At 27.3% G+C, this 66,554-nt stretch overlaps 2 protein-coding genes across 2 annotated transcripts in view; both read right to left on the bottom strand.

Moving 5' to 3' along the window:
* LOC132921008 (uncharacterized) overlaps positions 1-16,655 on the bottom strand; it is a 19,344-nt gene extending 2,689 nt beyond the window's left edge. The window contains exons 1-7 of the mRNA XM_060983802.1: positions 15,713-16,655; positions 15,423-15,647; positions 14,464-14,715; positions 14,256-14,390; positions 3,655-4,026; positions 1,613-2,212; positions 981-1,205 (exon numbers count right to left, since the gene is read on the bottom strand). Of these exons, the coding sequence (XP_060839785.1) occupies positions 981-1,205; positions 1,613-2,212; positions 3,655-4,026; positions 14,256-14,390; positions 14,464-14,715; positions 15,423-15,647; positions 15,713-16,601 (2,698 nt within the window). The 5' untranslated portion in view covers positions 16,602-16,655. The remainder of the gene's footprint in view (positions 1-980; positions 1,206-1,612; positions 2,213-3,654; positions 4,027-14,255; positions 14,391-14,463; positions 14,716-15,422; positions 15,648-15,712) is intronic.
* Positions 16,656-38,643: 21,988 nt separating this feature from the next.
* On the bottom strand, positions 38,644-66,203 carry LOC132920304 (carbonic anhydrase 2). Its single transcript, XM_060982579.1, has 7 exons — positions 65,758-66,203; positions 47,903-48,103; positions 47,334-47,452; positions 46,697-46,792; positions 45,845-45,962; positions 45,514-45,620; positions 38,644-39,436 (listed from the first exon to the last, which is right to left on the bottom strand). The coding sequence occupies exons 1-7, from the start codon at positions 65,792-65,794 to the stop codon at positions 39,296-39,298; spliced, it is 819 nt and encodes a 272-aa protein (XP_060838562.1). The 5' UTR covers positions 65,795-66,203; the 3' UTR covers positions 38,644-39,295.
* Positions 66,204-66,554: the final 351 nt, after the last annotated feature.

The raw sequence follows: 66,554 nt of genomic DNA, 5'->3' as shown, positions 1-66,554 counted from the left end.
ATGAAATATATCCGTTTTAAATGTTTTTAAATATGATAATAAATCATCTTACACTTTAATTATAATGCTATATTTATCATCTGTCCTATACATTTGATTTTTTTTTAAATATCAACAACAATTTTGATTAAAACGAGTCATAGATTTACAGTTTCTCATTATACGAATGTACCTACTTGAATTTGTTTAAAATTATTTTTTACTATAAATACGTAATTAATATTTTGATGTAATTTTTATATCGAATTAAAATAACAGCCATTTTATTTTCTAAAAACGTAATCGATACAATAATTAATATCGATTTCATGTAAAACAATAATACAAAATAATTATAATTATATTACCTTTACATATCATACCATGAAGGTTATAATTTACGAGCTATATGATATGAATCTAATATTTGTCTAAATTGTTGACAGGTAATCATAATCAAACATAAAAGCACTCATTTTTATTATTCAAGTGTGTAAAATCTATAAAAATAAATTAATTTTGTATGAAAATACAAAACCAATTATTTAAATTTACGTGATACCCTATTTTTTTATCGCTAAATTTTCTGCATATGCTTGAAATTTGTTTCTATGATTTTATTACAGATTTAAATAATTATTGTGCTTTTAGCATAATAACACAGATGGTACTGCTGTAAAATATTATATACTAATTATAAAATATTGTTCAAGAGCCATAGTTTTTGATTATAAAATATTTAACGTACTAGATCATTAAATGTTCAAAAGTTAAAAAAAAAATGAAAATAATATTATTACTAACATCTTAAATAAATTATTCCACATCGAGATATAAAACACAAAAAAAAAATATTTCAAAAGTCAATAAATGTGAAAAGATTTTTAGTCAATATTTACGACATCTAACTACATGAACATATAATTTAAATTCAGTATAACGCTCGGATTAATAATTTTTCTTCGATTTGAAAATTAAATAAAAAATTCACTTTATCTTACCTTTAATCACCATGCCCATATAATGAAGTTCGTTAAGACATTCACTATTCATTTGTCCATTATACTTCGCTTTAACTTCCAATATTTCTTTTCGAACTTTATCTTGGACATCTTTTCTTAACGCTAATTCGTACATGCAAAAGCTCATTGATGTAGATACTGTTTCGAAACCAGCGATAAATAGAATATATGCGTTTGCTACAATATCCATTTCGGTAAATTTTTCTAAAAAACACAAAAACATTTATGTTTTATTTTTGAGAAAAATTTTTAAATCCGTTTTTAATTTTAATTTAAAAATTAATTAAGTAATTTAATTTTAATAAGTGATGAACAAATATGCAGGTTACAAATTCTACGATACTACTTTTTTTTAAGAACTGTATTATAATTATTCTCATGCACTATTATTGTTTTCGCTGAGGTATCTTACATCAAACGAGTGTAAAGGCAGTAATGGTTTTACTGTTACATGTATATTTTTGTTCATCTCCCAACCTCTCAAACCATTTATAATACATTTACGACGCGACGTGATTATATTTTGTAATGGTGATAACGCGTTCTTATTATTTGTCGTGGTATGAGGTAAAGAAAAAATAAACCGTCTGCGATTTTCTCTCACTGATTACCTTCGGGTTTTAGATTCGGGTTCAACACCAGATCTTCTCTGGCCTTCATCAAATGCTGTACAAAGTCTTTGCGGTCTTCGTTGTGCTTCTCTCGGTAATTGATCGTCTGCTTAAACGCGTCGTGGAAGAATCGGATGGTGCGGTGCGAGTAGTGATGCACGCGAAATATGCTCAGCAGGGACGGCTGCATGAATATGATCGCCACTCGGATTTTGGACCTCAGCGATGGCTGGAAAACGTTTTTCCCGTGTTTCCGGAACTCCGAGTCCGGATCGTTGATGGCGTCCAGCTTCAGACCGAACGCGCAGCTGCCGATCACGTCGGTCGAGTATTTGGCCATCATCTCGCGGATTTCGATCCGTCCGGCGTCGTCGTCCAGAGTCTTGCCGATGGTCGATAGCAGACCGTCACTGCATTCCTTTACCTGTTCGTTCATGTATTTCAGTTTGTTGGCCGTGAACGTGGGACTGAGCTTTTGCCGCATTATTTTCCACCGCTCGCCCCGCGTGAAGAATATATTATTGTTGAGTGGGTTCGTGTGTGTGCCTGCGTATAACCCGCGGTCAGTGAAGTTGTTGAAGTCTTTGATCAATATGTGTCCTAAGGATTAAAAACAAAACAAACCAAAAAATTAAAAAGACTTTCGTTAAAAAAAAAAAGTGACATCCTAGTTACTCTAGACTTTACAAAGTATAAAATGATTGGAATGTAGGTAGTGAACATTTTTATATAAATTTAATTATCGGTATTCTAGCTGTTTTTTAGAGAATATTTGAAATTTAGATTATTTAAAAAAAAAATGTCTAAAGTCCCAAAATGTCCAGTGTATATATCAGGAACAGATAACCTTTTTTTTTCTTTTGAGTGCAGAATAATGATCTACTTTTTTTTGAAGATCGATTACAAAAAATATTATTATATTTAATTATGTTTACAGAATATAAATGAACAATGGTTCTGTGAACAGTTTACATAACTGACAATTACCGATATACGCGATGATGATTAATTAAGGAATGATAATAATATTTATTGGAACAATAATATATGAAGACAGATCAAATTTTTAACAGTTATATAACTTCTATTAATTACTGAATTGTGATGTTAGTCATTGGAAAACGATTACCTCATGTTGTTATTTGTAAATTAAAACTTATTGATTATCAGCAACAAATTAAATATTAATAATATATTATTTAGTTCTGAACCACTCAAAAATTTTATGAAATATTTATTTAAAAATTATACCATTTTCCCGCCAACTTTTTTAAAGCATTTTTAAAATATTAAAAAAAGAACTAAATAACAAATTAACAGTATGAGATTGATAAACTGAAAATAATAATAATAATAATAATTTCAGGGAACTCATATCAATCTTAGAATAACTGATAAGACAAAGTGCAAACATAATGTATATTACAATATCACTATTTAATGAAATTAAAACTATGTTAATCATATTAATAATGAGATAACATTTAAGTTAAAATTGATTATTCTGATGTATAATAATATTCTTACAATTAATCATAATTATAATATGTTTACTTGATACAACTTCCATTTTAAATGATAATTTAATGTGTACACTAATAAGATGATTAAAATATTACGTAGTTAATAGTCTTACCAACAGTGTTAATCTCTAAAAATAAGTTCTTACACAACAAATCACCGTCATTGTACTTTAAGTTCGTTCAAATTCAAAAAACTGTGTGTAAAAATAAAAGGACACAATTTGGATGAGATACAAAATCCGTGCTTATGTATCCATCTCTCGGCTCACTCGCCTTAACTACAGTAATATAATGTTTATAAGATTTTTTTTAATATGATTAAAAGCAAAAAAAAATAGTTGTTCAAAAAACTGTGATAATTTCTAGGAGATGGAGATTTCATTAATATTCATTAAAAATCAAGAAATGTATACACCGACTTGTATTGCAAGTAGTCTATATAAATTCAAAATTACAATCGCCAATCGACTATATCATATTATAGAGTAGTCTCGCGCAAGTCACGCTCGATGTACATACCTATTAGTTCTGGGTCTTTGACGAGCAGTTGCGGCGTTCGCATCGTATAAATGCCACCGAACCGCCGGTCGCCCAGCTGCCGGTAAAGGCTGTGCAGCACGTCCATAAAGTGCATCCGGCCCATCATGGAGGGCATCGCGTGCCCGAACAACGGCACCGGCGCCGACGGACTGGATATGCCCAGCTTGGACCAGTGGCTGTGGGTCCAGGTGGAGTACATGTATATGGCACCGAGAAACGCGGTGACCAATAGCATTTTCAGGTCGAACAGTTCGTAGACGAATTCAAACATTATCGCTTTGGGTAGAAGACAGACATGCGAAATCAATTTTACTGTTCGAACGAACGTCTGCCGGACGACTGTCGACCGTTCTGTTGACTCGTATTATTCAATTGGCTATACACGTGTAATCGTATACCATAGATTAGTAACGCGTCAAAGGTAGCGCCACTAATCTTCAATTAAATTTTTATATGCATCGTATTTATACATGCGTGTATATCAAACAATACCTATACCTACAAACTTTTTTCAGTTATTTTTTATTATTAAACGTCCTTCGGCTGAATACACAACACAATTATTTCTGTGTAATAAATATCACATTATGATTATTATAAGCTCACCGAACATCTTCACATGACTCAAGGACGTTCCGATACAGTATAATTAATGTATAAATGATATGTCTATAATTGACATGTTCTTTTTCACTTTTAAAAGTTTCATTTCTATTCGTGAGTTCTAATAACCGTGTAATATTCAAAATTATAAATAATAAAAGTACACGATAATGATTGTAATTTCGACGATTTTTTTTTTCTATCGTTCATACTTAGGTCTTTTGTTTTTTCGATTTAGTAATATTTTAACCAGACAACTACTATGCTACTCTTCCAAACTATTTATTCGAAGAAATCTACTTATGTATATTTACTATTTACTCCATGGATTATGTTCTAAATGAAAAATGGATAATATCTAAAGGTTTTAGAATGTATTCCGAGTGAAATAAGATTTACAGCGATGTAATTATTATTTCACGCAAAGGCTTTTTTATGTAGAAGATGATTATTATTTAATAATTTGAAGTTTTTATGTTTTAATAGTATCTCGAAATGCGAAGGAAAATCACTTTAAACGATCGGAAATATCTAAAGAAGTTTCAGCGAGTGCAGATTTAACCTACAACCTCCTATCAAATAGATTGAAATGTTACTACATAATTATATAATTTATCAAATGTATTATTGATTTGTAATATATCATTCTACCTACATCCACTAAAGTGAGTCAAAGTAAAATGAATACCCAACACGAGGTCTCAGACATCAATTTAGTAGTACCAATTGCTATATACCAATCTAAGAAAAAGTAAAAGTAAAGTTTAAAAGTATACTTTCACCCAAAATAAAAAAAAATAAAAAAAAACATAATTACAAAATCAATAGATTCCATGTTTGCTTCGTTTAGATTGTAAAGCGTATAATAATTATAACATACACAATATATGTCTTTCAACATTCACTATTTATTTATACGATTTAAGGACTGAAATAAATAAACTTTATTTGATCATTGGGTTTAAGGATAGTTAGAAGTACGTGTTCAAAATATTTTTGTAGTTAAGATTATGTGCAGCCAAGCAGATAGAACCACTTCAGATCGACGAACAGGGTGAAAATTTAAAATGATACAATAAAAAGTTTCATGTAAAAGTTCTTGAGCCCCATAAATCACAGTTAATTGCATTTAACGTGGTTACATTTTTGGTTCATGTGACCCATTTGAGGGGAAAACGATGAAATCGATAAACAATTAAATTGGACAAGCGAGCACTTTGTAAGACTTTAAATAATGATTATTAATCGAGTATATAAAAACTAAGTAAAAAAAAAATACTACATAAAACAAGATGAGTATCTGAATCAAAAAAGTTAAAATTAATAATCTGTTTACTTTAAAACGCAAGTATAATTGATATTACGACGATTTGTTTTTGTTATTTACGATAAATATATAAAATAAACATAAATCGGTGAAATCAAATGTCACTGGAGAATACACATTCCATTTATCTTTTGTACAACAAAATTACCTTGAATTTGTCATGACATAAAATGTTGTACTATAACGTAAAACGTTTAACTTATATATCAAAATTATGTACAAGAGATATTCGTACGATTTATCAAATCGCATGCATTAAAGATTATATACATAAAAGTGAAAAATTATAAATAATCATGACAAAAAATAAACCGCGTTTTATTTATTTATCGTTAAAAATGTAATATCTTACATTGTTTAGAATTTATATTATTTAATAATAAAAAGAAATATTATTTATAAAAATAATAATGTAATAATTTCTACTTATTTACTAAAATGTAAAATTATTGATATTATTTTATTTATTCAATAAATTTATATAATTTAATATAAATTGTTTAGAATAAATTTTAGATAAATAATAAAAAATTTAAATAATTTTTATACCCATTGTATGATAATTATTGTTCTAATCACTCTCAATATTTTATCATTTGACATTTTCAAATACAGAACAACAACATTATGTCGCATTCTATGGAAAATAAAATATTCATAGTTATTAATAATTAGTTTAATTTAGCAGAATTTACAAGCAAATTAGAAACATGGATTTTTAAAAAATACAAACAACTAATAATTAGACAATATTTTTAAAAATAAACTTATTTATTATTGTCAAAACAAATTAATATTTATACACTGATTAAAAAAAAAAAAAAAAACGGTAACAATTTAATATTTAGTAACAAATATTATTATATTATATATTTATATATCAATATAATGACATATAAAAAACTATCATTGACTATATAATTATAATAATATTGAATATTGTATACTTATAATTCATTACATAAGTGAATGTTATAATAGGAACCGTGTATTCAATTTTCAATAAATTCTTGGATAAAGTTATTAAGCTATTCAGTTTTTAGACAAAATAATATGGTTTTAATATGCGTGAGTTTGACAATTTTGTGAAACTAAATAAATAATAATTTATAACTTCAAACTCGTATAAAATCAATTGATTGACATTATGCATTTTTGATATTTTTCAATCGCTTTAAGAAAACTGATATACAAATACGATTCTTGCTTTACAACTTACAGGTTTTTAGCTGAAAAAATCGCTAATAGCATTTAAAACTAAATAAATTATAAAATTCCAAATATCTTTAACGCTTAAAATTATAATAAAAATATTTTGAAAAATGAATTGTGTACTTCAATTGTCGTATATCAAGATTTTATTGTTAAATGATAACTAAACAACTTAAATAGGGAAAAAATCCTAATAATTTTTTTTATCCAACAAAAATAATTACTTATGCGTATAAAAAATATATGAGAATGCTAAAATGTTTTTTCAACTCTACTAAAAATAATCACTTATGAGGTATTATGAATTAAATCTGTATACTGTTTGACTAAAAAATATTAATTTCATTGAAATAAATAAAAAAAAATCGAAATTCCAAATATCAATAATTAATTCAAAAATTATATCATGTCAAGAAAAATCGATTTTTAATGTTTAGTGAAATTTTTATACGTTCAAAGTTTATTTTTTAATTACAACACTAAAACAAAATCGATTTTGTCGGAAACTTTTTTTATGTAAACATTTCTATCGTGCCTAATATTTTCTTATAGTTTTTAAAAAATGTAAGCATTTTTTCCAAAACATGAATAGTGATAGACGAAAAACACACATCATTATTAATAATGATGCGATACTAATAAAATCTAAAAAAAATATGATATTGAATAAAATGTACTTCAAATGTGTATTGCTCTGGACTCATATAATATATTCATTATTATATTCAAAAACACTATATTATATGGTTCGCGTAATATTTTCAATTCCAAATATAAAATATTTAGGACCCCTCTTGGAACCACCTGACCAACTGGATTAGAAAAAAATTTATAACATTATGTATAGTGCAAAACACAAATTTAGTTAGAAATGAATATTTTTTATAATATAGTACATGTATTTCCGAGCTTAAATATTTTAGGGTTCACATAATATCTATTAAATTTCATGTATATCCGTTTGAAAATTATACTGCGGCAGTTTAAATTCAGTAGTTTATAATATTCTAAACCAAAAATATATAATCACTAAATAATATTATCATTTTGAAAAGAATATTGTTCAGTAAAATGTACCTATATTGCCTATACACTACGCCGTTTAACGCCATTAATTTTGCAGTCAAAAATGTAAATAATAAGGTGATTAATAAAATATAATAACTTAACTGCTTTAAAAATAATTGTAAGATTTATTCTCAGTTATTTTTATATTTTAAATTTAAAAAAAAATCATTTAAAAATAATTAGACTGGACTTTTTTCAAAAATAAAAAAACGTCTCGTATTATGTTATGTTTTTTAATAATATTAGTCTTTACAGTATAATTTTGGTATTAACTACGATATTATTAACCGATACAATTATAATATATTTACATTTATTTTTAATATTTTAGTTTAATTTGTAGATGGTGGTTGGTTGTTAGTTGAGTAGCTAAATTTGTTTAGTGTATTGACTTTTTTCTTCAGTGCTGGGATTTCTTGTAGGGATTCTGATAGTTAATGTTTGTGTTTTAATTTGGCGTACTGTTGGCATTCGAGAAGTATGTATTTGACTTTTATGAGGGTTCATCAGTTGGGTATAGAAATAAATTTTGATATTGCGCCTAATTATAGATATTTCTATAAAAATTTCTTTATAAAATCAATACAATAATAAATGTTCTATCGAAATCAAATTTCAGTCATATAAAATAACTAAACTTTAAAAATAAAGCCGTTGTTTTATAATTTACCTTAAACAAGTAAAATGTGCATGTAAATGGTTTTTGTTGATACGTTTTGTCCCTCGATTTTATGGATTCAAAAGCGACGATGTCGATATCCAAATAACACGAATACATAATATTGTATATTCGGCGCACGTCTCTCTTATAATATCATCATTATAATCATCACAAATGACGACGGTTATTAATCAGTTCATATATTTCGTCTTCCCAATCGCCGCCGGGGTTTGTCCGCCGTCCAGTATAGCTCCCGATCGTCCGAACTAAAATAACATTGTGATGAAGTGACGACTACGGTCGAAATGAAGCCACCATCGGTACCATTTTAAGTTTTCGGTGTGCTAGAGCCACGGTCGGCTGGTTTAAGACATCTCTAGCCGGTTTCCTCGACGCAAATAACGCTCCTGGCTTGGGTGACGAAGGACCTGCGGCGCCGGAACCCGGGTCCGGAACACGCCGGACGTGGAAGTGCAACAGCAACAGACCGCGGTGCATGTCGCGCTGCAGCCGTCGATTTTGGACTCGAGCAAATCTTGCGAATTTCCGTCGTTGTCGACGATTTAAAATTATTATACTATCGTTACGTCTACTACTGCAGTCGGTGATAGGCACTCCAATAAGGCGCAAACGTGCGGCGTACAACGACTGCGGAGACCGCCTCGTGCAGATTATCGAACAAGTCGTCCGTGGTCCGCGAAACGGGTAACTCTCGTACCGCAATAACTAATGATGGTGATATGATGAATAATAATATCGTACTGTTTTGATGTGCTCTTATTGTTTATCCGAATCTCACGCCTGTTTGTTTTATGCGGGTCGCGATGGATGGCGGCCCGGGCGAGAGATTAGTTTTATCTTTAGGCGTGACCGACGCGCCCTACAGCCGCGTATTCAAACAAAAAGCGCGGTTGCTGCCAAGACGTTTGTGTTCATATCTGTGTATTTTATGTGCGTCTAAGGCCGAATGCTCATCTGCGCCGTATCACTAAGCCGCGGTAATCCGCTCGGACCGAAATAATAGTTGTGCGGTTCGAAACGCGTCTAATCGAAAACAAGAGATCTCGCGAATTCGACGTATTTCCGCGAGACTACGAGCGTAACCGGAATTGCGGAGTAACGGTGGCCATAAAAAAAAATATAAAGAGTATGTCGGGCCTTCGCCTAACAAACCCCATTGTCTGTATAATTATTTCAGATTTTCTTGTCTAATAGGTAGTAATAAAAGTGATATAAAATTAAAATAACTAGGCAAGGTATACGTTATTAAAAATAATAGGATAGCATTAAATACAATAGGAGGATCGGCCTCTGCTCGCTTTGCTCACCTTCCATCTGAGGATTACTCTATCCGCCATCCTGGTGGTTACTCTCGTGTAACTCGAGGTTCACGCTCCTTAGCATCATGAAATTTAATGTCTGTAATTTTAAATATTTAAACATACAACATATGTGGAATATAAAACACAAAATCTTTTTTTATAATATAATTAAGATATTATTACATGATATATTTTAAACAAATGCGTAAAAAATAATGTTTAACAGCAAAAGTTGTTAGAAATTCATTATTTATCACTATCAATAAATGTGTTTGATTAATTTTATAAATATATGTGTTTGTGTGTAGAATTTGATTTATAAATCTATTTTATACTGTACTGGACCTTATATTATGATGTCCGTATACTATAAGTTTTTATCTTTCTCGTTTTATCCTCTTATATAGGTGGTATATGACAGTAAAACTATTTTTTTCTTCACTAAATTTCATGATTTCACGTGCTGAATAATATTATAAGTATATCTTAATAAATATAACCTATACCTACTCTTTATAATATAATTTTTTATAGCATACAAATTATATTATGTATCATAAATAATTTACAACCAACACATAACACATTAACATATAGCTTATTCATAATAATATAATGTACATAGAAATATTTTTAAGCAACCGTTATAAAAAAATTATATATATCTACTCGTGCCAGGTTTTTCTTTATTATATTAATCTATTTAACCGAAATGCGTTAAAAAATATTATTCATTTTATACCCTTTTGAATGAATGTATAAACATACTTCATCACAATGAGAGACTCAGACTCGATATATATAGTTTAGTGTGATATAGATGGTGTAAATATTTTAGAATAATAAACACATCGAGTCACAAACTTACATAAACAATGAATCCCTAGACTATATTGTAACTCATAAAAATAAACTTTTACATAAATAAAATGATATTTAATATGAATTCACTATAGTGCATATTATTTACAATACATATGGTTAGCTCTACATGATTACATATTGCAAATGTCACTGCAACACCTACCACGCGTAGTATCTACGAATACGCAATATTGGTTTACTTCGAGGAAAGATTATTATATAATATTATTTCAACGAACCATGTGTATTAATGTCTTCCGGGCAATTGGCAGTTGTTAGTATGTAAGCAACTATACTTTATCTATTTCGGTCGCGATAAAATACATTTAAATACATAGTGTACTTATATAATTAACCATGACTTATTTATTCGTTTAACCAAAAGTATTATTAAATACTATTATATTGTACAATATTCAGTATAATAAATTAGTTATTTTTTTAATTCCAGATCGCATATGACATCAATGCTTAAGATTCTAAAATTTCGTTTACGGTTGGATTTACTTGATAAAACAATTATGAAATTGAGTAATTTACACGCAAAGAAATCTATTTATAATGTGAAAACAGAAATATTAAAAATATCGAACTACTATTTATTGATAAAAATAAACTACTTTATTTTTAAAAATTGAATTATACTTTAAATTATATAATATATATAAATATATATATTATCATATTATTTTGTATGTATTGCAGTATACTGAATTAATTTTCATCGAACAATAATATAATTTTATTCAAACAAAACATTGCAATTATCAAATATTCACTCACTTTTAAAATATTACTACCTATTGATAAAATGTCTCATAAGTAGGTATTGACATTTTTAACCCAACATTTGTATACATAATGTATTGTAGTACTTCTGTAGATTCCTAACTAATGTAATGGTAAGAAAGGTAGATAAGTGGGTATCGATCTGTTGTGCATTAGGTGTCGAGTGGGTCGCTATTATAGTGATCCCATAGTGTTGAAAAGCGAAATGACAAAACTGCAAGACAGATATTAATAGGTAGATCATTTTATAAACTAGTTATTTACTTTTATCGACATTTTTAATATTGCATATTCGATTGTTCTAATCAATTCAAACTTAAAATGTCTAAATATAAAAAAGTATGTAAATGGTACCACTCTGCTTGTACATTAGGTGTTGAGTAGGTCACTGTTATGGATGTGTTAAATTTGAATTCAATGATACGTCATTGTATACTAAAACGATTCTGAAAGGAAACGGTCTGTGAACCTTTATTGTTCAGTATATATCATAATATGTTTTTTGATACAGCTATTAAAGTCATATTTTATTTTTGTTTTAATATTACGGTAGATTGATAGGTATACATTTTTTTTCAAATATAGCATTTATTATAATAATAAACTGTATTTATACCATATGTATCTCAAAAGTTAATGAAAACTTTCAGTAAATACCGTAAAAAGTGAAAATATTTTAAAATAAATCAAAAATGTCAATCCGTATAATAAAATTCATAATAATATAATATAATAAAATTTTTAAATCCTTAATTCCTCATGCATAATGTTTTTAAATTATAACACAACAGTTAACATCATTATTTATATAATTATTATTATTATTTATTTAAATTTTAACTTAATATGTCCATAAAAATAATTGTCTATACATTTTTTTAGATTTCATGGTTCAGTATGAACTATTCATGAGAATCTTGAATCAAATGTTTAAAACTTGATATGAAAAGAAAAGTATAGTAATTCTAACATCTAATACATATAAAAATATCATGGCAATATATTTTTTTTTTACATATATATATATAAGTACAACTTATTTTTAATATTGTATTAAATTTTCTATAATTTATAGAACCCAATTATAAAAAAAAGTTAGTTTTTAATTTTGACCTTTTTAAAATTTTAAAGTACAAACTAGATCTAATTTTCCATACAAAATCAAATTTTAAGTTGAAAAATCAAAAAATTTCATTAATAATTTTTCGTGCACTATAATAAATTATAGTACAAAATAATATATTATTAGTTACCTATTACAATAAATATTTTATTATTATTTATTATTTAGGTAAAAATTAATAATTATAATATTTCGTCATAATTAATGTCGTTGTGAGTATTTATACATAAACGTATTTGTTTTTATTTTTGTGACAAATACGTTGGGTAGTTGTAAAAATAATAAATATTATTGCAGTTAATCAAATAAAACAATCGTAAGAAACCAAAACGTTCGTGGGTTTAAATATAATAATGTGTACGGTTTATACATTACTCTCGACGGTTGTATATAGAACATAGTGTACACGTATCTCGATTTATTTTCGGCCGATGGGTTTTCTATAAAAAATTAATGACTTTCCGATGCTCTTAAATGGAAAACCTGCCGAGGATTAATGTTTTTCGTTTTTGGAGAATACACACATATATGTCCATCTATACATGTGTATATATGTATTATACATATATTTTATGAGTATATAGTGCTAGATTTATTTTTAAGTCTCGTGTAGCCCCATATACATATACAGCGAGCGGTGGCATATAAAGCTTAAATAAACACCGTCAATGCACGGATCGTTGATAATGGCTGCGCCAGTGGTCGGTTGGATTGCGTTATCTTTACTGAATATGTAGTTTTTCTATTCGGTCTTATTTTTAATCTCCGTTTTTAATCCCTGTGTGTACGGCGGTACCTTCCACGTGCGAAATGATCATACTACAGACAAATAGCGGTGATATTAAAACGCATTTATACGAATTTAAAAATTATTATTATATACTGCAAGGTGATTTTACTAACCTGCACCAAACAATATCTTAAGAAATGATTGATGTTTTTAAGTTGAAAATTTAGTTATTTTTAAGTCTATAGTTCTAAAAAAAAATTAAAAATTGTAATTTCTTAATTGTTTTAGATATTGAAATATTGCGCGGTTTAAGGTAAAAATAATCAAGTCCAAAGTTGACATATAAAATCCGATAATTGTATCTATATAATAATAAGGTAGATGAACATTTTCAAATTGATGTGACGTGTTTATATCACATTAATTTTCACATTACGTAGTAATAATCATATATTTATTTTAAATAATGTGATAAAATATTAATAGATTTTTATTAATAAAAATACATGAAATTTCATCTGTTTAACATTTGAATGTGTTTTATATATATTAGCTGTTAACTACTTTAAAACAGGAACTATGGAAGTGTTCAGTAAGATCTGGTTGTTATTATGTTTTCAGACATTTATAAAATATTGAGTTCCTATTATATATTAGGTACTAGAAAAATAAATTTATCAAGCGAATAGTTTGACAAGTTGTATTAAAGTTGTTAAATAAAGCATACAATTATGTTAAAACTAAGAATGTACAACCATAATTCGAAAAATATTAAAATTTAAATTAAAAAAATTAACAAATTGATAACAAATTTTATTGACAAAATCACTTACTTATTGTCTATTATGAGTTAGTAATTTTTTTAAATGTTAGCCAAATACCATTTTCTGGCATTGTTATTATTGCTTTTTTACTAAATCGTATAGGAATTTCAGTTCTTTCACATGGTTCTACTTCAAATTTAGTTAGAATCTCAACTAAAGCCAATTTCATTTCCAACTCGGCAAAACGTTTTCCTATTGAAATAAATATACATTTTTTATATCCGATAAAATATAGGTATTTCACATGATTATTTTAATAATATACCTATACATATTCGAGGTCCATCGCCAAATGGAAGATAAGTACCACTTATACGTTTAGCTTTTTCTTCGGTTGAAAATCTTTCTGGATCAAATACTTCAGGATCCGTGAAATATTTTGGATCGTAATGCAGTGAATAAATAGGAATTATAACTTTTTGGTCCTTTTCAATAGTTAATGAATCGTTTGGTACGTGATATGTTTGTGATGCTTTTCTGAATAAAGCAAAGGTCGGAGGATACTTACGGAGTGTTTCTAAAAAACATAATATTTATATAATTACATTTTCATGATTCAATTTTTGTATTCAAGAAAAACAATAAATAGGTAAAAATGATCAAAATAATGTAAAAAATAAATACAAATAGCAACTCAAAATTAATAATACATTCTATATTATGAGTTTGATTTTGAATTTAGGGACTTCGCTAATCTTGATATATGTGTTAATATATTTTGTATATTATGATAAATCATTAAATTAAAAAATCTCAGTGTTATAGATTTAATTTATGTACGACAATTCAAATTTTAAAGCTTCCTAAACAATAAATATTAAAATTATTTAATAATAATTTTGTTATTAAAAACAATCACTTAATATCATTAATATTATATATTTTATAAATAAGAATACCTAAAAATACTTATTCTGGTCAAAAAAAATAATCTAAAAATTAAAGAATTAAAATATATGTTACATATTTAAATCAATACTAAATAAAAAAAATTATTTAATAACAATTCAAATAATGTTTTTGAACACAATTTAATTATCTTCATTAAGTAAATATCACAGCGTGTCCTATTTTCCAATAAGCTGATTGAGGCCATAAAAAACTTTTCTGAACTCTACTCAAACACCAAACATTAGAATAAAAATATATGATTGTAATATTAATAGATTTCTTGATTGACTCAGGTAAATAATAAAAATAATGTATTATTTAAACAATTATTACCTGCTAAAACCATATCTAAGTAATTAAGTTCTATCAGCAAATCGTTATTAATCAGTCCGTTGTTTTTCGATAATTTCAAATTAATTTCTTCGCGTACTTTGTCTTGGATATGCTTCTTTAACGCTAACTCATATAAACAAAAACTCATAGCAGTAGATACGGTTTCAAATCCAGCAGCAAACATAACAAATGCATTGGCAACAATTTGTGATTCTAAAAATCTTTCTAATAACAAATAAAATTAAATTCACATAAATTATTTATAAGTTTTCGGGAAGAAACACGTTTACCTCCTTGAGGTATATTTTTATTCAAAACCAAATCGTTTCTCGCCTGTATCAAGGTTTGAACAAAATCGTTTCTGACTATGTTGTTTTTTTCCCTGTATGTTATCGTTTCGTGAAATGCTGAATGGAAAAATTCAGTTGCATCCGCTGGGAAATCCTTAAACTTTAGGATATTCAACAGAGTAGGATTGATCATCAAACTCAATTCCCTTAAATGTGTTCTCAGTGACGGAACAAATAAAGACTTCCCGTACTTCCGAAACGTAGAATTATCGTCGCTTACGGCGTTTAATTTCAGGCCAAAAATGCAAGTGCCGATGACGTCCGTTGAATATTTTCCTAAAATGTCTCGCACTTCTATTTTATTGTCGGTTTTCATTAAGTTCTTATGGATATTTCTCATAAGTTCGTCGCCACACTCTTTGATTTGATCGTACATTAGCTTGAGTTTTCCTGAAGTGAACACTGGACTCAATATTTTCCTGATTAATTTCCATTGTGGATTTTCCATAAAAAATAGGTGGTTTGATAGGGGATTCGCTGAGAAATCTGAGTAAATACCGCGATTAGGGAAATTTGAGAAGTCTTTGATAAGCACATTGTTTATTATTTCCGGGTCGCGGATCATCAAATACGGGGTTCTCATCTGAAATAAACCTCCGTATTTGTTACCAGCCAGCTCATAGTAAATTTTCCTGTAGAAATCTATGGGGTGTTGCATTCCAAAAGCTACATAGAAGAAATTGCCGAATAGTGGAATTGGCTGAACATAAGGCACTTTGATTTTGTCCCATTTACTAAATGTCGAAGTACAAAAATAATAAATAATCGTAAAAACTAGTAGACACGGTGTTATTATATTTATCCACCAACTGGAAGTGGACACAAACATTATAAGAAAAACACAGAATACAACTAACTCAATACACACAAAAGTTAAAACTGTATTAGCATTAACTGTTTTCATTAAATTTAAAGTGGATAAAATATTAGTTATCCTTGATAAATTCACTGTCATTTTTGGTGGGGTTTTCTAAATGACAAAAAAAAAATGTATAGCGTGTTGTAAATCCCATACATAAAGTCAGCGAATAACTACAATTATATTTCTTTAAAATAATTGTTTTAATGAATGGATATTTTAAAATTACCAGTAATAACCATGTCAAGTATTGAAGTCAATCTATAGTATTTCATAAACAATTTCAGGGTTAACACAAATTTAAAAATGTATAATTCTTTTCATCTGTATTTTGTAATTTAAATTACCCATAAGACGGTATAATTAATTGCATTTGTTTTTTTTTTTATCATAATAACTAGTATACAACGATTACTTATCTTTTCTTTCGAACACTTATATTCAACCATAAACAATAATATTTATGAGATATTTTTATTTAATTATTGGACATAAAAGTACGTACGATACATTATATAACGTACGTACAACACATAGAATGTACAGCAATATCAATATCATATTGTTGATAACAATGTTAAACAAATTGTATGCAATATCATAACATATCGTAATTTAATATAATATTACTTATTAGGTATAATTAGAAAAAAACTAATAAGCAGTTCTATAATACTTTATGTCTAAATACTCTGAAGTATTGTAAATAAGTTCGCGTGACTGTTATTGGTCAATTACGTCGATCAGTCGAATGTAAAAAAAGATCGCGTTATTATAGAGTTTCAAAATTCATGACTTAGTTTATATATATAATTTCATGTCATACAACCAATGATAGCTTATAACACGGCATATTAATATATATATATGAATAAGATTTTGTATTTGTTATTTGTTACTTATTACGTCTCTAAAAATCTTACAATACTGTTAAAAGTAGCATAAGTTAAAAAATAGATGATATTCTATACACATTAGGTACCTAATATTTAAACATGTAATACTTGTCTTGTAGTTTTAGGTGTTTAGTATGAATGCACTTAATCCAATTTTACGTTACATAGGTACAATAAAAAGACACATGATATTATAATATCCACGCAAAGAAATTAAGTAGTATTACATAATAATAATATTCAGTTATGTTTATCATTTTCTTATATATTTACTGTTTCTATCTTTACTCTCAAATGCACATAGCAAACTGTAAACGGTTACAGTATAACTAACAACTGTTTAAGTTGATTCAATGAATCACAAAATAATATTTAACGTCAAGTTGAATTCATATTGTTAGCATTTACGAATATCATTTTTATCATCAATACATATTATTCATACACGAAATTTCGTTTTTTTTTTTAAATAAGTAATTTAGTTGATACATTTTTTTACTATAATTTATCTTTATTTTAGCATTTGACGTACCTGGTACCAGTGGTACCTGTAACTACGTATGTATAATATTACGTACACACGATACATAAAATCTGTTTTAAAATCTGTAAAATGTAAGTGTTAACATAGGTACCTACAGAGGATTATATTATTTTATCCGTACATACTACACAATAAATTATACAGTTACGTGGAAATACTATCAAAATGAAACCAGAGCTATATTCAGCATAATATATAAAAATATATCAAATGAATTTCAAATTTAAAAAATTTAGATTTTCATAGTTTGTGGCAAACCAGTACCGTCGTGTTAAATGATCGTTGTTCACAATAGTATTTTGATAAAATGGTCTTAATTACTCTTTTTCGTTTTATCATAGTCATTTAAACTAATATATTAATAGTTCCTTTTTCTAATTTCCATCTATAATAGGTATACGATTTACCTATCGAAATAAACATTATACTCTTTTCGTTATTAATAAATACTTATAATTTGTAAAATATTTATATGTACCTATGTGCTATACATGGTTTTATGTATTATATATTATATAATTAAAACAAAATCTTTTGACTAAGCAAATGTATTGAAATGCCAATCAAATTTATTTAATAATTTAACATAAGTATATGCTAGTGGATGCGAAATACATCGATGGAAAGGTATTCCTAGAAATATTTTTCCACGTCACTGTTGAGCGGTAGATACTAAATGATAATAATATGTAACACACATACGTGGAATTTAACTTGTGCTGCTCGCTTGTCAGATATTTCCGATCTAATCACGATCACGTCATCGTCAGAGCAGCAAACAATGATGGAGAAATATCGTTAATCAATGAAAATATTAGAATATTATCTCGCTTTTTGTTTGCACTGTTTGTTAACAATGTCAAAACTACTCTAAATTAATACTAACTTCTTTGTTTCACCGATGACGTGAAATTGCAGTATAATACTATAATATGAAATTAAATACCATTGACAACTGTTTGAAATTGCAATGCAATTTGGATAGCTATGCCGAATGGTCTGATTTGCTATCATTAAATTTGGACAAATTTAAGGTCATGTAATATTTTATAGTACACTAACTTTTTATTTTTTTTATGCAATTTAAAAATGAATAACTATAGATATCAGAAAATTTCACAAAATATTTATCTTATCATTTTCTGTACATGCCACATGGTGTAGTAATTAATATTTTGATATTTATGTAAATGTCAATAAAAAAATATTCAATAGATCGAAATTAGTAAATATGTCATACAAGATTCCACGTAACTTGTTTTTATATCCATATAAAATTATTAAATATAAGTACATAAGCATAATTTTTTTTTATGTGCATTAGGATTTCAAATTTTTAAAAAAATTGACAAAATCATGAAAATTACTAACTACAAGTATTTTGTTATAAGACATGTTAAGACATTTGAAAAATCTTTAAATTTTATAGCCAAGTTTTGAAAATTCAATATAATATTCCTCATAATATGTATCTCAAACTGAAACTAAAAATCTAAAAAATACACAGACACAATTTTTATAAACGTTTGAAAAAGTTCAAATTTCAAAAAAACTACGTATTTTGACAATGAATAATGACGTTATAAATCAAAAACATTATTCGTGAGGACTTAAAACTTTAATGTATATTAAATTATTATGAATTTTACTATGCGCAATGACATTTTTGATTCATTTTAAGATATTATCTATTTATACTTTAAACCTATTATCACTGCTTTACGGTATTTACAGAAAACTTGTATTAACTTTTGAGTTATATAAGATGATAATATGATATAAATACATATTATTATAATAATTAAATACTAATAATAATATAATAAGTACAATATTTTAAGAAAAAAAGTTATATCAACGTACCGTAATATTAAAACAAAAATAAATTACTTTAATAGCTATATACAAAAAAAACATATCATAAAATATACTTAGTAACATAAGCTGACAGACTGTCTCCCTTCAGAATCGTTTTTTGTATACAATGATATATTACGGAATTAAAATTTAACACACCCACTCGACACCTTATATACAGAAGAACGATACTCACTTGCCTATGCCTATTTAAAAAATACATTTTATATTATATTATTTTATAAGTAATACTATATTAATGTACTGTTATAATAATTTTAAATTATGTAAATATCTTTTTAAAGGGCTTTGTCCGTATAAATTATTGAAATAAAATAAAACAATTGCATTGGCAATCCTGGAATAGTGTTGTTAGTTAACTTGTCGAGTTGCTACACAGTAAAGTAAATAATAATCATTATGATCAGTAAATAAAAGAAACATATACAGCTACTGCTCGTTTTACTGCAACTTCATACAACATGTACACAAGCGTTTATAATTCGAATTTAGCCATATTTACCATGACGTGTACATATATGTAAAATAATAAACCTTGACCAGATTAATAATTAATTATTAATTTAATTAATAATTGTCTATAATTATTTATTCTATGACGTATAATATGCATAATAGTTGTTATACTGTGTAAATAATTTAAAAAAATTAGAATTATTATTAATACTAACACATAACAATATGGTATTTTTTAAATAAATGTATTTTTTTCATGCTAGTAAAAGAAAACCAGAAGTTATCCATCCTAAAATAATTATAATGTCTACTTTAACGTATTAAACAGTTGTTCTGGAATATCTGGAAGATGTCTTAATTTACCAATTTAATATGATTTTTACTGTAGTTGTTATTAATTAATAATTAATATAATGGCATTCAAAAAATAAATTTATGATGTTTTGTATAAAATTACATTAATCTTATTAAATAACATTAAATTTTTTAATCCAAAATTATAAACGTTAGCCAAAACATGAAAATATAATTACTTTATTTTATCATAAACTATATTACGTTAATATATTATAGTGGTACAACCATGGACGTGCGTGAGGTCGCCGTATTTCTATTACCGCGATATTCTCCCGTTATTGGTAGGACCGGTGCTGAGTCGGTATCATTTGTAGAAAATGTCAATATTGATCAGCCGTGATAATCAATGGTCTACAATCCAGGACCGTAAACTTTACTCACTGTGAAATATGATAAACATATTATTTACATTACGATTCTCATAATCGAAGAGATACAAATTTAATATTATAAAAATACCATTATAAAATATGTATTATCTGTGGCATTTGCACTGTCTATAAACTATTTTAATTCTTGCAATGAAATATTTTTATACTAAAAGTATAGGTAAATAAAGTAAAATATATTTTTAATTAAATCTACAAGTCTAATAACCAATTAAGCAAGTCTGTAAAATACTATTTAAATTGTTATTCACGAATTCTAAGTCATTTTTAACATTTTGTATATCCGTTTCGATTATATTTTTTACATCATTTTTATGTTGTAAAATGTACCTCATTCTATAATGTATGTTATGATATTTTATCAATAGGAAATACTTTAACTCACTAATTGAGTCTTTATGCAATGGTTCTAACTGCAGAAAGGGAAAAAGTCCATTTTTATCAATTTTGATTATATCATCATTTTGCAGTAATAGCTACTGAAATTCTAACACGGTGACTCCTCCTCTATATAAAAAAAAATAGATGATTATGATGATGATACTAATCATTATTTGAGCAAAGTTTCGGTGATGGAAGTCACCCCCCCCCCCTGACTTTGACTTTGTCTGATCAACTCCTGTTCCAACGAGCTCTTGATTCTGAGTGGACTGTAATTTTATTCTGTTTATTTATTTTTCGTCGGTAGTAGATGTCAGTCCTCCTAGAATCGCGCGTGTACTGACTAGGTTTGCGCTTCAAACCCGTATTTATATAGGAGCAGTCTCGCCAATCTCGTCGGTAACGCGCGGTGGCATCTGGCAACGCTCGGAAAATCCTAACATTGCACTATGACATTCGACCACACTGAAGAACACTGGTTCCACACGGATGGACCACGGTAGCGGTTGTCGTTCGTCACGATGATTCGTCCGATTAGACTTTGCCTGTGTGTCCTTGATTGGTTATGATCTATAATCACCTAGTTGGCATTAGTAACCCAATATTATGTGCCGTTATAGCTCATCCCGACACTTGATATCGTTACGTGCGTTATCGATATTACCGAATTGAGCGTATGGTCATTAAAGAATGGATTACGATTGGTCAAGTCTGCACATGTCATGCTTTATTGCAACTGGTGCATGCCGCTGACTAGGCCAACGCTCCATTTATTAATATATAGCTCAGACCACACAGTCGGTTCAAGATTATTAGACTGATTTTACGTCTCTCGACGTCAAAAGTGTCAGTGCATTATGTTGATTTGCGACGATCATCGGAAAGCTCATGCACTACACAGCGAATATTTACCAAAAGTCCAAGATATCATGTAATAGATATTTTATTTTTTTTTTATTGATCTTTGCACAACTTTGACTGTTATGGCCATTAGTTACATTTTGTATACATATATATTATATTACATTATTTTGTTTATAATATTAACGTTAATTGAAAACAAACCAACTAAATCTTACTATAACATAATAAAATATAAAATTATTAAAACACCACCTTGGACTAGTCAAATAAACATCAATATTGAACTTGAAAAATATAAGAAAAGTGAAATCTACCTAAATCTTTCTTAACGTAAAAAGGTACATAAAAAACAACCTCTCTGGTTAAGACATTTACATAGACACTTCCAAAAGCGAATACGGAATGGCATAGCGGTCATAACCAAAAACGTAAATAAATCCCACAAATTATCAAAGTTGAAGCACTTGTCATTTTAACAGCTCTTAAACATGTAAATAAAAATCTCATACCATATACAACATATTTACAGACTCTTTAAGTGCCATATTAAATGCTATAAATATCATACAATATAATTTTTTGCTCGATGACGTCTCTACAATAATAATAAATAAAATACCAAAATTAAAACAAGCTAACAAAATGATCAATATAATAGATAATAATTATGCTAGTACCTATATAACTATAAAGAATTACAAAGTGGCAAAATGTAACGTGGCACATTACAAAACATAACTTCGTGTAGCCCGAACAACTCCGGACCAGTGCCGATATTTTGTAACTCATTGGCGACTCACTTTTCAGAATTTGTAACTGCCTGCTTTGGACACCATCAAAGTTTTGATAGTAGTGATAATAATATTATGTAGTATGTAACAACGGAATGTTCAAATCGAATTAAATAGAATCCCCCATGGACATAACTGAAAATGTGCGCTCAGCAACTATTCTTGGTACATCCTACCGATTTTATTTTTCATCCAATAAATGTATATAACATAGTTGTTAATTTTATAATAGGTCTTACTAGGTAACAACTTTTATTTAAGTACTATTTAGTCTACATAATAATTAATAAATATAGTGTACCTATTTTCATATTTCCGAATTATTTTGAAAATATGAGAAACTTTACATAGATCATAAATTCATTTTATGTAATTATATGTTTTAATAGACTTATGAGTGCTCTTATATTCGTAGAAGTGATAAAACCTTTTATTAAATATTTCGAGTTTATGGATGGAATGAATTTTATTATGTTAACGAAAATAATAAGTAGATTACTTAAAGAATACATATATTATATTTTTTTTTTAAGCTTTACAAACCATTTAGACTCCTCTGCTTGAACGCCAAAACAATTTCTTTTCACTGCTCTCTATCAAACACCGAGTACTCTTCAATTTCTTTTAGTAATTCCCTGACACTGTCATTCCGTCTTCTTTGCGGTCTTACCCTTAGTCTCTTTCCCCTCATCACATCTGCCAATGTTCCTTTCAATATGATTCCATCGGCCCGGAATACATAGCATCCTAAATAGCATCCTTGTCCATTTAGTTAATTGAACCACATATTCTGTTTTGTACGTATAATTGGAAATCAGTTTTTATTTTTAATATTTTTTCTATATAGTGGAACGTGGCTCCATAATAACTTGTCCTGAACACATTCCTTTCAAATATACGTAGCTTTTCCACATCCACTCTGGTTGTTGTCCGTGTGACACTGCGTACATCGATACAAGTCGGGCATAGCTTAAAATATATGGTTATCGTTTTGTTTTTCTTGACAACAGTTTGGATTTGAAGAGGTTGTTTAGAGCATAGGTTGGCAGAGGCCAATCTGATATTGATTTATCCGTGCCTAATGTTTTGACTCTTCACTTATTATAGATTCCAGTTTTTTCGTTTAATATATTATGAAATTCAGATTATTTTATTATTTATTACCACTTATTTTAATGTAAATAATTTTGAATCATAGTCGGTTCAGTTAATTGGTTTGTAAACGTGGTCGAGTGAGTACACATTAAAATTAAAATTATTTCTAAAACTCATATCGAAACTAAAATCAAAATATTAGAAAAACTCGATTAGAAAAAAAAAAACGTTATGCATACACTTAAGTTTCATTTTCAATCAAAACATTGCACTTATCATTGTTTGATTATCCCCCTCCCATCAAACGCTCTACTGTTCTTGAAATATAATATTATAATAAAAATTAAATAGGATATACAATTTATTTTTGTCAAACATTATTTCAACCTAATTTATTACTAATAGAAAAATAAATTACTAACAACAATATAAATTTATTATACATTTTTTTAGAAGAATAGACTGATAGATTATCTCCACTCAGAATCGTTTTTATTTATTCGCTGCAATTATTTGTTATTGAATTCAAATTTAACACTTCCATTACATTGGCCTACTCAATGTGGAGAGGTGCACTTGACAACTAATATACAACAAAGTGAATTTTCCAGTTATGAAAAATTATTTATACTTACTCGAAATTTTATTTAAGATTTATTAAATAATATTTTAAAAGAACATTATATTATTTATTATATTCATTTTAAAACAAATAAAGACTTTCTTTTGAAGGGATATTATGATTTTCAACTTCAAACACTAACATTACATAGGTATAGCTATAGAAATATCTGTAACATATTTAACTAATTAATACAATTTTCCTTATTAGAATATTATTTAAGCACCAATATTAAATTATGTTTAACGTAATACCTACGCCAACAATACTTATTTTTAATCTTAGGTAACCTTTTGTATTTAATATAAGTTTTGGTATTTACAAATTTAATCTGTAGTTTTAGAGTGAAAATATTGGTACCATTATAATATATCATAAGTAGGTATTCATCAAAAATTGAATTTTAAATTAATAATTTAAAAATGTAAGTTTTTTGATTTTCGGATATCATGCTTTTTGATATACCTACTCTATTTTAAACATAGTACTTACTTTATAATTTCAATTCTTATGTATAAATGAAAAATGCACCTAAAATATCACGCACGTATCATGAATAATTTTGAATAATCGAACGATAATTCAATTTTTGAATTCGGTTGTTGCAAGAAGTAAGTATTTGTGTAATAAAACCATTTTGGTAGTATATTACTAAATAATTATAAATATCTAAAAGATTTGTGAAATTAAACTTCAGAAGTAAAAAAAAAAAATAGAAAATGAATAATTGTATTTGACTACTATTTGTATTACACTCACAGTAAGTACTAAGTTGTGAGTTGGTAACGAGCTTATTATAATCCAGGAGTTTTATCTATGCAAACCATTGCCATTATGTGTATAGTTGTCAGTATAGTTATAACTATCTATGTAATAAATTTGGACGCCATAAATATAAATTGGTTTTAGAAGAGTTTTGTTAAGACTTAGTTTAATGTGAAGGGAAAGTTTTTATTGTGATTTTATTATATTTACTATAATTTATTATATTCATTATGCCAACATTGCGTCAGCACAACAATTTTTTTCGGAAAATTAAATTATCCAAAAAAAATCTTTTTTTCATTCTAAATACACAAAAGTTAAGAAGTACCAAAAGAAATACTAATAGATTATTAACTTATTTGACTTTATAGGTCAAGAAATATTTAATGATACGAAGACGAGAATTCAGCTTGAGCTTGATTTTGTGAATACATTTACGTAGATTGTAGTGGGTCCAAGTCAATTTTCAGTCAAAGTGAATAATATTCCAATAAATGCTGTGTTTAGTAAGGTTAGCGATTTAAAAAGTGTAAAAAAATAAACATCAGTTATGATAAGGTTTAGTGAGAAATCGAAGGTAGTTTTATACTTAATCGTTTTCTTATACTTTCTAAATAATAAGTGTTAAAAACATAATGAAAAACCAGCATATTTTTTTAAAATCTTACAGGGAGACCAGTACAAAATATTATTAAGTAGTGTTTGAAGTTTGATATATTTCGTGTAAAATATAGTGAAATATTTCACAAAGACATAAACGATTGAAGTTTTTTATTAAACACAAATATTGACGATTATCATATTGGGTGCCGTAATCGACATATTATTTGGTTCTTATATTATTAACTATTTAATATATTTTACAGCGAAACTATATTTTTTCCTTAAGAAACAGCTTATCGTTGGCTATATGATTCAATAATATAGAACTATTATTAATTAAAACAATATTACTATAACTACAATAAATTATGACAATACCGTTTTTAACGGTAAATAGTAAATACATGTCAAACATATTTTATATTTTCGTAATTTTATTTTATTAACAATAAACTTATACACATTTTATTCGTATACCTATGGAAAAGTCATTACTATTATATTGTGTACAAATTTAATATTCATTCGTCAATGTAGATCCCAGTTTTCTTTTGTTATTTCGTTTCACATCACTAATTATATGGTACGAACTACCATTATCACCGTACGATGCATCTGGGGAATGAGCACACCTAAGCCTCTTATAAATGTTTTCTATTATTATTATTACTAATAGCAGTAGTAGTTGTAGTAGTAGTAGTAGTAATACTTTATTATTATTATTACTACCATCTGTTACATTATTAATTCGTTTATTCTGTTTTTCTTTATTTATCATTAATTCTTAACTGTGTTGTATTATGTAATTACTATTATCTATAGACTCTGTACTTAGGCACTGTGTATCCTACCTTATTGCATTCAATTGTGTATTTATAGACAGTCCTCTTCCAATGTCACTTCCAGCAAAACATACCTCACCAAGTGAAATCAAATTTCTAATAAGTAAATTAAAAGAAAAAAAAGCACCCGGTTATGATCTTATTACCAACAAAATTCTAAATAATCTACCGAAAAAGACAATCATCCTTGTAACTTACATATTTAATTCCATGTTACGAATTTCTTACATTCCATCGATATGGAAATTATCAACAATAATTGTTATTCCTAAGCCCAACAAACCCAAGAATGAAATCACGTCTTATAGACCTATAAGCTTACTGCCTACTCTTGCCAAATTATTTGAAAAAATCATAAGATTAAGAATAAGACCAATACTCCAAACCTTCAACATAATTCCACACTCCCAATTTGGCTTCAGAACGGGTCACTCCACTGTACACCAAATTCACAGACTAACTGATCAAATTTCATCTTCATTTGAAAAAAAGCAATATTGCCCTGGAGTGTTTTTAGATGTAGCCCAGGCGTTCGACAGGGTATGGCACAAGGGTCTACTCTTTAAATTAAAAATGTTCTTACCTGCCCCATACTTTTTGATAATATGTTCATATTTAGAAAACCGTACTTACGCAGTCCGGTATGGTAACTCTGTCTCGTCATTCTACCCAATTGAAGCAGGAGTTCCCCAAGGTAGTGACCTTTCTCCCGATTTATTTAATGTTTACACGGCTGATATTCCTAAAACCCCAAATACTGTTATAGCCACCTATGCTGACGACACTGCAATTCTCTCACCTGGTATTGATCCTGTAGAAACTGTACATTTTTTACAAACACATTTAGACTTAATAGACAAATGGTCATCCATCTGGAAAATCAAAATTAATCCTGACAAATCAATTTATGTTCCATTTACACTAAAAAAGTCCATACCCCTTCCCCTCTATTTTCAAGGAATACAAATCCCAATATCCTCAGAAGTAAAATACCTCGGTGTCCTAATTGACAAAAGACTGACCTGGGGTCCTCATATCAAGTCAAAAAGAAAAATCCTCAATAGTCGACTCCACTTACTTCGCCCAATTCTGAAATCAAAATTACCCTTCCACACAAAAATAATCATCTACAAATCCTTATTACGGCCTATCTGGGCTTATGCTATCCAAATTTGGGGATGCGCTAAACCATCTCAAATACGTACCCTCCAAGCCTTCCAATGTATCACTCTCCGAATTATCTCTTCCGCACCTTGGTATGTATCAAATTCCACACTCCAAAATGACTTCAAAATAGAAACAGTAAATCAATTAGCCACAAAACACTATAAAAAATTTCACTCTAAATTACAATGTCACTTTAACCCTTTAATCGCTGAACTTGCTTCCAACTCACTTCCTAGTAACCCCCCACGCCGCCTAAAGAGAAATTGGTGTCGTGATCTATTGAATGATTGATGGTTCATTCCATTTAATTTAAATTTAATTTATATCAAGTCAATAATTAATAAATAATTAAAATTAAAAAAATTAATTAAAAAAATTAAAATAACGTTGGGTTCTATCACTGGATGGCCTCCCTCCTCATGTGTTCATGTTGTAAATAAAATTGTATGTATGTGTTCAAATTTGCTTATTATGCCTTATTGTAGCATAGATTGTAAATATTCTAAAAAAAAAAAAAAAAAAAAAAAAAAAAAAAAAAAAAAAAAAAAAAAAAATTGTGTATTATACACCCAATATAATTTTTTGTGTTTTTTGTTAAACAAATAAACATAAAACATTTAAAATATTTTGAATACTACATTTTAAAAGAGGACGTTACACGATCGTTTGAAAGATTGGTTAGGCAGTCTTGAGAAAAAGAAAATTTTAAATCATGAATACATCGTAATAATACCAATTAAAATTTACAAGTGCTTCTAAGTATGTACCGTTGTTGGTTTCGTACAATACATTATGAGAATATATTATAGAAAAATGGTTTAGTACAAGAATTTATTAAAGAACTGAAAAGAACTAAACAGATTATTAAAGCTAAGAATAACCTAGTTTAGAATACTATAGCTTGAGTATACCTCGAATAATACATAAGGTGGCTTGTAAATATACATATATTATATGTACCTATTATATTATATATTCTTCACAAAGGTCTGATATATTACTCAGACTTGCAATGGATCAAAACACTTTTAGTTATGTTTTGCCCATATATACACAAACATTAACAAATATAATTTTGTTTTTTAATTTGCATTTATGTTTATGTTTATTTAATTAATTATTACAGAATTATTTTTAGTAATACAAACCTATTAATAATTATAAATTAAAAATATTCTTCTAAATTCTAATATAGGTACATCATACATAGGTACTATCGTTGAATAACAAATTACATTTTAAGTTGTAAGATTTAATTTGAGAAAATATCAGGTATTGTATTTTTAAAAATGTACTTATTATTTAGAGTGCATTTAGTACTATAATAGTGCAACTGCATTTTATTAAGTCGTTAATAAATTATCATGGCAATCGAAATGATGAAATTCATCTTAAAAAAATGACAGCACTAGCAACGTGATTTTCAAACGTGTTATAAATTACGTAAGACAAACCATTGGAAAACTCAACTCTTTTGCAGTATATAGTTTCGAGTGTACTTTATTGCGTACTAAAAACAGTTCTCAGAGATTGTGTCTACTATTATTTTTATTTTTTAAGGAAACTTATTTAACAATGTATTAATAATAATTACATAGTATTTGTAAGTATTCCATTAGTAATATAGATACTTGTGTTAAATTAATATTTGCCAAAAAATATCGCAAATATCATATAATTTATTATTATAGTTTTATAATCGTATATCATAAATCATGTAATATTTGTTATCAACTTACGTCAATACTGCATTTCGTATCGTAAAATATCATAAATAGGCTCATGACTCGTGGTATAACTTAACCTAACCTATCTATAGTAATATAATTAGCTTCATATAATTTTGAAAACAAATTGTTCTAAATATTATTCATTTTGTGTGTGTACTAACCATTTTCAATGTGTATCGTCTATATTACTATACATTATATTTATGATACATTGATACTGAAATATCATTTGAAAAAAATAATAATTTAAAACTATCATTTACGAGCATAAACTCGAAATTCGACGCGGAAAACTATATAGATATACGTAAATCGTGTTATAATATTACATTACCCGTGAACAATCCACCGAGACGAATCAACGACGTTTTCGATGCATTTTATTTAAGTTTCCACGGCGGCGGCTAACACTTAGGTAGTTGATATTTAAACACTATAATATTATGTTATTATATTACGCCATTAGTATCATCCGCAATGTCTTTGCGGTGTTTTCTACCAAGCCACGGACGACGATAATTCGATAACAATAGTGCACCCAGAGTATTATATAGAGGGCCCGGAAATACCGAAAACAAATAACTATGGTAAAGCTAACTTATTGTGTAAGACACCAGAACCGCCATAGTACACGGGTACACGGATGAATGTTTGTGCATTTCGTGCTGTTTCTATAAAGGTGGCTGTGGTTTTGAATATTATACAATTAAATCTCAATTAATGCCTTATTTGGTAGGTACTTATAAATCCCATGGCGAAGATAACGACTGTAAAGCGGTGTAAAACCATTAAAACGCACGCCATTTGGCAAAATAATTAATATAATATAACAGTTCCGAGACTTTTACAGATTTTTCAAACTATACCTCGAGTGTATATAAATATGACCATACAAGTCGTCGAATTTCCACATTTAATATTACTATTATTTACTTAAATCACGTCGACAAGCCTAATTCTTTTAACAACAATGAAAATATTTTCCGAGGATAACTTTACTGGTGTAGAAATTACTCGATTACGTAGTCGCGTGTAAATATTATTGTGCCGTGCGCACAATTTATTTTGTTTGTCGTAATAATGGATTAATATTTACGTAAACTATAATTATCTTTAACTTTATAACCGTTAACAGTTTTTACAACTTAATCTTTTGTAAAGTTAATGAAAACCGTTATGCAGGTACATTAGTGGCAAACTGTTTAAACAAATTTTGCGTTTTATCAACACCAGAAACAGTTTCTAACCAGGGCCTTATTGTTGTTATGCGCTCAAGTGAAGTAAATTAACAACCGACAACAATTAAAAACATATTAATTTTATAAATTATAAGGCGTGAATGTCATGAAAAAATACAAACATCGTAAAATATGATAAAATTATTTGCAATTTTAATATCTTATAAAAAGAAAAAACAATATATTAATATTGTTTTTGTTAAAGTGTAACTGTGGAAGTTATTAAATATTATTAAATAGTATAAGCATACCGAATTTTTTATCGTACCTACAAAAATATTCGCAATGATTGCATAAAGCGCATCGAGTATTGATATAAATAATAACTAAATGTAATTAACATGTTATTGTTATATCGGTTATTGCTTACTGAAATATTATGATGTGATCGTAGTTGTATTCACGTCTATACTGATTCACTTCCGCTATAACTGTCACAAGTATTAATAATCTATGAATACATTTTTCCTAGATACATAAATCATAATTCGTGATTCATTATTTCTCTATTCGTTTCGACTGTCACTATATCTAACCATATGGATACACAAAAACATTAGATAAGCTACAGCTTTGTAAAAAAAAAACAAGCTGCCGACACCGTTCATTATAATGTGCCGTATCTACATGGATACCCGAAGATTTCTATATGCAAATGTATTATTATTATTTTTTTTTATCTATTTGTCATTTTTTTTTTTTTTTTTTTTTTATAAGAAATATAATGGTCGTTAAACATAAACCAAATGGTATGGCAAAGATTCTACTGAAAAAACAACACATTTCTCTCCATAAAACTAAAATTATTGTGATTACCTACTAAAAATAAACGACGTACGCAAAAAAATGTTAACGCAAGCAAAATACCTAACGTATATTCAGTTAATCGTATTACTATGGAGTTGGATAGTAATTTAATCTAATTAATGTGCAACTTATTATAACTGAATTATGAACATGCTATACCAAACTGTATTCATTATTAAATATATATATATATATATATATATATATATATATATGTAAATATACTTCTACCTATATATTGTATAATAAATAAAATACCTATTAAATTATTTTTTACATGTTATCGGTCATTATTTCTTTCAGTAACTCTTCCTAATCGTTTGCTGATTGTTATTAATATTATGAAATGAAAATTCAGGTGAATTATTAGTCCAAAACCTTATAACTTATAAGTTATCGAGGAGTCGTCATTAAAATTAGAAAAATAAAATCAGAAGGTAGGAGCGCTACGTGTCTTATAAAAGCAAATTAATATATGAACTAAATAAATAATTAAATATAAACCTTTTTAAATATTGAATACCTACCTCTTGACTTTTTATATTTATCAAATGTTTAAATTACCAATAGGACAAATTATAAAATAAATATAACTAGATTTAAACTCATGAGTGCATTCACTTAACATTAGTACCATAATGACATTTGCCTAACTCCGAATGATTATTTTTTTTTATTCCCGTAATAATACGAACTACTTTAATTTATAATTGACAAAACTAAGATTATACTAAAATATGCGATGAATATTGTATTTATACAGGAAGTTTTTCAAAGTCGGCATGACGACATGGAATTATTTAATAATAATTTGTCGATTAATAATGTGAGTAAAAATATTTTGGATTGTTTCCCACAAAGTTGTGTACGTCGAAGTATGTTTATCTGCTAATAAACAAAATATTTACTGGCACGTAAAAATATTTTTTGTAAATTTGAATGGTATACGGGTGAGTAAATAGTTTCGGACAAAACAAAATAATAATTTTCATACTATACGTAGAACACGTAGTAAATTACTATTGCGCAAGCTAGTGGTTAATTCTATAAAGTGTTGTGCGCAAACAAATTCCAGGTTTAAAATAAGAAATTTTAAAATGTATAAAAACCGGTCGTGGCCAAAAACAATGATCATTGATATCATGGTATTCTAGGCGACTAGATAACTTATATTATTATTAAATTCTATCAAAATTATTAATTATTTAACTAAGAAATGTCTTTAATAACAATCGTCAATTAAGTTTTGCAATTTGTTGTGCTGAACATAGACCAAGGAATATATATTATTTTACAAAAACGAATTTTTGACAATTAAATATATTTAGGCCTCCTCTCTGCTCTAACTACAAATATAGTACCTACTATACCCGATATCCGCCACCGATGTGGTGAAAAAAGCATTCCAATTAAGAATAACGAGCAATTTTCAGTCGTTTAAATACCTATTAATTATAATGAAATACTCGGGTGTTGTATTTTTTCGGTCTTAGATCCATGAATTGGTAAAAAAAACAAGTAAATTCTGGTTTATGACAAAATATAAAAAAAAAATACTTTAAGGTTGTAGATATTGCCATTTACTGTAAATATACACATGACGAAATTTTTCATCGTAAAAATTGCATAAATTCGAATATTACCTACATTTAATATTCAGATTATTTGAATTATAGCTAATTTATCGAAACTTATTTATAAAAATAATATGAACATTATATAAATTTAAAAAATTAATATTATTGTGTGACTGTAAATGCGTAATTATAACAACAACAAAATGTGGAAAAGTAAAATTGTAAAATCTTATATATTTATACTGAGTTAAAAGTGTGTAACTACTAACTAATACTAATTATAGATATAAAATATATGGACCAATAGATAAAAACAATTTTAATGAATGTTAAAAACTGTATTATAACTAATTTATAATATTAAAACAAATTCTATTATTGTATGGTGTTATCGCCAACACTAGGAGTCAGGACTAGATAACCAAAATTTTTTTTCGTTATAACATAATAAAAGTGCGTATAATATAAATTGCACGAGTTGGTACGCAACATTAGTGAGAAGAATTAACAGTCGAGTATATCAAGCAATATATTAAATTAGATCAGATCCTTAACAAAATGATCACTATTGCTCGCATGTACTCCTATAATGGACTAATCTGCCATCATCACTGTAAACATCATCAATTATTTTAAAATTAAATTCCAAACTAGAGGTAATATAGTGACGTCATTTCTCATCGAACACTGTCGTCCCTTAGATAGTGGCCTTGTAACACGTGTGTTCATGCACAAACGCACCCACCTTGTTCAGATATTTGCTCAAAATGGGTTACATTTGAAAATTCGATCAAAGGAAATGTTGCGCAGTACACGTATACATAGGTATGCAACAAAATAGTAATTATTCAATACTAGCCTATTAATTAGTTTATTTAACATGCATAATATAAGCGGAAAATTATTCACTGCTAATTAGTAATTATTAATAAATGTATAATAATAGTTATAAATAAACATATTTGAATTTTAAAAAAATACATTCAAAAATATATAAAGTAACTACTAAAATAAGATCATTTTAATTATTACGAATGTTTAATGTGTTAATTATAAATTTATAATAAAATATTTATACTATTTATGCTTTATATACCTCGTTATCTATTTTTTTATAAAAAAAAAATTTTAAAGATCAAATTTTTATGAACACAATATTATAACAATGGTGACTTTTATAATTTACAATCATAATTTACTGTCTTAATTGTGGACATATTTTTAATGTAAGAATATAAAGGCGAATACAATTGGATTTACATCTGCTTCTAATCAATCGTTGAATCTGTTTTTAACTGTTTTGTGTAGAATTAAGAAGTGAAAAATCATAAAATTAATCATAATAATTGTGTTTATAATATACTATATTTCAACTGATGGAAAATGGAAAATGATAAATAGATTAATATTAATCCAATCGAAGTTGGGTAATACAGCAAGTAATACTAAAATAATATAACTATAAGTATATTTTTATGCATATAAATACTTGGAAAATGGTATTAAGTTTTTAAAGATGTGCGTATTTTAAGATATTGTTATCTATTTTTACTAATTTATTACGAAACAATTTAAATAGCATTAACATAACAAATTATAAATTTAACCGTCCAATCATTCGATTATCTTAAGCTCGAAGTAACGTAATAGCCAGTTTCAGTTACAAACAAAAATGTAATCAAACTTTGAGCAAAATTTAAATTATTTTATTTAATATTTAAATATGTATAAAATACGCGACTTTTATGCAAAATCATCTTGAACTTTGTAACTTATATTAATTTTTACTTAAATATGCAAAATATGCAAACAAATTTAATAACCACAGAGTCTACGAATTACGAAACGTCGACATATCAGAATTATTCTGGTCAAGTGTAGACAAATATGCGTTTGAATAAAAATCCAAGTCCCAGTGATTGCCAAACACTTGGGATTTGACGGATACCGCCTATATCGAATAATAATTGTAAAACGTTATCGCCTATCGGTCGGTGTCGAATATTTGTCGGTATATCGATATCATATCGATTTATCAATATCGTTCGTTACTAATAATTATAATGTACATTGGTTAGGTACTTCGAACACAATATAGTCTTATTTTTATATAGCTTTATAGATATTATGTTATGTGCCTATCTATAATATTATGTGCGCATATTATTGCTGCTCGCGGTTGCCGAGTTAAAGTATATATTGTTGAACTGATATTATCAGGTTATAGGCTAACTTATAATAGTTCACTAATAATCTACTAATAATAATCATGATAAATCTGTTACTATGGCCATGCGGAGGAACATTTATTACGAAATACCCATTTACAATTAATTTCTCCCGTAATTATAATCGTGTCAATATCATCACTGTATATATAATAGTGTTCCGTTGTTTGTACGTCCAGCCTTATACATAACACCATATCATGTTCAACAGAGTATGTACTTACACTTGCTGCACAATGGCTAGTTAAATATCAGTAGTACCATCCAAAGTCCGTCCACAATACATGCGCAATACAAGAGCGTTCGCTTTTAAGGTCCAAGTATACCTACAACCCATAATATATAGGTGTATAAATAAATATACTCGTATACCTATGAATTGCAATAAACATAAACTTTGAAACTTACTTGCGAATTGTATTATTCCGTAGATAACCGACAGTAAAATAAATAATGATTTAATCGTGCGTGTCAACATTTTCACTATCAGCTACGTTATATAGATTTAACATTCGTTAACGTGTGCATATATGTACCTGCAATAATTCAATTCCATTGTTTGGTTTAAATAATAATGTTTTCAATTGTTTAATACGAACATTTTTAATTCGAGCTATGCGATTTTATGTGCAAATAAAACTATTTTTAAAAAAAAATTGATATACCAATCATAATACTTACCTTACTTAGACACTAAGGTTAACAGAATTTGTCAAGTATTAACCTAACTTGACGATAGTTTCTGCAGAAGGTAAAACAACCCCGACGCGTACGCCCACTACGGCCTTTATGAACAAAAACTTTTTCATTTCCTACCCGATTTGCATTTCACATCAATGCAAATAATGCTGCAATATTATAATATAATTATGAACCTTTACTTTCATTATGATTTCTTGCGGCCAAGAATTATTTGAGATTTAAAAATAACGAGAACAATCAATCATTAATAATAATCAATATTTAAATAATACAAATACATTTAAAATATAAAAAACAATCACTCTACTGTATAATATATACTGAGCACTGAACACAAGTTACACGCGATTTAATAAATTCAAAAGCAGTCTTTTCTAATTCTGAACTACGATCAGTTTGGTAAAGTAATAATTGTTTCCATCCATTCAACAAAACGTGTGCAGTGACCACATAAACACGATTTCATATTTCGCGTACATGGGCGCCTCTATACAGCATAATATAATATATGGCTGATGTGAATTGTGATTATTTGCATGATGGATAAAATGTATAATTCAAAAAATTTTACATTTTATGGTGCAAATACTGCGACTATACTGTAAAATAATATCTATAAATTCATAAAAATGTATGTGTTCGAATAATTTGTATTTTATTTGAGAGCAATGCATTTACTACTCGTGCTGTTTTAAATTATAATGCAATACAGCTTTTTCATTATTATTAATGTAAACGCGTCTCCGAAGAATAATATCTTTACCTATAGGTACCTACAACAATAATAAATAGCGCGATTTGTACTAGTATATAGAAGATAACCTTAAACAGCATCGATTTAGAAATCAATAAATTAATCTTCATTTAGAAGTAATTGAACTTTATATAGCGTATTATATTGATGAAAATTAATCACTAATTAAACATGTTTTCAAATAATAATACTATTTCTTTCAATAAAATAAAGTTCGTGACCTACAAGTCTAAAACTGTATATTGACGACATAAATTAATACATTAGTTGGTGCAATTTGATTTTTAGTATATATTTATTTATACGATTAATGAACTCATAACAACCTATTCCCTAATCCAATTTTTCTGCACAACTACAGAATAAATTGTACTTTATAGGTTAAACATATTTGATTTATAATAGGCTTTATTTTATTGTAAGTCACTTTTAGATTTATTGATAGGTATCGGTAAACATTGACCTTTTTAGTTTTAAACATAATTTCATTGATTGTAATTTCAATCTTTGTTGTAACAAAAAAAAAAAAAACTGAAATTACAATCGAAGATCGTGTACTTCGATAACTTTGTCTCTGTAAGGTCGCTTTAGTTTATACGTACCTACACATTGACAAATACTTTTGTTCGATCGCAAAGTACGATACGCATTGTTTATTGCAAAGGCATTGTACGGCCTCTATATGTAAGTAGGTAGCATAACTATGCACATGGTCAATATACAAGGTTCCTCGATGAAAGCACGATTTATTATTATTATTATTTTTTTTACTTCAATTAATTATAATATTATATTATAAAAATCGATAAATAAGCCATATCAGTTGTCGAGACTAATTCATTACGAGTTAAGACTATTATGTACGCGATTATTGTATTATATATATATATATATATATGATGGTATAAGATGGTGAATAAGTCACAAAGTAATTGTAACATTTTAATCTAGGTCAATAAACTTAGTTTGTCGGTTTGGACAAAGCAATGTATACACAATTAATTGTACAATATCAGTTTTCAATTATCTAGTGTGTATGGTCATGTTCAATTTTAAGACAATGAAATCTTTTAGATACGTTTTTTTTTTCTTCAACGAAGTCAATTCAACAACACTTTATAAACATAAATAACAACTACTATAACTAGTATAGTCTATTATTATTATTTAAAAAACCATTACTCATTATTTGAAAAATGTTAAGTTGAAAGTTCAGAATTGCTGAGTTAACTATAATGTGCTTCATTATTTGCTGTCGTAGTATTTTTTTTTTAGGATAAAAAAATTCCAAAAGAGAAATTAATATGAAAAAAATAATCAAGCAAATCACGTGAAATAAATAAACCAAAACTCTGTATATTTGTATTTAAAAAACTACTTAGTAATTTCGTTCAAAATATACGTACCATGTATTACACAATATTATTATAGTAATAAAATATATAATATAGATAAATCGTATAATAAATCGTATATAGAATGATAAAAAAAAAAATTAATATAATTTAAAAAAAAAAACAAACACTCTCAATAACGTTATATTACGATTACGAAAAAAAAAATGTTAAGGTGGACCCACTTGTTAGTCATATAATGCGTATAATATTATACAGCTATCTATATAATATATATATGTATATATATGTATACTTATAAGTATAATAATTATAAATGATTAAAATAGAAAAAAAATATTATAAAATCGCGTTGCGAAGTATTAATATAATAATAATAATAAAAATAATGACGTTCGTCGATTGTGCATATTATTATAATATAATATTATATTTAGAAACGCGTAAAAAAAGGAAAAACATTTTTTTAAATAAATCATTCCGTATACGTTAGCTTCTGGTGCTGGTGATGGCGGTGGTTTCTTGCTGAGGTCGTCGATCAGGTGTGTTTGGCGATGGCGGCCAATAATTTAATCAGACAATAAATACAAAATATAATAATATGCTTGTCCAACGTGTTCGTCTCACATGGCACCGCACTCTCTAAGCACTCTGTTTCCAAGTGGCAGTGGCGGCCTGTAGTTGTTGACCAGCTGAGGTCCTCCGTGCGCTTCCGAGCAACATTCTTCGGGTGTCCATGTCCTCATGCTTCTGAACGCGTTCAGCTGTGAACAGAAACGTCAGTGTATTAGAAACAAAAAACAACTTATGCTCGATATTGGGCGAAGACGAAAAGGCGTGAATGTCAAATTTAGGTTTGGGTGTCAGGATTTCAAACTTGTGAAGTGACCAGAAATATTTAGTCCGCGAGCACTGATTGAAAGGGGGAATTAAATGTTTTAAATAAGTAAATTCCACCGAAAACTCCCTTATGATTTGTATAAATAAATTTAAACCACCGAAATTCTTCTAAAACTATTTTTGAGCATCATCGAAGAGGTTTATTAGCCAATATTATAATTATTCTTTTAAACGAAATATATAAATAGAAAATTCAGCTATATATTTAATAATTATTTGCGATTACTATATTATTATTAAGTTTTTAAAATGTTGTATCATTAATTAATTACCTTATTGATATATTTATATTTCGTCATTGTTACTATTTATTATTTACATATTACTATTATCATTTCCTCTATTATTAATTGTATTGTATAACTGTTCATGATTTGATATAATGTAGACATTCAAAATGTATTAAACTGTAGAGTACTACAGTCAGACATAACATACAGAAGAAATCTGCATGATTCAATTATCCAAAAAAAATTATTTCACAATTTATCATGGAAATAATGTATACTATAAATATAATAATAGGTTCATTACCAGTTAGTCCTAATTCTGTAAGTAGCCAATTAATTTTGGCCTTCGAGTAAGAAGGGAAATACGTGTAATTACAGACAAATTCAATTTTAAGATTTAATTTATTATTATTATTATTATTATTATCATAAATCTATCGTTTCTAAAAACCGAGTGACTAAGTAATTGGTGTAATTTGTGTTTTTATTAGTTAAAAAATTGTATTATTAGTACTAGTATAAAAAAAAGATACAATCGTACAACTACCCAATTAGGTGTAACATATAGCAATTATAAATGTCTCACCAAATATTTTGGTTTACTTTGAGTAAACGAGAACACTGGGCTTAAAAATACACGTTATCGTGACTAATATATTAATTTATCAATATTCATTGAAAAAAAAACCCGTAGCGTGCTACTTGATTCATTCCAATGTTCAGAAAAACATTGTACTACGTCATATTTTTAAAATTATTATTTTAAATATATGTTTAAATGAGGTTGCTATGGTAACGGAATTATATTATGCGTCAGTTGCTAGGGGAAACCTCAATAACCTTAAAAAACAATATTTATCCAAATTTCCCGGATACATTATATTGTTTGGTAACTATGGTAACGTAATTATACTTCCTAGTAGCAACCTACATAGGATCATAGAAACTGCAACGCAAAATCATCACGTTTTAACATAATAACAAGAAATCAACAAGGATTACGAAAAAAAAGTTGTAACCAGCCAAAAACATATATATGATAAAATATGAATTAGAAAAAATACAGTACTTAATTAATAAAAACAAACAAGGCGAAGAACTGTATAAGTATTATAATAAGCTCACCACCCTCTCCGTAGCCCATATAACCATAAATTGGGACAAAGGGAGCTCGGGAAGGTAAGCTGCTCCATTAGACGTCTCAAGCCCTACAAGATAATGTACATGTTTCTTATTGTCTATACGCAAGAGATATATATAATCATTGTATTTAAATTTTTAAGAAATTGTCGTATCGCCATAATATAAGTTACGCAACTATCGGTCATATTTTTTTTTTACGATAGAACCTGTTTAATATGAAACTTTATTTGGACTCTGTACACGTGTATACCACAATGCGGTATGATCGACACAAACAGCACCATAACTCATAAATAAATAATTAAAAAAAAAAAGTTCACATTGGTCTGTTTCATTATTACAAATATGTAGTTTCTTGATTTTTTTTCTAATCGCTATTCACCGAGTAAATATTGGAACATGCCTTATACTAGTGGTTAAATATACATATACACTTCTTTATCTTTAGTTTGAGGGACCATAAAAATGTTAAGTAGTCATATAGCGCTATCTTTCTTTAATAATTGTCATCACTTATTATCTCTTTATAATGCTCATTCGTGTTTTAAACTATTAAATTACACATTGTATTGTCACTGCACAGTTTTACAACGCAATAATAATTAAAATTTAATTTCATACTATTTTTTAATTGCATAATTTGTGTGGTTGCCATAAAATACTTCAAATTCACTTAAAAAAAAAAAATTATACCCAAGAGAATTAAATTGTATTGAGTATACTGTTACTACTTAATTTTAAACATTAAGTGTAAATAGATTTTTCACAACTGTCGTAATTTATTTCCCATCGACTATGACGCTAATAACTTTATCGTAGCAATTGTACATTTTAATCCTTTGTAAATAAATGGATCCGTTTTAGATGATGTTGATATGCACACGCTAATTTGTAAAAATATGTTGTATATACATTATTTGCAATTTATTTACCCATACTATCAGTCGTTACTGTTTAAATAATAATTATTGGAATATTTTTTTAAATGTACATTAATTATTTAAAACCAGTAAGGACTATGAGAGAAATATATGGATACGAATAATGTGTAGGGAGTGTGAGACAAACGATATGTATATATATATATATATTATTGTCGATTCGCCATTAATATATTATTTCAAATTAATTTCTACGTCTTCTTGTTACAAAGATTACAACAGCATTGTCAATTGAGTTTAGTTTTGATCGATTATCTATATTGTACGCGTATTTCGCTATTATAGTTAATGTATTAACAATGAGCAATTTATAACGTTATTAACCTTGTTTAGCTGATAACTATGAAATGGTTAAATAAAAAAAAAAAAAAAATGTTAAGTTTATGTCAGGTATACATAAAAGCAATAATATTATAGTGTAAGTATGCGATATCAGTAGTTACCAGTACTTAATGACTCGACTTACACACACATACAATATACATAGAAGTACTTTAACTCAAACATGAGTTTATTTTTATTATTATCTTTTTTTTTTTAAATAGTATATACAAAATAGTATGAAAACAATGATTGAAATAATATATTATTTGAATGGTATTAATTATTATGTTTATATTATGAATTTGTCGATAGATATTTGACACATAGCACTGCCAACGACCAAGGTCAATAATTGGCACTTCAGGATACAGACAAGAAGTACCTGTCACGGTTCTTAACTTTTTAATCACAAACTACATTTTATAAGAAGGCGTAAGAGAATAGGCAACCTAAACGCAGTGATCAAAGTATAGAAGAAATTGAATTAAATCCATATAGAAACGATTATTATAGCACATCATTAATATACAAATTATTTTATTTTAAATTGTGTTAAGTTACAAGCAAACTATAAACTATTTATTTCTCAATTTCTTAAATATAATGATGGATAACATTTATTTTTTTATAGACACACAAATGTAGTGTAATCGTGATGAACTATTAACTGATTATCAATTTGGACATGCTTTAACACGTTTAACTTTTAAACGCTCAAACCTAGAATCTTATTAATTTAAATTACGACTTAGATAAAAAATAAATTGATTTATTTGTTTTGCAACTTCATTCCAGTTTCATTTCACACATTAAAAAATAATTTAAAAAACAAATAAAAACTAATTAAAGCCGAAAGTTATTTCTTAATAATTCACTAATCAGCAAATATTAAATATAAATAATGTTTATTGAAGGCCTAATTAATGTTTTTTTATTCATACAGGGTGATTCTTTCATCGAACAATACTTATTATTTCAAAATCTATTAACGTTTTTGAAAATAGTTTTTTTTACATAATTTTGAGTCGAAATAAACAAAAAAAAAATTAATATTCTTTTTTTTCATGACAACATACATTATTAATTACTTATTCAGAAGCAAAATATTTTTCGAAATATTTCGATTCATACAAATCTAAATTCAAACGAGTAGTTAATCAATTATAAAACTTATAACTATTTAAAGTTTAAGAGAGCGGAGTAGTATACTATTATTTTGCTGGTATCCCCGTACCACACCACTCCGCTAACTTAAAACTCATAAACTTCGATTTAAACTTTATTAACTTTCGATTAAAGTTCGATTTTAGATTTTGTGAATCAAAAAACTCCAAAATATGAATTTAAAAATGTATATTGTCGTTCAAAAAAGTAAAAAACTTAAATAAACATAATAATGAAAAATATTAAAAAATATTTATTTTATTTAGACTGGAAATTATATAAAACAAATATTTCAAAAACGTCAATACATTTTGTAATGAGGAGTGTCGTTCGATAAAAAAAATCACCCAGTATACACATAGCCAATTAATTTCTTGTGACATTGGCTCAATCTCAATGACTAAAAACATTTAAATAATAACTATGGGTACTGACGTAAAACACATTATACAAGTATTTATCAAAATTTAGAAATCTAAATGAATGGTTTAATATGATATGGTATATTATTTTAATATTTAAAATGGATTAATCTATGTAATAAAATACATGTTAAATGTTATCGTTACAGGAGGTGTTTATCATAATATTATTACTAATAAAGGACGAATAAATAATAATCGATATTCGTACAGATAATTTTAAAGATAAATGATGATTAAAACAAAATGTAGATAAAATAAATAACAACGGAAAAACTTGACATTATTATATAGTTTTAAAATGTTTAGTAATAATTCCATGAGGAAATAATTAAAATTATTGTATTCATAAGACACAGCTCATAACACTAGTAACTAATGAAATACTTAATTATTTTAATTATCTTAAAAATAGTAAAATATGACTGTAAAATGAATAATTAAAAATATAATATAATAAATCTTTATATTTTTTTTTTTTTATTTGTATATGTATACATATATTGTAAAATATAAATATTGCTTGAGTAATATATTTAAACTTTAAACATAAGTCAATCTAATATGTAGTAAAAAATTAATAGAACCTGTTTAAATAGCATAACCCAACTAAAAACTATATTTTATAAGTATTAATTCTAGATAAGTATTTTAAAAACTAAGACAGGCACAACATAATTATTTGTCTTCAAATTATTTAATCATGCATAATACCTTCACATTATATAATTGATCAATAAATTTAATTATAATAGTTATATAAACAGCTCTATTTGGAATAATTTTCAAAGCGGTAGATAATTGCTTTCAATTTTAATAGCCGAGTATACTAATTAATTTGCATAAAATTTAAATTCAATTTAAAGAAATTTTAATGGTTAATACAAATATTTAATTAATTAATTATATTATTGGGATATAACTCCAATAATATTGAAAAAAGTCAAGTATTAATTTAAAAAATATTTTTCCACATAATTATTTACGCAAACAGCAAAATTACAAATTTTTATGAGGTAAAACCCACTATAAGACAAATAATAATAGAAATATTATGCCAAAGGATAAACGCATATTAAATTAATCATATTTAAGACGCAAGATAAAGTATCGAAGTAATGAAAAAATAATAAGTACTGTACCTAAATTATAACTATAATAAAAGCATATATTATGATAAACTCTTGACGCGTACGTCACTTCCATTCAACTTGAAAAGCTAAGACTAGTATAATATATTTTAGTCTAGTCTACGTTAAGTACCTACGTATTGCACATTAAATGGCGTAAAAGTACGATAAATTAAATTATAAAATATTATGTGTATTATGACTATTTGGCGATGATAATTCGATTAACACGAAATACCGCATCAATATTGATGTTGGTTATTAAAACTCACTTCATAACTGTTAGCAAAAAATTAAGCATTAAAAACGTAGACGAAAGTATATTGGTTAGGTATAGACTATAGAAGAACGCCAAAGATTAAATTGATAGATGGATAGATGAATGAATGTAAAACAGCAAGACCTAATGAAATTGGTAATTATTTGACTGAAAGGAAATATTTAAAGACCGAGAAAATGTTATAACACTGACGGTAGTCGTTATAACTTTTACAGTTATGAAGCCATATGATGATGATATAAAGCTTGTATAAATTGTACATTGTTTATTAACGATGAAATATATATATAGTATTTAATATATTTACTTGTTTTTCGGAGACTTCTAGGGGGTTCTTGAACATAATCCATGTAACGCATTCTGAACATGGTGGAGTGGTCAGTGAACCATGATATGTCCAGTAAGTTACGTCCTCTGAAAGTGAAGTACGCAAACAATATTATGCAAAAGCATATTGGCATAGTGTTCATGTGTATGTGTGGGTACCTAGGTGAATACTGTTCGTGAGTATATGGTTTATTTTTCAAACAATAGTTACCATGATCATCAAAATGTGTATTATATATATACTCGTATATATTATTGTGTGTGTTTTATTGATAGTTATTAATAGTAATTTAGGGAAAATTATTAATTACCAGGCAACAAATTTTTTGGATTGATGGAATTGGTTATTTCAGCAGTTTGGTTTCGTAAGGCAACCTGTGGGATCAATGAAACAATTTTTTCCAATTCATCGTGAGATTCGGTTCCAGCCTAAAAAATTCATACAACCACACACAGATATGATTATTAATGCTTTAAAACAAGTCAATTATTATAAAATGTCGAATCATTAAAATGTAATAAATGATAATAGTTTAACAATAATAATTCCTAAACTATATAATATGGGATTTATGTCCCAGATTCGATAACACTCAATGTGTCTGTCGTCTGCGACAGACAAGATATACTGTGAGGTACTCACGCGGAGTCTTAAACAGACCCATTCATCAGAAGTTTGCACGGTATTCTATTTGGAGGACCCGTTAAAAATTTCTAATTTCCCCGACTTGGACCGATCTATAATTAGACAGGTACAAGTGTTTTAAAGATCAATCGACAGATTAATCCTAAATTGGTGGCTGAAGTTGATCCGTTTCAATGTATCTACCCAATGCTAGTAAAAATTTAAAAAAAAATAAACAATAACAAGTATCTAAATACTACCGTGTCATGTATTTAAAATATGGTAGATCAGCCCCAGACTCGGCACCATAACTATAATTTGGCATACACAAAGTACAGAAACTAACAGCAAACGTACAAGTGTAAAACGTAAGATGCATTATTATGTTTTTTATAATAGAGCCGAGAGTGGACAGACCTAAATCTATTTAACCAGTTGCGCCCGTAAACCATGCATAACTTTTGAGGAAGTTCTCAATTACCAATATATATATAAATATATATATCACACCGTGTGGCGTGTGGATTATTTTAAATACCTGTAAGAACACTCCTAGCACAGCCAAACCATCTGGATGTGCAATGGCTTCGGAAAATGAATTGTATTTATCACAATTCCAGTGGACAAGGTGTAACTGAAACATTTAAAATTCATAAATTAATACGTACAACTAACAGCATCTGATGAATTTAGGTTTTATGTAAATGTGTTGAGTGAAATAACGAAATATTGTCCACCAAAAATTGAATTTGATCTCTTGTTATAAAATCATTGCAATACTAATATTATGTAAACGACTGCACACCATGCAATATCATCAATAGAAAAATATCAAATATCATAAACATCAATAGAAAAATAGACAATAAAAGCAAATGACTATTGAAAATATACACTCGTATAAAAACAATGGTTTCACCATAACAAATGAATAACAATAAAACTCGAAAGAGAAACAGGCAGAGGCCCATAACGGGGAATCTATTGAGTAGGTAAGGAAAATATTTCGTTTGTCATCACTCATCACGGACAGGGTCGTTTGAACACGAGAATAGGTGGACTGACACATTTTATTGTGTTCATTAATGTAGTAATACCAAGAGGTATTATCTTTAGTGCAATATGGATTAAGATATTATAAAAAGCATATTGTTAAATTTTCGAAATACACTAACCTCGCCCGCATAAGGCATTCCATCAACAGTGTGTTCTGATCCCTTGGAGCTTGTACATCCCCAGTGGCAATGAAACTGTTCCAATTTGTACTTATGTCCCAATGGACCGCCAGAGAGTTCTAAAAAAAGAAAAACATATTCGTGAGAAAACTTAATCTCAAAAATTCTTCATCCAAAATACAAAGTAAAACTATTTTATTTCATATTACACTTTCAATCTTAACAAACTTAACATTTATGGAGTAAATTTTATTAGTAATTGGTTCTTTCTTTGTATCGAATGTGTTGTAACACATAAAATACCTAACGATACACGTCTTTTAATTAAATTAAATCTCATATCTATATAAGTTAGGCGATTATGAACATTGTTTTTGAAATAAAGGCGGTATTGTAATATTAGTTAACTAATATATTATCATATTGTTATGGTGAAAAAAACTTTACAGTTATTGTTGAAAGGTGAATTGCTAATAATTTTAGTACAACCATTACACGGCGTTATTTAGATACTCGTAACTATTATTATTATTTTCAATGTACTAAAATATGCAAATATTGAAAAATACCTGATCCTTCACCACCGGTAGCATCCACTTTCCAACCATATCCGGTGTTGATAATTTTTGTGCACATTTCAGGGCAGTAATTCCAGTACAAAGGTTTGCACTTAAGGGTCATGTCGTTGGTAGACTTCGAAGTTTCAATGTTAACTGGTGATTGTAATAAACCACCGGCTTGTGGAAATAATTTTGGCCAGACCATTGGTCCTAGAACAAGAAAATTAATTTATAACAATTAATAAATGAATAACAACATTTTTTTTTATAAAATTACTATTACTGATTTTTAAATAACACAAAATAGAATGTTAAAAACAAATATAATTTATTCTATGCAACGTAAAAACCCAATTCTGTAACTTTAATTCCAAGTAATATTACTAAACATCATTACACAAAAGTATCCAGTTGTTTTTCATACCTACTATTAATTTTCCTGTTGCGATTTGTTAAAATAATGACCCTTGGGCTCATTAAAAAAATCGCAAAACTAGTTTCCTGTTTATAATGTTTTTTTAATTGCTTGACAAAAATATATTCGTGTGAGTATTGCATCAAAATAAAAACAAAATATTTGATGTTATGATATCGATAAAACCGGTAAGTAAACTTCACACTGGTTTTTAAACTTGGAACGGAGACCGAGAGGACTGTTAGTTTTTCAATTGTACTTAGAAGTGCTTTCTTTAAGAAAAATCAATTTTAACCTTATCAAGTTTTACGCACAACAAAATTCAAGATCGACGGTTAAACTAGGATCGATAGTACTTCTTATCTGTGTAATTTTAAATTATAAGTGATGCAAATAATTTTGTTAGTATAGCATGTATACTGTATGGTTTAGTAACTTTATAGACAAATCAGAGAAAAAACAAAATAAATATAAAATTAATAATACAGTACTATCGTGGTCATATCAATCTCACACATTGAATTTTATTTTTAAATATTTAAAAGCAATAATATTCATTTTTGATACTCAGTCGTGAAAGTTATTATACTTATTTTTACGAAATTATCTTGCTTTCCATTTAAATCCTTTGTAGTGCTTAGTGCACAGTGTAAATTCATAGACTCATAAGTCATAGTAATGAAATTAACATATTGCAATAAAGACCTAAGTATTAATCTATATAATAATAACTGATAAGTACATATAGTAAAAGGTTTCATTAATCATTATGACTTATATGAGAGAAAAGAATAATTAACAGATAAGTTAAACATAATTTAATATTTACACAACTAATGCAAACATACATTTTTTATTCTATAATATATGGATGTGTGTATAATTTTATTTAAAAACAATTTAACGGTCAACTAAAACAACGAGTAATTTTATTTATTGTACACAACGTCATCAATTCTAAAACACGAGAAAATCAAAATAGAAAAACATATTATTATTAAATATGTTTATAATTTTCTAAAAACATCCTGATTCTCGAAATTAGACTTTATTGTATTTTTAACTCTACTTTTATATTTTACCAAAATATGAGCAGCATTTGCTTGCAATTATTTAAACCCAATTTAATTCGAAACAACCCATTTGGAATAAAGAATCGACACCCAACAACAGTTCACGCAAATATAATGAGAACAACGTATGCGACAGAGTTGTATAAGATAATTTAGTGATTAATTTCTCGCTTCCTCAATTAATATAAATTTTTAAAATGACCAATGATAATAATTAATACGACGTCAGCCTTGACATTTTATTATAATGTGGACATTACATTTTAAGCCAGTAAAAGTCATAACCAATTTCAATAGAATCGAAAGTTATTCGTCAAGAAAATCTTATATTTACATCTTTATCATTTTGTCTATTTTCATATGAATATCGAATTGCTTAACACACATTACCTACCAAAACTATTGAAGAATTTATGGACTTGACGTTAGGCCAATTTGTTTTCATGCCGTCTAACCAAAATATATTTATTTTGTTTTTATTAGATTTTTAAGGCATCAACTGCGTGGTTATTATCCAGCTCTAACCGATATTGTTTACACGTCTTACAAATACCGTGCAACTATAATTTACAACTTATTTTCAACCGAGTTTATTATTATTATTATTATTTGCAGTTTTTTTTCGCAGGAACAAAAAAAAAACACATCGCATCATGATTAATATCGTATTTTGACGTACGATATGTACTTATAATAACCGGTTACCGACAACAGGTGGAGCGGTTCGGACTGCGAAGCGTAATATTACGGGTACACCGCCTGTGGCCTCGCAAATCGTTTGGCTTTCACGCCGACTCGTCAAGCCCGCGGTATTCAAATTGCAATCCAAAAAAACATTGAGCCAACCACAGGGCAACGTACAATAATTCGAGACGTAAAAGAAAAATTATATGTACGCGGTGAGCGTGCGTAGGTATGTGTACGAGCGTAGGTACTATAGGTATTATATAGTACCTATGATCTACACAGCTATATAATTAATGAATGCGAAGAACGTAAAAAAAAAATTTCTCTCATCAACATTGTGTGTATACCTGCAACGATTGAAATTTGTTTTTCGCTCGTTGGTCTGACGACAATATAATAATGATACACGTTGTACTATCCACGTCGAAACCCTTTCATTTTGGCCGCAGCCGTTGAACATCACACACGTCTCCTTCTTGTAGTTAAACCTCCTAAACAGCTGTACGATAAAATTTTCAAATTGAACAGACACTACACAGTCCGTACGATTCGCCAAAATTAAAAATGCTGGACGACCGTCGTGATGATACGCATGTGTGGTAACAGTTGTACGAGTCACATTGGTGTATCTCGGGTACAAAAGTTACGATGATATCAATAATAGTGATTTATCGGCGGATAGGCCGATAGCGATGATTCCGATCACGATCCGAGCACGTGGGATACACCAAATGTATTACAAAACCGTGTTCTACGACCGATCGAAACGTGTTTTAGAAATTCTGCGAAACGGGCAATTATCGGAAGCATCCGAGTGCGATGGTCAGTATTATGAATTATAATAATATACCTAGCCAGGACGATCACGATTTAAACGATATGCCAATCGGCACTATTAAGCACCGTCAAGGCTGTTTCGTGCGACGAGAAGGTGTTAAAAACGCATAAGCTATATTGTATTACCATAATGATATCGATGGATGTGTGTATAGTGTAGTGTGTACACGTAATAGATAATTATTTCTGTGTTAAGTAAGTAATTTACTAAAAATGGAACATTATTGCGTATTCTTTATTGACGTTAATGACTGGGTTCACTTAGTACGATTTATGAAATAAATAAAATATAATATTTATTTATTAACGATTCCTCATGCCCGTTCTAAAATGTAGACAATCGTTACCCCTAATCGCTACCCCTCCCCCACCACAACTCGCGTTTTATTGGCCTACAATATATATGACTATCCTTACTCAGAAAACAAACTCAATTTGACGTCATGAACTATATTAATCTACTGTATGTCTGTATATCCTTTTTCATTCTTAGTTTTGCTGATCGAAAATCATCCAGTTGCCCTGGCATCTCCACGATCAAATCTACAGTTGTATCTTCCCTTTCTTTCCGAAGAATTTTCGTTACATAATGTTAAATATATTTTTATTTTCGGTTCTCCATTTCCATGCGTATCGTTTACTCGAAAAGTATATGTAACTTTTAAGTAAGTATTACTCGTGTCGTTATAATTTAAGTATTCTATTACTTTATAAATATATAATAATAAATTGACAAGAATTAGAAAGTAATATTGCGTATCATATGTAATATTATTTAAACATAAGTATATCTTATATATTAAGACGTATACTAGGTATATCATATGGCTGTATATAAATCATTTAATTATATATCTTACTATTTACCAAAATCTTTATATTATTTATAACATCTCAATTGACGTCAGTAAAATAAATGTTATTTTGCATAACAGTTTTTTAATTGATAAAAGTTTATTTTGGAATACAAGCCAATTCACATAATAGATTAATAAGTAAATATTATTAATAATAATGTTATTTCAGAAATTTTCAAAATTAAACTTTCAACACTTTGCCTATATTTGTATGCTCTATTTTCGCCATATAATACGTTAAAAATATTTTAGTAAAGTACAAAAATAATATTATATTTACAATTTCTCAGTGTCCGAAAATCGCCTATATAAATAATAATTTTACGAAGTAGTTTCGAATTGAATTGAAGCGATGCGAGAGTATATGACTATATTATAGGTGCATTATTCGTGACAAAAAAATAAACGACACAATTAGATAAACGTGGTCATACTATAATATAGGGTTAAAAGTTAATTAAAAATGATAAACTCATTACTTAACCATACACTCATAACGATAACGTGTTATTTAGTTAATTATTTTTTCACGCATTAAATACATGCCGTCATTATTATATTAGCATTATTCCGCGAAAGCAATTTCCGGCAAATTTTTAACATATCATATATAAAAATTCGAAAACAAATAATATTACAAATGAAAAAAGCAGCCTACAAAATGTCAACATTATTCGCATTCTATTAAGTTCAATAGAATTTAACGAAAACGAGCTAGATATGATAATATTATTATTTATTATTGCTCTATTTGCACGTATGGAATGTACTTTGTTAGGTAACTGTTTCTAGAACGTGTAATGATGTACTATAAGAATATTTTGAAAACATAAAATATAAAATCGTGATATAAAGTAATATCAATTTTTTCTTATCTGAATAAATTAAAATTATTTTGTTTATAATTCGAAAAATATTAAACATAAATTGAATTTAATTAAATAAATAATAAAAAAATAATTCAAGTATATCCAATCAAAAAAAAAAAAGAATAAGTCAATAATGTTTTCTATTTTTAATGCACAATTTTGTTTTAAATTATATAATATATACCTTAAATGCTTCAATTAAAGATTATAACACTTAATAACATATTTTCTTATCACACCATGATTTTAAAATGTTAAAAAACTATATTAATGATGTCTATGAAAAATAATTATATACAGAATAATACCTATAGCATCAATTATAATTTTTTCTGTAAAATTAATAATTATTCCTTTTTTTAATTAGTTGAAAAATAAAGTGTTTAAAAACAATTGTGATTGTTAAAGTTAGGTAATGATATTTCAAATAAAAATTAATATTAATAAACTTTCATTACAATATTGACGAAAAGTTTAATGTAAATACTTTATTTTCAACAAAGAAAACAATGAACAACTTTTCCCTTAACACTAAATGTACTTATATACTAAATAAAAATACTAAAACAAAGTTTATAAAGCCACCTCAAGTCATTGAACACAAACTTTTAAAAGTTAAAACAAGTATAAAATAAATGCTCTCTTCTAAAGTATATAACCACATTTTAGTGTTTATAAAGACATGAATCCCAATTTAATATAATATTATAAATTTAATTAATTACAATATATAATTAAAACAATTGTTATTACCGATATTGTAATTTAGAATAATTCAAATTTACCATACAACGGTTTATAGTCAAAATCATAGGAGTGTAAATAATTATTGATGTTAATAATCGTTAATGTTAATTTTTAAGCAATTTATATTTATTCCAATACAAATAAAAAAAAATAGTTTATCTTACGAATTAGCTCTACTACGTAGAAAAATTGTAATGGTCTCAATAAAATCGATCAAGCGAATCGTAAATAAATAAACACCAAATGGTTAATTCGACGATAGCATAGTTTGGGTAATTAGAATTAAAATTATTATTTCTTATGGCAACAACTTGTTGTAACATTAATATGCAGTTAATAGACTTAAAAACATTTTTTTTCCCATTATATAATATACGTTGATGTTATATTATAATATAAACTGCCTTTTTTTTATTATTATATTAAACGTTCTCCCGTTCCGGACTATCGGACAGTCAAGGACAATTCAAAGTTATTATGAATGTTATTATATATACTTTTATTTTTTTGATGAAGGTATTGGTATATTATATTATCATACAGTATTAGCTCTAATATATTATGTTACCTGTTCTTATTATTATCAATTTTTTTCCTATTATATCTGCACAAGAATACGTCACATTATTTTATTGTATGGTCACACCAGCATAATTAAAATTGTATAATAGTTTGATAAGATAATTGAAAATATTGGTAGCTCAAGGGCAATATACCGGATTAATTTTTATGTCTAGCACCTATGTCTCAAGTAAAAATTGGGTAAATAAAAATATAATAACAAAGCCTCAAAAATTAATAAAATCATTTTTACTCGTACATAATATTATATACCTACAAGTTATAATTAAATACCAGGAACAATATTTAAATAATTCTCTTATTGAACGTTTTTTTTAACATTTCATATACTATGTATACACGGTATAACTATATTATCTATTATGGATTACCACCATGCCTTGTCATACCATACACACATCATCAAACAAATGCGTGTAGCCATGATGATGATGTATCTTATTTGATTGATTTACGCTTTGATAAAACATTATTTTAACAAGCAACAAAAAGTTATTTAAATTATTCAATTTTTTTTAAATTATTATTATTGTAGCCTGTAGGTGTATTTCACTCCTGACGAGATTAGAATTTATATTTATAAGCACATTGTTTAGTTAATTTGAATAAAAATATCGTCATACCATCAAGATTCTGCAGAAGTATATATCTATAATTCGTTAACATTATAGTATTATAGCTGAAAAGATATAAAATAACGAATATTATTTCCTAGAAAACGAAATATTCATCGTACAATGGTTTTAAAAGTTTCGAACAGTCTTCTTTTATGACATTCTTCCTATGTAAATTCTAATCTGCATTGTATAATTATTATACTAGTCACGTTTTAACACACCATTATGGCAGTTATAGCCTATAGGTATACATCTAATAATGTATTTAATTTTATATAGGTAGTATTAAATTTCAATAATCGTTTATATTTTGATTTAGTCAATTTGTTTTATGATTTATTTATTCTCACATTTTGTAGATGTTATGTGTCCTAAACTACTCAAATACACGAAAGATCACTCGAAGTGAGTATTATCAATCCCACTCGAATTATTCAATAAAAAAAATATCATCTTTACAACTGCAAATTTATTTCTCAATAAAATTATGTAGTTGCCAAATAAAGCCCACATACTTCTAATTTTGTATGGTAATAATAATGAATTACAGCTTTCTATGCTAACCAATTTGTCCACATATCTATTCTATATGATTAATACATAAGTATTTAAAAACTTAATTTGCAAATTTATAAGGATTTGCAAAAACAATATATTAACAAAACCAACACATAACTCTATATCTGGTATAATCACTTGTGTCAATAGATATAAATAAAAAATAGAAATTGAAAACCTCATTTGTTAATACGATCGAGTTTCAATATAGTCAATATATGAGTATTGACTCAATTCAATTCCCCGAGAAATTAATTTTGCACCTAATGCGTATAGGATTATAATCTACTTGAATAATTAACGATATTTTTTATTACTTTATTTCCTCTGCGGAATTTTCATACATCACAAATCTACTACCTATACATAATGTTTGTTTTAAAAAATATTATACGAAATTTAGGTGATAGATATAAATGGTTAGGTTAATGGAAGCATTATGCAAATTTCATACACAAAACCAACTAAATTGAAACTTGATATAACACTACAAAGTCTTGCCCAAATTTAAAATATCATTTTTTTTTATATATTGTATGAGAAATTAATATGACCCGATTGAATACATTTGAAATTGAAGTAGGTCAGTTACTCTAATGGTTTATTTTCCGTCTACCGGATGAAAAAGATTAGTTTCAATTTTTAATTCCTCCATATGACAATATTATATACGTATGTTTAATATATCATAATATTAGAAAATAATACTTCTTAGTAGTCGTTACAATACCATAACAATAGAGATTGAAGTACTTGATAAAATGATAACAAATAAATTACGTAACTCATAAAAAAAAAATTAAATTTTAAATGTAAAATAAAGTGTAATCGATAAAGAAATAGGTATATTTGTATTTCGTTGTGTTACAATGACATGACTGTTTAAAATTCAAAGATGCAAACATTTATTCAAACAGAATAATTTAATGGCGTTTTGAATTATAAATGATGAATCATAATTTTAAACGCGTGTACAGTTAATAAAACCTGGTTTGCTGATTCGCAGAGAAGTAACAAGTTATTTGAACGAATACCAACAACAACTTCGCGAAGATGATTGATCAAAGGATAATTTTATTGCAAGGATATTATAAAAACTATTGGTTGATTGAAAACCAAACATTCAATGTATTTATAAATATACAACCAGATGTGCAGCTTATGAAAACATGAGACTCGCAACACGAATGATTGATTTAATATAATATGGATAAAATATAGACATTATGTGTCAATATATAAATACCATAATAATATATGTATATATATTTTTTTTTATTGAAAAATTCACAAAAAAAAAGTTATCCCGTTATTTTTAAATACAGAGTGGAGCAAGAATATTGTATTAGTATTACAAATGTTACATATGTAATGGTGTGTCTGATATTATGTATTATTAGAACAGAAAATTTAATCAATTTTCACCTCTAAAGGTTAGATTAAGTAACTTCTGGCAAACAATTTGATCTAGTTAGTATTTGGAATAAGAATTTCTCAATACCTAACTTGATGATGGAATACGTGAAGAAAAACTAGTACAAAACAACGGGAAAACGGTAATATTTAAGAAACACCAGTCTTGGACAAAATTACTTTTGTTTTGTTATTTTTGTTGTATTTCAGAAAGGAATACGTTTTTGCCAAATATTTATATTACCGTTTTTTAAATAGGTTTTTTAATCTATTTTTAGGAATTTAAAATGTTCTACTTTTTTTCTTTAATTTATGTTTGTTAATAAGCACGAAAATTGAATTCATGAAACCTCGTGTATTGTACTTTAAGAAATTAAAAAAAATATCAAATACACATTAGCATTTTAAGAGTTCAATAACTTTGACGAAATGGGATATTTAAACTAAAAATAACGATTTTTCATTAGTTGATTTTAGTTATTATATTGCAATTCAAAAAATATTAATCATAGGCTTAATACTTTTCACAATCACGTACACTATTTTTTTACAATTAAATTTTCAAAATATTACAAACTTATTTTTTCATCATTATTCAGTATGGCAGACGTCAGTATAGACTTAGAGTTAAGAGTACAAGCAATATTGTTAGTAAAAATTAATTAAACTTATCGAATTATTAAATATTAATAATATAAATATAAAATAAAGTACCTATCCTTATAGAAATTGACTTTGATCCACTCATCTCCTTCACTCAGAGACGTATTTTTTATACAATGATTTATCGTTGAATTTATATAAACATATATATTACAGTGGCCAATAATCGTTTAAATAGATTTAAATAGATCTGCTACACATGAAACCTATACAGCAGATCAAGTTACAACAGAAGCGAGTTCCTCAATTTTTTAGTATCCATAGATCTCGTTCAATTTTTTTAAAATAAGAATCAATAATATATATATAAATATAATTATATGATATTTCACCAAGACAAATGGGTTAAATTTGACAACATATTATAATGTTATATGATTATTATTGTTGTTATTGTTATTATTATTATTATTGTAACACTGGCCTTGTTCTATCAACAATAAAGAAGATTTTATTTAGTGTAAAAAAAAATGATAATATATTATTATAGAATATAGTTTTATTGGTCGATTGGTTTTTTTTTAGTCCTTGAGTACACTGTACTATTTTTCATTTTCATTTTCATCTTAGATAAAAAAAAATATATATTTATTAATTTGTATAATAGTTTATACAATACAAAATAATATTTGCATGAATTATTGTTCGTTACTATTTAAAACCTAATTTTGTTCAGTATGGTATTGACTTTGTATTTAACGAGGGACATTCAAATTCTACTCATTAATTTGCAAACAGATATTTAAAATAATATATTTCATTATATTTTCTAACGAAAAACTGTACATAAATTAATAATTATGAACACATTTTTTTTTAAAAGAATTTGTAATAGTAATAAATATCAATAAAAATGAAATAGCTATTAAAATAAATTAAACCAATTGACCAAAAACTATACTTATGAACTTAAAACAGAAATTGATATAAATTTTATCGTCAGACATAATAACAAATTAAATTAATATCAAAAACACTTGTCTAACTTCTAGATCTAGTATCTAAAATATGAATAGTATAAAATTTAAATCAAACTGCACTAATCACCACTAAAAGTCTTAGACACATGATAGATATTATACATTTTACATTGGTTATATTAATGAAATAAATCAAATACAATTTTAACATTATTATCTGTTTGAATTTGACTTATAAACAAGCAGCATGTATACATCATTTGCTAAAAAAATAAAGTTACTTAACTTAATATTAAAGGTCTTACAATAAATTTTAATTAGAACTCATTAACATACAATAATGCATTTAAATTAAATTGTTATGCTTTATTATAGTACCCAATGCCCGAGTATGTTAGAACTTCGAGCGAGACTTCGAGTTTTAAGTGCTGTAAGTACACATCCATAATGTTTTTGAAAATAAATGATATTTATTGGACTACCTATATATTATGTAATTTGTTAATCGATATACGTCCAAGTAACCTATACTTATGCACTAATATAAAATGGAATTAAATTGCAAAACCTAAAAATAACAACATTCTGCAGATAAAACATTGTTATGCTTATATTATCAGAGAATCGGTGTAATTTTGCAAGTCACAACAATTCAGAAAAACAACATATTTTCTTTATAATTTTTTATTATTTTTTATTTTTTACGTTTATAATCAGTTTATTGATTATAGTACTTCAAAAATTTAACGTTTTTAGAAAAAATATTTTAAACTATTACACAATATTATACTTAATTTGCGTAGAAAAATGTTAGCATACCTACAATAAATAAAAAATTGTAGTGTTTTTTTACACTTGTACCAATCACTATTCAACAACTTAAATAATAACCGTTGGCCGTGTAAATTAACTATTAATTTGTATAAAACATATCAAGTATCTTCGATATACATCATTATTTCCACAGTAAACCTATCCAAATTAAACTATAATAATTTTTCCAATAATATTTGTTATATTTTTTTTTTTTTGCGAATATAATATAATTTGTCGGTAATAATACTTCGTTTCCAAAGTTAGGTATAATTAATACCATTGATTAAATGCAATAGTATTGTATGTTTATCAATGATAGTATCTACGTAAGATTAAAGAATAAGAAATATATGGAATGCTAAATAAATATCATAAATGTTTGATTTGTCACTCATCTAAAATTGTCATACCTATACAATAAACACGTCACAATTTTTTTTACAGCGTTATAATTTTGTAAACGATAACGTCAAGGTCCTATACGGCTACACTCCTATATTATAGATAATTTACAAATGTAAAAACAAACATGATACATAGCATTAAGTGTACAAAATTAATATTAGAGCTTTAGTAGCTTATCCGGATATCCCATATCACGATTAAATATGAAATAAATACACAACCGAGTTTATGTATATAATTCACTGATGACACAAAAAGTAATAATACAATTTATAACTATACGGTAAAATATCTTTGTACTCGACGTGAACTAAATAGTTATAAAATGATAATGCATTCTTCTAGAAATTGTGCTAGACCTATGCAAAAATTAAATTAATTCATAATATGGTACATTGAATCTTGATGTAAAATAATCTAACAGATCATAATTTGATTGTGTACTTAAATGTAATAGGATATTGAATTACACTAGCAACTCGCAAGTTAAAAACACTGAACTTGTTTTACACATCAAAATAGAACGTGTTTGTTATATTATAGGTATCAAATACAATCCACTGCACGTGTCGACCATAACCTACCTGTTGTAAACATAATAATATTATCGTTTTAGCGGTCTGTTTACCGCGACCTCGGGTGTAACGGACTCAGATAAAACAAAGTGAAGATAAAAACCAAAAATTATCATTGAACAAATCAAATTATTATTTATTAGTATTAAATACATTATACGTCAAGTGAACCGTTCGCAAATAATGTGGTTATAAATTAAATGCCACACGAAGGTGTCTAAAATTCACTAAGTTTTTGAACAAAACGTGTTAACTCAACGATATTTCAAGAAGTTAGTTTTGTTTGTGTTTACTAACAACACTCATTGGAATATACACTAACAAGACACAAACCGCAAACAAGTATCGTGGGATGTAAAATTGGTTTTAAATAGTCACGGAATTAATATTAATAATAAGAATTAAATTTTTATATATATAAATGAGAAATTGAATTTTTCATTTGCCCAAAATATAATATTAGTATATACGAGTAGATAACTAATACGGATACTATTCAACATCCATAAAAGGAAAATAATGATACATTAATGAACTTAACACGTATTCTACTCTTACATTCAGTGATGGTGTTCATAAAAAAATTGTCGATAGTTTTCTCTAAAACTTTATGAAATTTATTCCGGTCTACTGGAGCACTCTATACGGCGCAGTTTTTGATCAAACCTTTAACATAATATTGTACTACAGTTTACAGCCTACAGATAGTAAGGTACTGTGATGTATAGTGGCAATGCGTTCAATACGCGTTTATATCTATAAAATAATAAAAATATATATAATTTGTTATTACCGAGTGACTAGACGACTAGTTGCGAAACTCACTTCTCACATTCTCATGACCGTATGTGATGACGCAGTGGTGCATCACAATATTTAAAATGGATGTTTATCAATTTTTAACACAAGAGCGTACGTTGCTGTATTCGTAATACATTTACCTAATTCGTTTAATTAAACTATATCCCGTTTGTTTAGCAGTACTTTATCACCAAGGCTATATTTGTTACGGGTTTATAGTTACTCAATCGGCTACAACGCCAATTAATTATGGTACAATATTAGATTCATATTTAACGGCTGCCTCGCCTATTATGTACTTACTGCATTATAAAATATATAAGTAATTAACAGAAATAATTATTCGTCATTTTTCTACACTGATATTATCCGACAAGCTGAGATGTTATACTGTACAATGTCTCTGTTTTTTTTTCTATTGGTTTCGTGGTGTTTCGCCGCCTTCGCAGTAGTAAATTCGAACGGAAACGATGCGTCGCGGATTAAAGTCAACGATTGACATAAAACACCACTACTAAACTTATTTTTAATAGTGCTAATGGACACTGGACACGCCAAAGTCTGAGAAGATATATAACTTCAAATTTAATTTAATGAAAATAAAAATGGACTATTCAAAAAACAATAAAGTAAAGAATTAATGGGTCTTAAAAAATGTTTGAAAATAGAATAATTATAAATTATTTGAACAAATATACTGTATATTATGTTATGTTGTGTAACAATACTAATTAATGAGAGTACGTGAATTTGAAATGCCAAATAAAGAATAATACTTAATTTGAAAATTGAAACCAATTTGTATTTACCTATACTTAGATTTTGTTCCCGTTCTTTTGGAGAACATTAGGACATAATATGTTATGGAGTGTCGAGATTAGCTAGTATTCATGAAAAAATTAGTGACGAGTAACAACCAAATGCATTTAAGTCTTTGATAGTTAGCGCTTCTTACGTCATTAAATGGGTCATTTTTATTCGCCACTTTTTAAAATTGCAAAGTTAAAAACGAATTGTATATTTGTTTCAATTTTGTCCGATAAAACAAATTCCACAAACAAAATTATGGCATGCAAATTCTAATCTACAGTCGATCAGAGTTATAATAATTATAATATGCATATCGTTAAAATAATAGTTATGACGGATGATAATAATAAATTAACAAGTAATAATGCATTCATTTCGTAGAGTCTCGTATTTGTGTATAAATCGAAATAGTGTTTACGACGCCATGATAAAAAAAATAAATACCTACTAAGACGAAAAAGTAATTCAATTTTTAAAACTAGAATTAATAACAACATATAATAGATACCTATACTTGATGGGCGTTATACTATTTTGTAAATAATGTTTTACCGGCGTGTAATTTTACAGGTATGATATATAATGGTTAATTAACTTAATGTTAATCATCCGAAACACCAACATTTTGAAAGATAGGTAGTCATCGAAAAGTAACTATTATAATATATACAATATACGCCTGACAAATGACAACCTATTATAGGAGCATATTTACGTATTGTAAACACCTATCTCAACAGAATTTGTTAGAGAGTCAAACATTTTACACAAAACGCTTGCTTGTGGGCTAAGTAAAACCCTAATCTAACACAATGCACAACAATTAATAACATTTATACTAAAGCTAGGTATAAACGTATAGTAGTTGTTGTTTCTAAACTTATATATTATTATGTATATGTATGTATGTGAATGCATGTTTATAATCTAAAAATCTAGTTCTGTTTAATTATATGATGATGTTATTATTTAATTATGTTAATAATTAATATAAATTTTTAATCGCTTACGAATGTAATAAATAATAACAATAATCACATATCTAACTATAAATAATCACAACGCACGATTATTTAGTGAAAATGAAGAGGGTTTAATAACCTAAACATAAAATATTAAACGATTAAAAAAATTGCTATTAATTTGGCAAATGATAAAGTCTTTTTAAGTATACATTTGATTACAGACATTAACTTAATAAAAATTATCTTATTTAACGCATACATACATAGGTAATAATATAATATACATTATGTTTTTTATACACCTTTATTGTGTTAATACAAAAGTATTTATGGTCCCTTATGTTTAGTTTTAAAATATACTACTACTTGTCTACTTTATAATTGCCAACAATAATAATTGACTATTCCACAAAAATTTATATAAATGTATCCATTAGGTACCTACCGATAATAAAATTTATTACAAAAACTACATAATATACATTGTTCAAACTTGGAATAAAAACAGGTTAGATTCATAAATAATAAATTATAGTACCACATATAATTTAGGAAAAAATATTTAAAAATACTTGATTGTGTCATTAAAATGTCATCATTAATATTTCCTGAAATTCTAAGTTATACTTCTACATGGCCACATAAATATATGTATATTTTTTTAGTCGTTCGTGTTAAAAATATCAAATTAAAAATAATAGCGAGAATATTATATATAAATATTAATATTATATTGTAAAATACATGGAATAATAGGTAAATTACAATGACAAATGGCGGCGATAGTAAAATTCAAATTAAAAATGTTAATACGATAAACATTGCACATGAAAAATGACTAATTACTTGTTTATACTATTTGCATTCTTTCCTTCAAAATACGATCACACAACAAAATTGAAAAATTGCATCTCTTATAAATAATAACACTATAATTATTACTTGCGTCGTAATCAGACAAGTATACTAAACCCAATATTTATGTATTCTATATAGCTGTATTCCTGACAATACCAATTTTCTTTAAGTACACTTTCCAAAGCTTTCCATCAGGTTTTTAATATGTATTTACGTAAAGCGTTAAGATAGGTTAGGTCGTACCCACACTCAAACCATAACATTTAAGAGAGACGTATAGGCAGTATTTCAAACAGTAAGAATAAATTAAAAAAGTCGCTAGCGTTCTATAATTTCGTAAAAATAGTTTTAATTACTAAATATAATTTATATCATGAATATATTATTTTAATTACTCATTTTGCTATATTAAAAATATATTACAATAGGTTGAAATAATTTTTCCAAAAATAAAACACATATATTACTCATTAATGATCGTGATATTATTAGCTTATATTATGTCAATATCGTAGAACGGTGTAAACAGGTTCGTAGTGTAAATAGATTAAATATAATCGAAATGTTATGAAAATCATATTTTGTATAGAAAATAATAATATACGTGTTGTGAAAACTTACAAATTTCTACGAATTTCTTTTCGTTTAAATACAGTAACGTCATTTGGACCACGTAAAGTAAATATTTGTATATTAAGCCCCAATATTATTGTAATTTAGCTACTTTTTTAATTGATTGGCCTAAAAAATGATAAATACTTGACATGCGTAAAATAATTTAAAAAAATATTAGTGGCGCCATTGTTAAATATTCAATATAATCAAAATTCCAACTTGAAATGTATATAAATAAATTGTGAATCTGTATTGTTGATGTTTTGAATTTTGTAAACTCCTCCCGAAATTTTTTTTGTATATGTGCCTGAGTATCTATGATATGTTTCAAGCAGTTCTATTAACTAACAAAAACAAAAACTATAGAAAAAGTAAAAAATTAGTCTATATAAATAGCAAAAAATACTAAAATATTTTGAAAATCATACCATGTCTAAAAAATGTCAATATAAATATTTGCTTAAAATTTCAGATCTTTACAGCTTATCATTTTTTAAATACATACAAAAAAAACAAAATCTAGTTTTGAGTGGGTGCTATTTTTAAAATTTTTTGGAAAAGTTTAGATACGATTTTCTACCGGAAACTATCCTTGAAGTGTATGATTGAAACATTTTTCTTTTATAAAAAGTGTCTCGAGACAAAAATAATAAATAAACAAACAAAAAAAAAATATACATTATTGTAAAATCAATACATTCATCGCACCGCTTTAAATCTAAAATGCATAGCAATGGTAAATTTAACCTCTGTACCTCTCTGTAACCTATCTTACATAATATTATAACTTAATAGATAAAAATGTATTAGTAAAAGAGTTAACTTACAGCTATGGAGAAAAAGCTAGAATATAAACTTAAGTAAAAATATATATATATATATTATGTACCAAACATAATAATGCATTATTATATCATCGACATTTGTTAGCTTTCACTTTTCTTTGGAAAGGAAAATTAATTAACAACCTTTATTAATTAAATACGTATAATAATCATAACCTTTCATTTCAATATATTTAACTCGAGAAATACCTAGAAAAATACGTAAGAAAATGTTTTGAAAAACGCCATAGCCACCATGTATTGACATTTTGTGCGAGATTTTCTAAATATATTTTAAGAATGATGTGCTTACAGTTTGATAATCTATATGCAAGTTAATGGTTGGTACATTCAAAGCATCAATTAACTTCTTCATTATAATTGTTATGAAACTTTTTGAGCTCGTCGAATTACGTCATACCATGACAAGGAAAATATTTAGAAATTAGGATACCCACGGTCAAAATTATATATTCTGTTTTTCGTTAAATGGGTATAATTATAAAGTAGCACGGCGTATCAAATAATGTCAAATTTCGACACGGAATTAAAGAAACAATCGAACCAAAATAGAGAAAACAAAATATATTCCACCATTTCCACTAATACGGCCCAATACCGAACCCGGTCAAAAACTGGTTTTAATCGAACGGGTGGCGATAAACAGCAACAAAACCGAATAATACATATACTATTAAGTAAGACGTAATAGAATAATAATATAACAACAAAAATTATACAGGTTCCGTCAACACGACTGTCAGCCAATATAATTATCATACTCGGGTATTATAATTTATAATAATATATGATAATTATGTAACATAAACCGTGGGAGTCCGTAGTGGGCGGTTAATTATTGACGTACGTTTAAAACAGAAAAACAAAAACACAAAAAAATACAAATACAAATATGAATTACAATTGTCAACCGAGCCGAGCTCTCGGTGCACCTACCGTTAAACTCTTCGTATCCCCATTCGTCGGTCGTCATGATGTAGGTATTGCTGCGGTGATGGCCGTGTGTGTATTCGCTGTGTGCGAAAAGCTACGCGACGACCGGAGAACTCGTCGGCGGCGTGCGGAGAAAGAGTTGGAAAACCGTACGAAAACGATTTTCGGCGTGAGACGATAATGTACTGGATTATTATCGCAATAACAACGGTAGAGCGGTGGTATTGATATTTTGCTGTGTTTTCCAGTCGGTGCTCGGCGAAACGTAGAGAAACGGCTGATCGCGGTCGTGGTCGCCGTGCGATTGACGTCGCCGGTCGCAGTCGCCGTGTGCGTACGGAAAACTAGTTGGCGTCGATACGCACAGCTCAGTCGGCAGTCGTGTTGTAGCGGTACGTAGCTGCTGGTGGGTACGTACAACGGCGGCGTATTATAGTAACACTGTACAGTGTACGATGTTAAGTGTATTGCAGCGACGAAATGCGTTTCGGACGGCCGGTGGGGGAAATCGCCGCACTGCTAGCTTATTGAAGTGTGCAGTGTCGCGGACGTGCGCGTGCGCGCAAATACGGGTAGGTCTGGTGCGCGTGTGTGCGCGTATTACGAGCCGGTTGCCGGCGCACAATATCGTCGTCGTCGTCGTTTTTCTGTAGGTACTACTGCGATTTCACTTTGGAATATATTATTGTTGTGTGTGTACACTGTACCTATTATAATAATACATTATTGTTCAGTACATTATTGTCATTATTATTATTATTATTGCATTGTCGTTTGTCGTCGCGTCTGTGTGTGTGTGT

This window comes from Rhopalosiphum padi, chromosome 2 (assembly GCF_020882245.1).
Source record: "Rhopalosiphum padi isolate XX-2018 chromosome 2, ASM2088224v1, whole genome shotgun sequence".
Lineage (NCBI taxonomy): Eukaryota > Metazoa > Arthropoda > Insecta > Hemiptera > Aphididae > Rhopalosiphum > Rhopalosiphum padi.
Note: the sequence above shows the minus strand (reverse complement) of the source record. Positions and strands in the feature narration are given on the sequence as shown.

Excerpts from the sequence above, each read along its gene's own strand:
- LOC132920304 (XM_060982579.1), bottom strand. The coding sequence starts at position 65,794 with ATGACGACCGACGAATGGGGATACGAAGAGTTTAACG. Across the intron at positions 45,621-45,844 it reads TCCAAAAAATTTGTTGCCTG|AGGACGTAACTTACTGGACA; the intron begins GTAATTAATAAT and ends CTTCACTTTCAG. Across the intron at positions 39,437-45,513 it reads TAGAAGTCTCCGAAAAACAA|CTGAACGCGTTCAGAAGCAT; the intron begins GTAAATATATTA and ends TTCTGTTCACAG.